Here is a 60,308-nt window from a genome sequence, read left to right as displayed (position 1 = left end):
AAAGGCAGCACAGACTCTAGTAAGAATGAGTGGTACGCACCCGTATCTCTAAGAATCGCGACTGGCACTTTATCGTTTTCTTCACCCGTCAACGAAACAAAGCCGCGTGACACAAATGGTAGGAACTGCGGATCAATGTCAGTTTTCGGGTTTTGATCAGCGGTTTTAATCAAACCCACGCCTGCGGGGAATTTAGTGCCCCTCGCTTCTTTTCTTCTTAATACTGGACACGCAGCAATCAAATGTCCTGAGTCGTGACAATAAAAACATTCTCGACCGTTTGCTGATACGTTTTTACGCACTGCTTTTGGTGACTTTTTTCGTTCAGAGAAATTTTCCTGAAACGAATTCTGTGCACAGAACACACTTTTGTGCGTTAAAACAAACTCGTCAGCCAGGAGTGCCGCGTTAGTGAGAGACGACACCTTTTGTTCGTTTAAATAAGTCACAATGCGTTCCGGCAAACACTTTTTAAACTCCTCCAGCAAAATAAGAGTTTTCAACTCTTCCACAGTTTTAACTTTACATGAACAACACCACTTCTCAAACAACACATTCTTTTCTCGCGCAAACTCAACAAAAGTCTGGTTAGCAGTTTTATTAAGATTCCTAAATTTCTGCCGATATGCTTCAGGGACAAGTTCATACGCCTGCAGCACGGTTTTCTTCAGAGTTTCATAATCTAGACTCTGCTCAATAGACAGGCTTGAACACACTTCTTGGGCTTTTCCCACAAGCTTACACTGGAGTAAGAGGGACCAAAACTCTTTCGGCCACTTCAAAGCAGCGGCTATGCGCTCGAATGCACTAAAATAAGAGTCTACCTCAGACTCGCGAAACGGGGGAACCAACTTGATGTGCTTACTTATATCAAAACCAGCAGAAGAAGAAGCATTTGTGCTTGATGACGTTGGGGAAACATTAGCTGAGCCCTTTTCAAGCTCAAGAGCCCTGATACGGAGATGCATAGCTTGCACTTCCAGCTCCCTGTTGCGGGTCTCCACCTCTCTTATGCGGAGCGTGAGGCGCAGATCCTCAGTGGACGTACCTTCACTGGATTCAGAAATCCGATCAGCCTCGGTGCCAGCAGCAGACGCATCAACTGCGTTAGCATCCGCTTCAGATGCAGTGCCATCTGCCCCCTTCACTGGCTTGCTTTCCGCATCCCCTCGTGGTAGTAGCACACCTTTTCCCACTAGCTTTTCAGCCAGGGTTTCCTTCAACTCTGCCTTACGAGCACTGTAAGACACTTCCACATCATAAGAGTTAGCCACAATGAGCAGGTCCGCTTTCTTACATTTGTCAATTTTTTCCCATGAAGGTGCCGCCACAAAATCTTCAAGTGAAAAATCCATTCTCACACACACCCCCACACAAAAAAAACAAAACTGCCAACCAGAACAAGACACGCCAACCCCAACACACCAACAAGCGAGAAAAGAGACGGAACGAGCCCCCAATTATGTTATGGCCCGGCTAGGCGCGGCCAGGCCAAAACATAAAGGGTGATCCATCCCTGTCCAACCCCAAGCAGCACGTCCACACACTTGATATTTTAGTGACAGTGATTTATTTACAAAGTGTGTTAAACCAAGGAAGGGAGCACATCTTAACATCAGGGTGAACCCGAAGCCAAAACAACAAACAAAAGGGTAACCTATCTCAAAAATAAACAACTTACCTACCCAAAAGAACTAAACCAAATGACACTCACTTCCCTCCCTGCCTAACAAAAACAGGAGAAAACTGGTCAAAAGAAAAGGCGGTCCACCCCTACGTGCTCTTACATCAAGTAACATAACACGGTGACGCAGTGAATGGTCTGCCAGTCGGGTTGGGCCGAGGATGAATCACATAGAAGTCGCCGGCGGTCTCCTCTTATCTGCTGCCTCCCGGTCCGCAGCCAATCGGTGCCAGCCATCCACCCGGACGCACCAATCCCGGAGGAGCACCTGGACACTTAGATTTGCATGTGATTAGGAGCAGGCCGTAACACATGCTGTAACCCTTAGCTGACCAAACTTATTTTATCAACTAAAATTATTGTTTAAATTAATCTAATAGATTACATAATAAATTAATTCAAAATCACATATTACACATTAATTATAAATTATATCGTGTTTCTAAATTAATATCTTTTTTTTCAATAATACTTGAATTAAATTAATTAAAAAAGTTGAGGTGTCTATGAGGGAATTCTGTTTTTTCAAGAGAAGAGTAAAAATGAGAACAACATAGAGGAAGCCACCCAGGGCAGAATCAAACCTAGGCCCCTGCCGTAGCCTTTGGCATTGACAACCTGCTCAACCTGCTTCACTGACCTGTACCTGTACTGGCACAGAACCTATGAAACATTTTTAAGCTAAAAAAAATGTTACAATGGCACATAAAAATATACCTAATGTGTATATTCAATGTTATCACTCATTTCCCATTGCCAGTAGATAAGTTTGCGTTTTATGTTTTTGTTTTTTTCTCAGGTGTGCCACATTTGGTGTCACTGACGTGCTGGAAAATAAAGTTAGGAAAGAGTGAAAAGCAGCCTGGAGGCCAGTGTCACGGTGGTTTAGTTTTTATATATTTCAAACTCGACGGAACAATGTCTGAGTGCTGCTTGAAAGGAGACAGTCAGGGATTTTTGGCAGAAGTGATAAAGGATCACAGGTGGTACTGATGGAGGCGACAGCTTCATCACGCCTTATGGCATCATGTTAAAAGGCAGTCGAAGATTAGTCTGCCCATCTAGAATATAATTTTTCCATCACTGCTGATTGGAATTGGAGCGGAGAAATGTTTGTGAAAACTGGAGAGTCAAAGAAAAAGCCAGATATTAGCGGGTGTGGTGTGTGTGTTTCTTTTTTTCTATGTGTGTGTGTGTGAAAAGGGTGTTAGGAAGGACGTTAGGATGTTATCTGTCTGAATGTGTCAACAATTGTGACATACAGGAAACCTTTACTATATGCCATTCACACAGTTTATGATGACACTGACTCAAGCCAATTGAGTCACTGTATGATGTAAGCAGGGGTAATGATAACTTCAGTTGTCTTGGGGATGTTGTGGTTCAGCACTATATATATAAAATCTAATTAAAACGTAAAATTATGCCTATGTCATCATTTAAAGGCTGTGTTAGTCAGTTTTTGCATTGCCTTTATCATACAGCCAGTGTAGAAGGGTGGTACTAGTATATGAGGCTAAGCCCGCACTGTTAATCAATAATCTTCACTTCAGACAGGAAGGGATTCTTTTCAGTCCAACGGGCTGCCACGTAAGGCTGTCTGGCGGAAATGTGTGGGCAGTACAGTGTGTTGTAAAAATATTGGGATAACTCAATACATGTTAATAATTTAATAGTGCTGAAGCATTATTATGGGCTGATTTGATGTGACAAAGTGTTGAGTAATAGGTTAGAGTTGGTGCGTAACTGGGTCTGGCATGTTACTGCACAAAGTGACCTCTGTTAATCTCAAATAAAATAAACAGACCAGACTAAGAGGCCCAGTTAAAAACTGGTCAAAACCTTTTTTCGCATCACTATTTGTCCAAGCTTGTCAAAACAAACAGTTTTCTGTTTGCAAAAAGTGAATAATTGCCTCCAAGTCATGGAAAAGAGCAATTATTCACAGTAATGGCAGCAGTTTAGGGTGGAGAGAGTAAATCATCAGCCTGAGAGTGAATAGAATCTCTTCAAGTAGTGTGACTTCTCAACATTTCACACTCAAGTGGGCCAATTAAACTATCCGTCAAACTTCTGCAGGCTGCTAAGATGTATTTGTGGATGTTAAGACTAAAAACACCCCAGCATGAAAGCAAACAAACAAATAAATACACAAAAAAGGTTCTCATCAGTGCAGGACAAGAACAAGGCCTAAGCACCAGAGCCATATTGATAGAACTCTGCTCACTCTTTTCTACTAGTACCAACTTGGTTTAACCCGACTTGAGACGCTTCTCTACTCGGTTTTAGCCGTTTTCATTATAATTGAGTGCCACTTAAAATGTGCATTAAGTCAAGGTTATTACAGCAATACAGCTGAAAGTCCTGTGACGTCATTTGTATGCGACACAATAACACAGCACAACAATGTACAACATTGAGGAGATGATATACCTGCTGCTCTGTCACACTCAGGGACTTTGCTGTAATTGATGCCCATTCTGTTCTGTGCCCTAGCAGGTGGTCCAGTTGTTGCTTTTCCTGCCATAAACTTTACCATTTTCCAACTTGGAACAAATATTTATTTGTCTAAACTACTACTGACTCTTTGCGATTATGATTTATGTTTTTAGGGCTGTAAAACATTTTGAAATCATGTCATCCAAGCATATGGTCATTGAAGAAATTTTATTTTACAAGGAGATGTCGAGAAATCCAAACGTGCCACGGTTACTCCATTTCTTTACTGTTGGATAACGAACCTTTGCCCTTTTTATGCATTGTTGCAGCTAAATGCAATTTATTATCTCAAAACAACTCTGACTCTTTTATCCTTTATCACAACAACATCAAGATAAAAATATTCTGACTGTTTATCACTGTGACTTATCAGTGTGGGTGTGACTGAAGGTAAGACACTGCTAATTTGAAAAGTACTTTACTTTTGTGTTTGGAGAGGTTTGAGTACTACATTATAACAGTTACTGCACCCATACACAGAAATCATTTGCTCTCTGTTGTTAAGTAGTTAATAGTAAACTGGTAACATACTAAACTGAACGCTTGATAATGTTTTTATTTTTTTCAGTTTCCATGTTGTTGTTTCAGCTAAAAAACAACATGTTTATTATAGGATACTCTCAGAGTAAAGGTTCAAAATATTAGCTCAGAAAGTATTCAGACTTTTCACTTTGTTATATTGTAATAGGGTCTATAATGTATCCATAATCAGTAATCTATAATGGCAAAGTGGACTTTGACTTCATGGCTTCATCTGGTTCTGACATACAGGACACGTGAAAATATCGTTTTCTACCAGTGGAGTCCAATCAAGAAATAACAACATTGCAGTCATATTGAATAATAGTAAACTAAACTAACAACTAAAATTTAATCTACTATGCAATACTTTCTGGTGTAATTGACTATAATAGACTGTATGTTAATCTTGTGATAACAATAACTGAAATGTTCAATTTAACAATTCACAATAACAGTTACCTCAGTTGGCATTTTATACTCTAAAGACCCAACAATTTTAGAGCGAAACCCCAGCAATCGGGGAGTGCGGTGGCGTGGTGCATAAAGTAGCACTGTTGCCTCACAGCAAGAAGGTCCTGAGTTCACCTCCGCTGTCTGTCTGGGGCCTTTCTGTGTAGAGTTTGCATGTTCTCCCTGTGTTTGTGTGGGTTCCTCTGTCTTCCTCCCACAGTCCAAAGACATGCAGTTAGTGGGGTTAGGTGAATTAGTAATTCTAAATTCCCCATAGGTGTGAATGTGAATGAGAATTGTTGCCTGTCTCTCTGTGCTAGCACTGCGACAGATTGGCGACCTGTCCAGGGTGTACCCTTCTTCTCGTCCAATAGTAGCTAGGATACTGTAGGCTCCAGCCCTCCTGCAACCCTGATAAGGATAAGTGGAAGAGAATGGATGGTTGAATAAAAAACCCAGGCAAAACATACAGCCTCGTATATCTTGTACTTGGTGACAGGGGGAAGGAGGCAGTCTTCTGCAGCTTAAAAAGAAGAAGAAGAAGACTACAACAGAAAGGAAGCTAGCTGTTTACCTTTGTTTCCAGTCTACATACCGAGGTAAAGTGCCCATCAGCTGGCTGTGGTGTGACTGGATTCCAACAAACTAAATTTCAAAGACAATACATATTCAGAACAACATGGGATTTATTACTAATAAGGTTGGTAGGTGGTTAGATATCTAAGACAGGAATCAAACACACAAATACTGCAGGTTTGAGAAGATAAGATAAACCTTTATTAGTCCCACATGTGGGCAATGTTTTAAAAGTAGTAGTGTTTTGTTCCGAAAGTACAAGTTAAGAGCAGTAAAAATTAAGAACAAAAACAATAGAATAGAATAAGATAAAAGAAGAATAACATACTATACAAAATAGAATAAAATACTTGTTATATTGACAAGATTGCACTTGGTACTAATGCACGTTAGGAAGACAGGGCAAAAGATGTGTATTTGATATGTGTGTTTGTCTGTCTGCACGTGTGTGGTCATCTGCAGAGACTTATCCTTAAGCTGTGACATCAGTGCAATGCAAAAAATGAACTTTAATGGCCACATGGTAGTCTTTGCACACTTATTTGTTTTTTTATAGCAATAACTGTAAATGTACAATAACATATTTCAGTGTTTTGTTTTAGGTTTTAGGAAGTATACATCTCACACTACGGCATTTTACTTTGAGCCACATGTTTCTTTTGGAATTTAAAGTTTAACCTTTGTAAATCTAAACCAGCCAAAATGCAGGACATTGTCTCAATATGTGAGACAGAGGGGACAGAATCTAAAAATACTGGGCTCCTATGTGAAGGCGGATACCTACTTGGCCTGTCTGGCTGTAATTCAATATTTACTTCCCATTTATTGTGGAAAGAAAAGCGAAAAAAAACAACAACTAGATCTCTTCCTTTATTTAGACAATGTAAAGTTTTATAGACATTTCAGTCTTACCATTGAAAAAAACGGGTTTAATATATAAACTCAATGAACCTGGATACACATAATCAATCAAGATACAGGATATTATCTAGGAGTCATGATTCAGGTGAAAGCGGTCTTTCTGAGCCTTTGGGTTTTAAAAGTGGACTCTTTCTGACGCATCTAAAGTTGTAAATTGAATGAAGAATAACCATCAAACATTATTATGTCACAGCATAGCCAATAAAAAGATAACGAACTACACCCTGAAATGCCAAAACACTTGAAAAACCAATGGATCATATTTCATCTGGTGGCCTAATAATAGAAATGCAATTGTAGAAATGTCAAGTGAATACAAACAAAATGATTTTGTGACTGGCCTGACAGAAGCAGAGCCGGTCATATTACTGATCTGTAAAAAAAAAAAAATTCATTCTTGTTTTTAATGTTATACAGTTTGCAGCAGTGAAAGCGACTGTGTCTGACGAATGCTGCAGAGCTACATATTTAAATGTAATTCAAAGGGCTGCATCAGATTAATTTCAAAAACAGCTTGGATATACAATATTCACTATACACTTATTAGTTACACCTGTACTTAATACCTAGTACCTGGTTGGACCCCCTTTTCCTTTTATACCTGTCTTGAGTCTTTGTGGCATAGCTTCAACAAGGTCCTCAAACCATTCCTCAAAGATTTTGGCCCATATCAACATGATAGCATCACACAGTAGCTGCAGATTTGTCAGCTTCACAGTGCAATGTGAATTTCATGTTCCACCACATGTCATGTTCAAGAAACCAGTTTGAGATATTGTGAGCTTTGTGGCATGGCATGATATCCATGCCATTCAATTATTCATTGCACTAACATTAGCATTATGTCATTTGTCATAATTACTTGTACTGATAGTTGTGTTATTTTATTTTATCTGCACTCATTTTTTCCTCTTGCTGCATTGAGCATGTTTACGACAAAAGAGATTCCCTCAGGATAAATAAAGCTTTTCTTGTCTTATCTTATCCTGCTGGAAGCAGACATCAGTTGATGGGTGCAATGTGATCAGGAAACGATGGACAGCAATAACACTCCGGTAGGCTGTGGAATTTAAATGATGCTCAATAATAAGGGACTTAATGTGTGCAAAGAAAATACTGATCACAACAGTTCACTACAAAAAGCCTGAACTTACAAGGCAGGATGAATCACTGGTTGCGAACTGTACCATCTGAAAGCCATACCAGAAACCAAGATTCATTAGACCAGGAAACATTTGTCTAGTCGTCTGTTCTCCAATTTTGGTGAGCCAGTGCAAATTGCCTCAGTTTCCTGTTCTTAGTTGACAGGCGTGGCACCCTTTGTGGACTTCTGCTGCTGTAGCCCATCTGTTTCCTCAACATGGCATTTTTGTCCAGATAACTCTCGCTATTTTTTTTCTAATTAATTTTTTTGTTTTGGCATTATTTTTGACCTTACAGGCTTATAAGGTCAATAAGCCAGTGGGTTACATTTCAGTGCAACACCATCAGGAGTAGAATGACTCATAAAAAACAGTCTGAAAACCCAGACAGACTCTATTCATTAACTATGAGCTGAATCAGTCACACTCATTAAATTGAAACTCTTTTTATTACACAATGTGAAGCAGGTGCTGTGTAATTGTAATTAAACTGACAAAATCTCTCATTGTAGGGATTAGTACATTCAGTGCTACTGCAGATTTACTTTATTTTGTGCTTTTGCAATATTTTCTTGATATATATTAATCTGTCCACAACAATACAGCATTTTACAGGAGGAACTTGGATATTAGGAGAGTGTCAAGTAAGAAAAAGTAAGAAGTGCAAGGAAAAAATAAAGTTATAGCTGTATAAATAATCCTCAACAAATATAATAGATTTTGTTCCCAACCTGCCGCCTGTATCAACTTTGAAGGTCATGGCATAAAAGTTAATTCTATTCTGGTGACTCATTGCTAATGATAGGTCTCCTGCTTTAATTTATACCCCTCTAGAGTCAACAGTGACAGTTTTGCTGCAAAGCTATAAATGGACTCAACCGCTTCCTGCAGACTATCCTTGTGGAAATTCATCAGGAGTGTCAGATTTACGCATGACTCATTTAATTGTTTATGTTATTCTAGCTAGTACTGTGACTACTACCAAATTCTCTCCTCGTATAGCTCCTTCAAAAGGCTAACATTTCATAAGAGTGTTGAACAAATATTACTCAAAAGTCCTGTTCCTCTCTTTAATAGTAGAGCTTACATAGAACTATACCTGTCCAGAAGTTCTGTCAAATACAACATTTAGACAGATGATTAAAATAGTAGGTATGGTAGTAAATGCAATAGTGGCCACTAAATAAGGCAAGGTAGGAAATATTAAAACAAATCTACATTGGAAGAAAATCTCATTATTGTGAGTAAGCCAAACACAGTTACAATACATTACAATTTGTTTAACAAAGGCATTATCTTTTTACATGCTGATAAATATATTACTTGTACATTATATATTTCTACAAATCAGGCTAAGCACACACTCCTTATATTATTGTCTTTATTACTCCCGTTATTGTTTGTATTTTTCCAGCTATTGTCTATATTGCCTCTCCTGTAAGGTCAGGGTTCAGTGTAAAAGTCTGAGTCTGAGTGGCAACGCTTAAGAGTCAAAATTGTAGGGAGTAGCAGACTCCAGCCATTGTTTGATTAGCTTATACTGCCACAATCACATGCAAAGTGAAATCTCTAAAAAACAATAAATGTATAATAATTAATAAATTACATGTAGTGTGCGTGGCATAACATCACAGAAGATTTCTGGACTGAACCTCCTGGTTGACTGGGCACCCTTCTGTGTGGATTTTGCCTGCTGTGGTTCCTGCAGGTCCTTGGTCCTTGCCTTCATTGTTCAAAGGCAAGCACATTAGGTTAAATGGTGATTTTAAGTTAGCTTTAAGTGTGGATATAATAGTATGTGGTTGTCTGCCTCTGCAATGGACTGGGGATCTGTCCAGCATCTACCCCACTCTCACCCTGTCACATTTGGAATAAGTGCCTGCCTCTCAATGAACTTAAGTTGGATAAGCAGTTATACAAACTGATTATTGGATTCATACAATACAAATCAAGAAATGATTGTCAAAGCACAAAATAAAGTAAATCTGCAATAACACCGAACATACTAATACTTACAATGAGATGTTGTCACTATAATAAAAACTACACTGTGTGTACTTCACATTGTGTAATAAAGAGTTTGAATTTAATGAGTGTGTGACTTACAAAGTACATTGGTTTTTCATTTCAGGCTCAGGAAATGATAGGTAGGATACAAACCCTGCTAAATAGGTCAGTCTTACATAAAATGCTTTTTGTTTTCAGGCTTTTTATTCTGAATCACTGAATAATGGTACCCATTTTACCACAGTTGACCTTTGTGAGCCTGATTCAAATAAATACACAAATGGGAGGAAAAAAACAGAGACTACTGTCATTAAAGTTAGATAAAGGATAAAGGGTTTAAACTGGCTTTCATGTCTTAGCCCTGTGACTGATAAGCGCTGATCTAACCAGTTTCCAATAGAGAAAATACAATCACATGACCTAGTTTCACACACATCTAAGATTTACAAAGGAATAAATGAACTGAGTTGATTCGTCCAATAGAAAATGTATTTCTTTATTCATTTCTTATAATTGACCACTTGCACACATAGTTGCATTTGAATTCAGTGTTAATGTTATCTTATCTATAATTGGAATGAAAAAAAGAGACACACCCATATTTTGCACACAACAATCAGTCAATGGAGTGTTTATCTAAAAAGACACCACTGCAGCTGCACGTCCATCACGGTGACACTCATACTCGGACTGCAGTGTATTTTTCTTTTGGTATATTTTATTGATGTTTTGATACAAATATTTTACAAATCAGGGCCAAACATACCATACTGGTTTCTGATTCTGCTGTTTTCATAAACAGAACCACTCTTGAAGGAAGGTCCTCTTTTGTGGAATGAATTAGCCTGAGGGTGGAAAATATAGAATAGAGATACACAGAAAAGGTTTGCAAGTCTTTGCTGACATTTCAGTTACATATTGATTATCTTGAGGACTTTATTGGCCCTAATTATCATTCAGTACAACAGTTATGAGCTGATTAAATTCTGGTTCCCAAACAAGTAAGCAATAGTATAGCAGTTCAAACAAGAAACTGTAAAAAGGCAGTTTGCGTCAATGGACACCAATTGCAGTGGTTTCTGTTTGAAAAAGCAACGTCACTTGCTTCTGGAAGACAGAAGTGGCAGCAGTGGCAAAAATCACCCATTTTTGACCTTATAGACTACAGTTTGAATCCTGCTGTTTACACTTTTTTATATATAGTTTTATGAGCTTAAAGACATTTTCACAGTTCGGTCAGCTTTAGGAAATGTTCAAGGCCACACATTTCAAACCTCAATTTCATATGGACCATATATGCTGTCCCTGGAGTCTCAAATAAATAGTGGTTGCAGGTTGGAAACAGATTTTCAGTTACTACTCTCTTACTAAGGAACATTTTCTGTCAATATACATGTATAAATCAATCCCACCTTTTTTTTTGCTGTCACAGCAGCATGTTAATAACAAAACATTGAACACACCGTAGTTTGCTGTTCAGTATTTACAATACTCCAAAAGATAACAGAAATAGAGAAGGAAAACAAACAAACAAACCAAAGAAACCCCTACAAAACAACAAAATCAATCCCACTTTAAACTAATTTGACACTTTTCCACACGACTGTGATGGATCAGGCTAAAAATATCAAGACTTTAAATTGAGACCAAATAACTGCATAGCTAAGTCTTATCAGAATCAACTCTACTTGGTCCCAGTTAACACACATTTCTATGCTGACACTAAACTGTAGTAATATTGTACATGTGAACATCATAGTTACCAAAACATTAACATGTTCACAGCAGAAGTATATAATAAATTACGTTTGTTTCATGATTTAAATGCTATTTTTTAATTAGCATTTGTTTATTATTCTTTAATTTTAGTACAGTAGCTCTGACATAGTCTTTTTTTTTTGTTTTATTATCTGTCAGAATTACTGTCTTGTTCAAATGTGTCCAATAAGACTAAATAAAATCTGTTCGAGCAGCCATTGTAAGTTGGATAGCTCTTAAGCCATGTAGGTTGATCAAATTCTATGACTGTCATATTTTATGTGTTTAATGTGTCAAGTGCTGTCAGCTTAGAAGTGATTATGTTCTGTCATGTGTTACCACGGTTACTGCCATAAATGCACCAAAGGTATTCATTGGACACGGTGTCAGGTTTCATGGAGATGAGTGCGAGGACTCAAACGCTGATATGGAAAAGCAGATGGTAAACTGAAAGTGAGCCACCAAAACCAGGAACAAAATGACTGATAATAACACTAAGGCTGTCCTGTCCTGGGACATGCGACCTAGTGTTTTAAGGTTTCACTGTATTTTGTTATTCATTTATGTTTTAGCTTAGCTTATCCAGTTAATTTCTATTATGCCTAGGTCACTGTTATTGTTCATTGTTTAGTAGATTCCCCGTGTGTTCTCACCCTGTGTTTTGGTCTCCCTTACCCTTCATATTGTCATGTCTGTCTCATCATGTTTCCTGTTTTATTTTGAAAGAGTCTGGTGTTCTTTGGTCATCGTATTTAGTTTCACCTCCCCTGTCCCGTCATTAGGTTTGTGTGTCAACTGTGTCCTCATGTGTCTCCACTTCTCCTGATCACCTCATGTGTGTATTTAAGTCATATTGCCATTCATGTCATTGAATTCTTAGTTCTTCATGCCGCACGAAGAGGTTCTATGCTGGTCATGTTTATGTTGGTTTATTCATGCCATGTGGTTCATAGCTTTTCATGCACCTGCACAGAGTCCTGTTCACAGTAGTCATAGTTACTCCATTTAGTCATTTCTAGTGTTTTTCCAGTTTAGTTTTTAGTTTAGCTATAGCCTCTGTTCCTGTTATGCTTCGCCTTCACACTTATTATCAGCCCAAATAAAGGCTCGCCTTTAGTTAAAACTCAGTCCCGTCTCCTCGACTCTGTCTGCTCCTGGGTCCTCAACACACACCTCCACATGGTCTGCCCCTGCAGCTTGTGACAAAGGCTGGGAAACAGGAACTGGGAAAAAGGAGGAAGGGTGACTTGAGATGGAGACGTTAGATACACAAGAGGGTGATCAGGGAAGTGGAAACAGCTGGAAAAAGAGCAGGGAGAAATCAGGAGTAATAAGACAGGGGAAGCAAAACTAAACATAATGCACGTGAGACAAAGATTATTAAAATAAGACAGGAAACGCATCAGGGACAAAAACCCAGACTCAAGACACACAAACTTGATGCAGGAAGAGAATAATAAACACATATAATACATGAGAGGGCAGACAGAGAGAGAGAGAGACTGAGACACACATACACAAACACAGAGTGAGACAGCAAGAGAGTTACATGATGGGCTGGGGAGTCCAAAGGTAAACAAGCACAGAGACGTGCCATGACAGGCTTAACATATATAGATACCAAGGGAAGAACCACAGAGACAAGAGTGAGAGAAGAGGAAGTAAACTCATAACCCTAAAGTCATTTATGACTGACCTGGAGATCTCAAATAATATAGTAGGGAACTAACACTGAACAGAAAAACTCATAAACACAAGGGATCAAACACAATGAATAGAATTCAGGAACAAGTTCACTTCTCAAAATCAAAGCAACAATGAATTAATAAGATTCAAAAGGTCCAACAACACGAAACACTGGCCTTAAAAACCAAATGACATTCAAATTGTGTGATTAAGGTCTTATCTGAGGATAAAACAGCCACACATCTCTACTTAAAGTTTTCTCATGTGATGCAACTAATAGCAATGATTAAACATGTTTTTCACTAAAGATATGTGCCCTTTTTAGGCAGCCTGTGGTTTTTTGGGGTTTTTTGGTAAATCATGACTTCAAAGCCTCTTTGATTTACATCTGCAGTGCACTGTTAAGAGCAACTATGGAAAAAAAAAATTGTGCAGCAAAAGGCCAGTCATGTTTACATGACAACGCTAAGGGGAAGTGCTCTAAGAAAACATGTGAAAGCTACATCATGTAAGATGAATGGCCCTGCTGTATATTTACTGAATCATGTTGGATGAAGTTTTGTACATTTATTACTCTTTGTGGACATAAAGTCTGTGTTTAAACTTGATGTCACTTTACACCTTGTCTCATGTTGCCTACGCTTGTTAATCAATGACAGAATTTCTTTCTAAAAGAAAACTAGGCTACATCTTATTTTACTTGTTATGATTCTGTGTAGTTGTGTGAATGAATATAAGTCAAACAGTCTTAAAAGCAGCCACAGCAGACTGCATTCAAACACATACGTCAGATGTTTAACACAAAACAAACACTAGAGATTTTATGACATCAGTTATATTATCTCACTGTATTAAAACTGGTTGCATTTCCCTGCATTAGTTCCAAAAGTTATTTTTGGTCAAGCCATGAGAAACCATAAGCATGAGTGATGCTCAGTGGTGAAGACAAGATGTGGCTAAAGGGGACCATAACCTCTTGGCACCCCATACAATAACAGAGGAACCAATTGAATAGTTATGCACACAATCAGAATAATAGTTACATCTTTTTATTCAGATTTTATTTCTTTATTTTTCCAGAAACCTATCTCTATCATCAGTGTCCTCACACTGCATTTTCCCACCTCAACAAAGTGTTGAACTTTAACAACAATTAAATAATGAAAAACTTTAGCACCTCTTCCAAGCTTTGATTCATTTGAAAGTTATTTGACAAAGTATATATGAAACCTTATGGTTTATTCCACTTCTACATGGAATAAATCAGTTTCCATACTGCACAAATTTAAGTAATTGTCTCACTCTTACCACCTTCATAAAAGTGGGGTAGTTAACTCGAGAAGTTGAGTGATGAGATCTAGATCAGTCCACTCTAGCATACAATTGCAGTGATGATTGGAGGTTACAGCAGGCCAATCAAACTTATAAAGGGGAAATCAGTTCTTTCAAAATTAGGAAACCATTACTTTGTAGAGAAAATAGCAGAAAGGCTTAAATCAAGGGACACGATTATATCAATAATCTTGCATTAACTAACTGATTGATTGATTGAGTGTCAAAAATACAACTAGTGAACAGATGTGCCTATCTGCAAAAACATTTCATTTTCACAGTTTCATTTTGAGCTACCTTGCCAATAGACCTGCTCTATTTTGGTCTCCACATATGCCTGAGGGAAATTTCTAGCTCTTTAGCTTCTAAATGCACACAATTTAGTTGTGAATTTTCTCTGCCTTTGCCATGATGGATTTAATACTGGGCTCTGAATTATATTGCTGAGTAGAGGTACCTTGTGCAGCTGGAAACAGGGCTATTGGGAGGAGTATGAGAAAACCAAAAACAATAAAATTGCAAGCCAGAAAAACAACCTCCTGAAACACTGTGTGGAACTGAGGGGAAATGCAGAGTGAGTGTCGCCACAAGCAACTTAACTGTTTGTATAAAGATGCAAATTAGTGCAGAGTATTTTACAACTGCAATTCCAAAAAACACTGGAATGCAGTGTGAAACTGAAATAAAAACAGAATACAATTAATTATACTGTGTAACATCAATCTTCTTTTAACCACAGTCTATAAATGTCTGAAAAGCGAAGAGACCAGCTGCTAAACTACTGGGAAAGGAAGGTTTTCCCATTCTCATTGTCTCATATAAGATTATAGCTATGTTTTCAGTCGGTGAAAGGTCTGGATTGCACAGGCAGGAAGTTCACCAATGACTCTTCTACTACAGTGTTTCCCAACCACTATGGGACATAGGTGTGCCATGAGAAATGATCAGATGTGCCGTGGAAGATTATCTGGTTCCACCTGATTAGTACATTATGGCAGTACAACTACCTGCTCTAATTAAATGGGTTGCCAACAGCCAGTAAAACAGAAAAAGACAAGAAGAAATTACATGTTGTGAGCGAGACAAAGCAGCCGTAATAGCAATAGATAAATATTTGAAAAGAAAAAGTAGTCAATCTGACCTGGGTCCTGGAGGAAATTCCAACCCAGATGAAAGCCCTACCTAGCATGAGTAGTGGTCAGAAGAAGGCAAAAAGGGTATACTGGGGACAAACCCCTATATGTGGTGCAAGGGGAAAAATGATCAATATGCCTTTTTTAAACATTTTTGTTTGGTGGTGTGCCATGTGATTTTTCTAATGTGATATATGTGCCTTGGCTCCAAAAGGTTGGGAAATACTGTTCTACTACACTGTTACATTGTCTTGCTAAACTATGAAAGACATCATCTGGATGGGAGCATATGTTTGAAATCTGTATGGCTCTTTGGGCACTGACAGTGTGCTCCCACACTTGTCAGTTGAACAGGCACTAATGTGCCTGCACATCATCAGAGATCCAGTCTTTTAAACTAAGCGCCGATAGCAAGCTGGATGCTTGCTCTCCTCTAGTCTGGAGGATGGGACATCCATGTTTTCCAAAAAGAACTTGACCACAGAACAGTTTTCCACTTAGATGCGATGCTTTTTTTTGCTTGAACACATAGATTTGATGATATTATTGTACTGTAGATGACGAGGTATTTGGTCTCTTTATTAAAGGACATTATTCTGAAATAGTTTCACAATTATTTTTTGCTGATTGATAAAATTGCATCATTACTTCTGAGAAACTCAGCCTCTCTAAGATGCTCTCATTTTACCCAACCATGTTGTTAACCTGTCGCCAGTTACTTGGAAATTGTTCCTCCAGCCATTTCTTTTTATTACCATTTAATTTTTCAGCCTTTTTCAGTCGAAATCTGTCATGAAACTGTAAAATGTCTTTGTTTAAACATGCTATCTTTTCTATTATGGGTTTATGAGATTTGCAAATCATTGCCTTGTATTGTTAGTTACATTTAGCACAGTGTCCCAACGTTTGGGGAATTGTAGCTGCAAAAGAGCATGTAAGAGCACCCAGATTTCCAGAGTTTTTTGTTGGACACTTCGACACCACCTTGTTAACTGCTGTATGATAATAACTAATATATATTTAGTTATAGATATCACACAGCTGTCATGCTTTCCAAACAGTTGCTTTTGTGGAGGTGTATGCAGTTAATATTACAACCTGAACGTGCTGTGCCCTCTGTTGGCAACTTCAAGTGTCAAGGGCAACAATTGTTTTTCTCTCCAGCTGGGATATCATCTGAGAGACCACTCAAATCCTGTGAGACAATCGAAATAGGTGCACCTAGATTAGTGGATGAAAAGAAAAAAACAGGTTATTATCTCACATGGCACTGAAAATAATTGGAAATGATTGCAGTACGCATGAAAGAAAGATATTTTTTATTTGTTTCTTTTATTGTGGTGAAGTTTTTTTTTAGCGTAGCATCTTTTCAGCTAGAAATAATAGCAGTGATTCAGTGCTTTATCAAAGGCTATAGACGACATCATCTGGCTCTTGTTATGATGTGACTGTGTAGAAAAAACACTGTGCTTTGTGTAGAACATTGCCTTTTATGAAAATTATAATGAATTTTTTAAGGTTGAATTGAATACTTATTCGTGCTGTAATTGTTCATTCACATGTCATCTGTAGCTTCATCTTCTTTATTTTAAGTTGAGCCAAAACAAATATATTTTTTTAATAACTATTAGATTATAGCTGAATTACAAATACAGACTACAAGTGTTGGGTGAGGTTTCATAAAAGGATTTGGCTTGGTATTTCTGTGCTGCCATCTTTGATCAGCGATATTATTCAGGAAGGGCTTTTGGTGGAATTCTTTACTTACATTAAGGGTTGCACTTTTCCCCAGATGCCTCCATTTGTTGTACAAGTGATCCAGAAATATTACATTGCACTAAGTTGCAGTGTGGTATTTTAAAACCTTATATATTTAGGATTATGCTCGGTACAGAAGTGTAATAATGAAGCTAGATCTTCATGTTCTTCATCCCTGCAACTGGTGCAAATTACTTTTTTGCTATAACAATATGTCAGACGGATAATTTAAAGGTTGTCACCAAGAGATAATCACTGCAGCTCTCCAGGAGCTTTCCAGCTGAAACCACATGACTATTGTTGTTTTTTGGACTTTTTCTGATTGACCATCTCAGTGCTCTGAAGTGTGGCCACAGCAGGCAGCTGTTTTGAACAAAAAAGGTATAAAAGCACTCAACAGTGAATAGCAGACAGACAAAATTACCAACTGGCAAGTGAGCACATGTGGAGCATGGAGCTGCCAATAAGCCAAATGTTTCCCTCAGGAATTGGAGGAGAACACAAAACACATCTTAAGGTGGCCATAAACAGAATCTGAACCCTGTCAGGAACTGTCTAGTGACTTGGGTTTTGGAAAAAATGACCAATAATCTGGGACGTCCAGTGTAGCCAGCTAGAAACCTGAAAACCTAAACTGTTACTTCATTGTTTTTAGATTGCATTTGAGCAAATACAGTCTCTCTCTAACTCTCTAAAGAGGCTGTTTACCTGGATGCAAACAAAGCCTTTTCCCGCTCTCATAAAGCAAGAGCTGGTGTATTTAGAAGCCCATTAATTATAAATAACTATAAGTGTTTTCAAGTAGGTTTTAACAGAATACCTAAACTAAAAACAGCAGTGTTGGTGGTGTTATGGATTTAAAAATGGCATAGACAAGCAATTTTATTGTGTGTACTTTGAGCAAAGAGAGTGTGTCACCACATGGAATAATAGAGAAAGCCATACAGGGACTGAATAAGAATCACAATTTCCTGCATACGACTTAAAAGAATAATAGTCTTTAAGGATCGAATGAAATTGAAGTAAGAAGGTCATTCAGTTGATTACAGTGTCGCTGAAATATTTATACATAGCATTGCAGCATTTAGTCTATTTAAAATGGACACCAAAAAGTTGACAGAGCAGATTAGTGCACATTCTGTTTTGGTGATGGTGGTAATCCTTCGTTCCAAACTGAGAACAGAAAAGCCTGATGTATTATGTATGAATGGATGCTCCTGAATTGATTGAGCTTGTGCATATAACCTTGCTGTCAGAAAGAGCTGGAAGCAGACCCAAGCGTGCCTAAGTTAAGGGCGTGTAAAGTTTTGAACGAGGTGAGTGCAGGTTGTAGAGGTTCTTCATTTATTTAATGTTCATTGTTTTTATTTGTCTTCAGTTACACAGTTCGTCTCTTGTAAAATCACTTTATTTGATGATATTTGCATAATGACACACACACAAAAACAATGATGATCACGTGTAAGCTGGTTCCTTTATTTCTTTGGGAACATTGTCTGTGTAAGAAAAGGGTTTTCAAACAGCAGAATCAGTATGTGAAGAACCTGCTGAGAGCATTTAAGGTGGTGCCACAAGATGTCACAGTTGGGTTTGAATTTCCCAAAAGAGCAGATTGAATCTACCATTTCAAATTTTAAATGCTTACATTTATTCATGAAAACAACTTTGACTTTATTACACAGCATATATTCATACAAGCATCCAAGAGTATTTGCCAGAAGCCATTGGCATCACTGCGATACAGACAAGCTATCCTTTCATGCCTCAATGCAGCAGCAGTCATGGCATTATTGTAAACTGGGAGTTACTGTCTCAGTCCTGTATTAAAGTGTGTGTGTGTGTGTTTGTGTGTGTGTGGATGGCAGGCGATTTTCCCCAAGCAATCACTAGAGAACTAATATCCTGTATTATGGAATGTTAATTTTAAGTTAAGTGCAAGATGAGTGCACGAGTCCTTACTCTACAAGTTTACAAGTGTAATAATTTGTTAAACTTACATTATTTTTGCTGCCTGATAATGTAAATTATCAGCCACCGACCTATGAATCATTCAAGAATAAAAAAGGCGCTGAACTTCAGGGATGCACCAGTGTTGTGCCCTCACATAAGAGGGAATTTAGCAAAGAACCAATTTGACATTTTATCTGTAGGCACTTTGTTACTAGCAGCCAGTCACAAAAAACTAATTTTCCCTCATAATGTGTTGAAACTGCAAAAAATGCAAAAAAATATGATACAATTTGACACGGCATAATAGTATTTTTGCATGAACATGATGGTTCCCAAAGAGCTATTAGCCAAAAAGAAGAAGTGACAGACCTAAAAAAGCTTTTAATAGCAGGTGTCTGAAAGTCATGTCCTTAAGAAAAAGGATGAGGTGCATCTGGCCCTTAAACTGATTTAGTTTAACTAAAGATTAATCAGAAATAATCTCAGCCAGGGGCTGGCTGTCAACAAGCCATTCTTATAAAAGGAAACGGGGAGAAAAAGCTGAGTTATGCTGAATTTGCAAGAACTGGTATGAAAATCTGTGGCAAAAGGCCTTTTGGAGTAAAATTGAAAAAATGAGAAGGTTTTGTTTTGTTTCAACCCATCATCAGTAGCTACAGGAGAGATGCAACAGTGAGTGTCTACAGTTATCTACAGGGTGGGGGAGGCTCTGCTGTATTTTGGCTCTGCATTTCAGCTAGTGGTGTTGGGATCTTGTCAAAATTGATGAATAGCATCAGATTCTGATCCACTTTGCAGTACCACCTGGAAAGCATCTGACTGAAAGTGGCTTCATTTTTCAGCATGATCTCAAACACTCTGCCAATGCAAGTGGATAGAAGAAACACACAATGGAACACTATCAGTCATTGACTGGCCTCCCCAGAGTCCAGACCTCAACATTGTTGAAGCATTGTTGTCTGCTCTCCTCTGTAGTTTGCGTTTTGTCTTGCTTATTTTCAGCTTTGGTCTGTTGGTGATTACTGTGTGATGGGTCCTTGGGTTCGTGTTAGCATTACCACCTGCCTCACGTTACTCATCATCATAAAAACAGGAAGTCTCCACAAAATTTTAGTTGTACACAAAACTCAACCAGACAGATGGGTTTAGTAATAACTTATAAATCACTAAACATCACACATACCAGCTTTAATTATGTCAGGAGTGTGAGAATGAAAATTAGCTACTGCAAAGCACACAGTATCTTCCAGACACTATTTGAAACCTAATTTTCAGATGCACTTCTGTTAGATGCGCTGAGGAAAGTATTTTACCCACAGGCACTTAAAATTCTGCCCGACATGCTTTTAAACATTTTGTACTTCCACACAGTTTGACCACAGGACAAACAACTCAGTCTTCACCGAGGTATAAACATAGGCCTAGGCATTGTGAAACAGTTGTTTTGGACGGCCTTAATAAGACAGCGGGTGTTCTATAATAATAACAATAATGGATTGCATTTATATAGCGCTTTTCGGGACCTCAAAGCGCTTTACAATACCACTATTCATTCACTCTCACATTCATTCATTGGTGCATTCTATAATAATGACATTTTACTATAATTATTTAGTCAAAATGTCACTTAACGCATCAGGAGGCTGTTTACAACATTAAAGCTAACAGGGCAGGATTGCTTGCTGGACAAGTTCAAAACTCAAAAAGTCCTTACAACTTTTCTATGCAACCTTCACACTTAAGGCTGGGTCATGGCGTCTGAGAGCTGTTACCTAAGACATGCTGTTGAACCATGTCACAAATCAGTTGTTGTTGTTTTTTCCCAGCTGAATAGGAAGGTGGACTTTGAAAAGCAGGCTCTCATAGCATGGGAGAAGAAGAAAAAGTGACAGAAAAAGCCATCACTGGCTTTCAAGAGGAATCACTGCAGCAAGCAAAAATGGTTTAAATGCCCATTTAAGCACTTCATTCAGCAACATAAAAACAGTAGAGTGGCAAGAGTGACATGTCCCCATGAAAATTAAGCCAGGTCAGTTGTTATTTTTATAGGTGATTTTCATGACCACAAAAAAAATAATAATTAGTTGGTCTAAGTGTTTATTTTAGAAAAGCAAAGCTGTTCACGGGGTGCTAACAAACTAATAAATATGTGTAACAAAACAAAGGAGTAAAGGAGCTGCAAAGATTTATACCTTTACACATGATTAAATTCTATTTTCACAGTAAGAGTTAAAGAAAAAATGTTAGAAATAAGATTTAAAAACGTTACAGTAAGTTATGTAGGCTTCTATTTAAATCTAGCTTTGATATAAGCACACAGACCCTCTCTTTGTTTCAATTTAAGTTAATCTCACAGGAAAATGTCATCTCCCTGGATCACAGATGTTATGTATAAAGCTTTGGGGTCTGAAGATTGAAACCAGTGCAAAAAGTGCTTTAAACCTCTATTTTTTCTAATGGAAACTCTTTGGGTTATGAAAAAACGTATGTCTGAATAGAAATCTACAGAGAAAATCACACTTTTCCACGCTTGTCTATGACCTCAATTTTGTGTATTACTTTAAGGTCTCAACTGGTAGTTTCAGGTGCTATTAAATACAACATCTTGCTGTGCATTAAAATGAAAATGATGATCGCCACTAGAGTCAAAAATAAGGATAAAGACGGGAATGCTCCACAGCAGACAAGTCACTACCATATAAGCATGTTCTCTGCCTCTGTTTTTGGGTTGCTTTAGCTTCCTCCTCCTGTCCAAATATATGTATGCTGATTACACATTGGCTGTAGGTGTAGTTGTGAGCATGAATGGTTGACTATCTTTCCATGTTAGCTCTGTAATGGCCTGACTTTTACCCAATGTCAGACAGTGTTCTGTCCCCATTGACTGACGGAGGCTAACAAGTTTTATAGCATGTGAATACGAGACTGGATCCAAATCTAGTTCTACTTTGATTTGCTTCTTCAACTCACACCTGTGCTTCAGTAAAAATAAGCTGCACATTCCATGAAGGATGGCTCGTGTAATAGTAAATTAGGTGAGCTATAAGAAGAATGTGCCTCGGGTTTACATTACAGCTGGTGAGCATAGAGGAACACTGAGAGAAAAGAAAAAGACGTGACTGCACTTCTGAATGAGGAACTCCAAACTGAGCTTGCCAGCTGAAACCCCTCACATAGTTCTAAACCATGGAAAATAAATCAAGGCCAGAACACATGTACAGATGCACTAACACAGCTTGGATAAGCCCCAGTGAGATATTTATTGGCTCTTGCATCCACATTAATTCAAGTTTTTACCTAACAAAGACAACAAATCAAATGATTTTCTTAGTTTCATGAGACAAAGTTGAACAGACTCCCTGTGTTGAATCATATCTGTTATTAACTTCTGTCTCTCTTCCACAGCATGTCTTTAATCCTGTCTTCCTTCTCTCACCCCAACCGGTCGCAGCAGATGGCCGCCCCTCCCTGAGCCTGGTTCTGCCTGAGGTTTCTTCCTGTTAAAAGGGAGTTTTTCCTTCCCACTGTCGCCAAAGTGCTTGCTCATAGGGGGTCATATGATTGTTGGGTTTTTCTCTGTATCTATGAAGCGCCTTGAGGCGACTTTTGTTGTGATTTGGCGCTATATAAATAAAATTGAATTGAATTGAATTGAATTGAACAACCTGATTTCTTTAGTATTTTTACATTTTAACTATGATTTTTATTACTATTATTGTTATCATTTCTAGCCTCATGTACTGGCTTTCCTTAAAGTGGGCAGAGTTGAATGACAATAAGGAAACATGAACTATTATCATTTTCACTGGCTCTCACTTTTTTGTTCCTTATTTATGCAGCCCTCTATGAAAGAAGGAATCATTTGTATCTGCTTGGAGCTTTATGCTAACTCATCTCTTTACAGTGGACCATTATGCAGAAATTTCAATTATATGCAATCCATAGACTCAGTGACGCAATCCTGAAACATAATTGTTCCTGCTGAAACAACCCCCTCTGCTGTCTCAAAAAAAATACACCGTTAACCCTTAAGTGCAAAAACAGAAGCAACCTTTAACAGTTATATTTCTTAATTCTAATGCCATAGAGTGCTACAGTAGATTATTACTGGATTATTAAGTGTAAAATTATAGATCCCCCCTTTCTTGGCGTTTTTTTTTATGAATGAAAGCTTACGCACGCCCTTCATGATTCAACCCTAATAGGCTAACCTAAATAAATAAATTAAGCAGATGTATGATCCCAGGAACGCCCCCCCCCCCCTCTCTCTTTCTCTCTCCCTCCCTCCCTCTCTCTCTCTGTGATGGGAACGTGGCTGCAGCGCATTTACAGTCCCTCCCCTCCCCTGTGGATCCTCCAAGTATCTCCTTTCCCCTCAACCACCGACCAGAAGCGTGTCAAACAACTTTTCATTCAGCATTAGGCTGATATATATATATATATATATATATATCGATATTTCAATTTGCTTCGTTTTTGCGCTATTTGATTCGTCATTCTCAATCATGAACGCACAGAGAGCGGATAGTCAGAAACGACTTGCAGATGAGCAGAATCAAGGTGAGAATTTATTTCTACTTTTACATTGAACTGTTGTTTTAGTTTTTGGGAAACTGTTTAGTTGGTTGTCTGCATCTAGTCTGCTTTTGATTTTTTTTTTTCCACTAGTGCTTGTAAGTATTTTAAAATGCACAATTAAGTCCGTTCAACTTAAATATCCAATTATTAATAAACGATTTTGCAATACGATTTAAAAACATTAAACACAATGTCACTGGAATCTTTTGTTAACTGCAGGCTGGTTATATTTCCTAATGGACATGTCAGATAAATATAATGTTCAACTCTATTTAACGTTAATTCTCATAATGCTGTCGATATCATATTAGTCCAATAACCTTGGAGTTGCCGAGTAACACATGAGATTTGGCCACATAATTAACCTTTGAGATGAAGTCATTAGCATCTCTCAGTGCAGTATGTGTAGTGGTAATTATCCCAAGCAGTCATCAGCTGATGAGAAAGAGTTTAGTAATATTATTTTGCCACTAAAAGCAATGATCTCCTGCAGAGGGAATCTGCAATCTGTAAAAAATTTATGATTTTTTTCTACCTATGCAGAAATGACAGAAAATTTTCTTTTTCTATAAGTCTGTGGGATTTCAATTCTTTATTGCTACTGCTATTTAAAATAGAAACAACAAAGTCTCTTTTAGCAAAATGATGCAAATACAAACAAGGATGTGTCATACCTACTTAACAAGCTTAAAGCTTCCTTTATTTGTTTGGAATTATACGCCACTGACATCATCACACTAATTAGTTTATTCACTGAAAAATCTTGGTTCACACACTGCCTGATGCATCTTAAGAAACATCTGTTGTTTGTTTTAGACATAAACGATGCCAAAAACCGAGCGATACAGGGAAAATAAGAGAATAATAGAAAATGCATGAGCGAAACAGAAACTGCATTAGGTTAATAGTTTTCCCACCCAGAATGAAAAAAAATGCTGCTGTTGTCATCTAATTGACTTTATTCTGATGAAGTTTTGATTCAAACTGATGGTCCCTTGAGGTTCTCTGAGGCGAAATGGAAATGTTTGCTTTTTCAGAAATATTATGGACAAAATCACTCAGAAATCCCCCAAAATGGCAACAATAATAACTGCCAAGCTTTTAGGTTAGATAAAATTAGGTCTCATGTTGTGTGAATTTATGCATTCGTCGAGAAGTTCTTCATTAAACAAGATGAAGAAATATTAAGCTTAAGTTTGACCCCAATAAGCAGCATCAAAGAGATGCTAAACAGAAAAAAAACCCTCTTCTGATCATGGCACTGTCTGTTTTATCTTCTTAATTTTCTTTTAATAGCAACACTCCAGCACTGAATACCCCAAGAAACCAGCAGAGGATGTTTTGACACCTTCATTTGTTCCTCCAGCCTTCCTCTCAACAATGGACCTCTTTTTGCAGGGATCCTCTTTAAACTTATCCTTATCAAAACTGCTCCACAATATCAGCATTCCTGTCAACGCCTCTGGGAATTATACTAACAACCAGTTCACAGAGGTCAACCTCTTGGAAATCCTAGGTCCGAAACGCTCTCCCTTTTTCTTCCCAGTGACCAGTGTTTACCTTCTCATCTTTCTCATTGGCTTGTCTGGAAATCTGCTCACATGTGCAGTGATTGCAAAGCATAAAAAAATGCGTAATCCTACAAACTTTTACCTTGTGAGCCTGGCTGTATCGGATCTTCTCGTGCTTTTGTTTGGCATGCCTCTGGAGATTTATGACCTGTGGCAGAACTATCCATTCCCCTTTGGTGAGGGTGGCTGCTACTTCAAAACGTTCCTGTTTGAAACTGTGTGCTTTGCCTCCATCCTTAACGTCACAGCTCTGAGTGTGGAGAGGTACATAGCTGTGGTATATCCACTCAAAACACGATACCTGTCGACTAACCAGCACGCTAAACGGGTCATCACCATTGTGTGGGTGGTTTCGATGATCTGTGCCATCCCCAACACCTCACTGCACGGCATCTTCTACCTGCCAGAGAGAATGGAGGAGTCAGCTATTTGCACTGTGCTGAAACCTTTGTGGATCTATAACCTGGTCATGCAAATCACAACTGTCTGCTTCTATTTTATACCCATGATGGTTATTAGCATGCTGTACTTAGTCATGGGCCTTCATTTGGGGAGAGAAAGGCGGCAGTCCAGTGGGAACCTGGGAAAGAACTGTTGCAGCACTCGAAGGAAGATGAGAGTGGAGAATGGCCGAAGGAGACAGGTCATCAAAATGCTCTGTGAGTTTTTTTTCCCTCTCTCTTCAAAAGGCAAGCATTGCTCTGTCATGCTGCTCTGACTTGAAAGCATATCTCCTCTAATCTGTATTGTCACTGCCAAGGCATGATCCCATAGACAAAACATGACGAAAACAGAGAGTAAATAATGACACAGGATTATCAGCAGTTTGGATGGATCATTAAGATTCCGAAGGGCTTCCTTTTCAGTTGCATCTCCTAATTCTGCAACTTGACAACAAATAGCTACAGCAAAAGCAAGACCCTTTTGCTGTAGCTATTTGTTTTTTGACATTGAGGAATTTCCCATTACATCCACCATCTACAGCAGGGGTGTCAAACTCAAATACACAGTGGGCCAAAATTCAAAACTGGAACAAAGTCGCGGGCTAACGTTAATATTTATTGAAATATATTTATTCCTCCAGATATAAGGATGAATCTTTTCTTATGGACTCAAACACGTTTCGCTGAAAAACTGAATATGGAACAAGCAAAGCTTAATACTAAACAATATATATATTAGCTGTATAATACCAGTAGGCCAGCTCTAATAGTAATTTGGTATGGCTTCGCGGGCCAAATGTAATTAGGCTGCGGGCCAAATTTGGCCCGCGGGCCAGAGTTTGACACCTATGATCTAAAGATTCTCACACTACGAATGGCAAAAATAATAACTGGCAAAAAATAGCATCAGGAGTCAATCTGAAAACCTATTTTCTGAACCAACTGGCAATTATTGCAAAGAGTAAATTATCCGAATATCCATTATGAACATAATTATCAGAGTGATAGTGGTAATGTCACAGGAAATGTCTGCATTTAAGCTTTTGTCATAGCTCCTCTCAGGAGTTTAGAGTGGATGTTGGTGATGCTATTCTCATTGTATTTGTACAGCCAGTCATAATTTCACAGTATAGAAATTAGTCGTTACTTTTTTGTTATGTTTTTATTTAAAAACCTGCAACAAGCAAACAAGCACCCCCACCCCCACCCCCCCATATATCATTAATTTCTAACTGATATTGCACCCTGAATCACAAATATCTAATATTTCAAGGCCTAAAGGTGAATTTTAAACTGCTTCTTTAGCTAACACACCGGTGATTTATTTAATGAAACGCTGAAAAATGAACTTATACCCTGACCTTTTCTGTACTTTTTGATATCCGTGCTGATATTTGCGAGTTAAATAAAAGCATATAACCAAATTTATAGCCATCATAACAACAAAAAAACATCTAACTGCCCCAGCTGCATACAAAATACCAGCAACACTTAAAAATAAAGACATTTCTTTATTCTTATCTTTGCATCTGTAGAGCAGCATATTACAAGAAGATATTTACCTCATATGTAGCACATTCCGTCTGAGAGTTATTTTTCCCAGACCTCTAAAAGCCAAATAAATTGCAGGAAACTTGTGGAGTTTTCTTCAAAACGAATAAAAGTTGTGTTTATGTTCAATGTTACAGTCCAAGGTGTGAAATGTAAATTCATGAGGCTTAATGGAAGTGCTGAACGCATGGCTTTTTCTTCTAAAGCATAACAGCTAGCTTCCTCTGCCTTTGTTGGCTCCGTGCAACACATCTCTCTGTGCAGTTTCTGTGCAACTGCATGAGAGATACAGAAAACAGGTGCAAAAACAAATAAATCCATAGCTGTCTAAAACATCACAGGGGACCTTTAAATTATGTTTTTCTTAAAAGAATCCCAACTGAAGATCTTTTAGAAATATTGATAAATTCACAAGAGGTTTGGGGGATGCTTTCTGGTTTCACTGCAGGTGGATTCCTTTATCAGGAATGTCATCTGTTCTGGAGAATGGGTGATAAAATTCAAATTAAAAAGAATAAATATGAAATGTATGATAAAAAAGATTGTGATTGTTTTGATTTGCACAGTTGATCAGACTGCTTCTGTCATCATCCTCCTTATCTTGTTCTTCTAGTCAAATAGTAATTTATAGTAAAATAACATTGGTTTTGTTTTTAACGTGTGTTTCCCATGTAAAGTAGCTGCAATACAATGACTTTCAGGAAAAATGACATGCATATTTTAGTTTTTAAAAAGGTTTAACATTTGCATCTATGAGCAGCTAACTCGATAAAAGCTCTTTAATTGATTTCCACTCACTATCAACAACTAAAAGCGCAGCAAGCTGAAAGCTACTTATTGGTCATCAAGCTGTATTTTCATACTGAACATCTTCACACATATACCCTGTGTTCTTGACAACAATTCCTGTTGTCAATTCATGCTGTTCAGCCAAACTTTGTTACCAAAGTTTCTCTTATATTACAGTAAAGATAAAGTTTCTAAACACATCAAACACATCAGCCTTGACTTAGTAAAACACACACGTAACAATTATGCAAAAACTGCACAGAGAAAAATATGGTTTCGCGGTCCAAGTATTTCACCCAGGATAAATATATCTTTAATGAAGAGCTGGAACAAGATGATAAAGAATATAAATATGATTCTTTAAAAAAAAAACTGTAAAATGCAGCATTTTATCCTAACCATGAAGCTTTAGACAAATGAAAAAGTTAAAATGCACTATGCGAATCACTGTAGTCTGGGAAAGAAAGAACAAAACCAAGTGCTAAATGCCATATTTATAAATGTAAATATCTTGGCAGTGTGTTGAGTGCCCCCAAACAAAGCTTGATGCCATATGCCCACGATCATAAAAAGCCAAACGCTGCCTGTGCCTGCTGGACCTCCTGCAGGGAGAGCCCCTGAGAGCATTATGCCTAGATTATTTGGCGAGGAATGTATTTGTGCTCCATCATCAAAAAATGCTGAACATTGTTTCTTGCACAGAATGAAGCATTTACATTGAGCTAAGAACAGTCATTAAACCCTAAAATTGATAAGACTTATAATACCTGTTTGAATTGGTTTCTAGTCTTATCTGTAAGCCAAGATGGTAGACTCTGTTAGGAGTCTACAATCTATGTCTTTGATATATTGTGGTTGCTGAAGTGCAGCATTTGCTAAACAAGAACTTCAGTTAAAGGATAATGATATGCTGAATTTCCATTTTTAAGAATCTCTTGACTCATTTGCCTTAAGGGCATCAATAAGCAATCTAACTTAACTAAATTACTTCACAATTACCACAAAGGTCATGAATACAGCTGTTTATCCGTCCTTCTTACGACCTCATTCTCATTCCTGGAGCATTAAACGCTGTCATTTTTTCAAAGCTGTTGACACAAGCTGTCTTTTGTCATTTATGGATGTTTAAAACAAACATGGTAAGAAAATATGAGCATATAGGTCCATTGCATAAGCATAGTAAGACTGATGTGGTCAGAAAGGAACATTTTAACATCAAAACATAATATGTTCCTAAACCTTATTTTCACCGTGCGGCCATTTTGGCTCACAAACTGGACCAAACAGGAGCCTACAAGCTGACAAATTCATAATGTCAGCAGCAATGACAGAATAAGAGTAATTTAAACCCTAGGGCAAGAACATGCTATTCTTTCAAGTTTCGCTAATGCAATGTGTGCAATAGCATGACACTGACTGAACACACCAGAACACCTAACTCTAGTCCATCCATATACAGCTGTTTTAAATGAAAATGAGAAGAAGAAGAAGAAATTCTCCACAAACCTGTGTACTCCTTTTAGAAACGTTTGTCTCAGTTTGTTTAAACAGGCTTTCAAATAAAGTTGAGGAGATAAATCATTTTATGGCTGGATCACTAACTATTGATAAGAACTCATAAACCGTAGAGTGGATTTTTATAAAGGACCACAAGCCAAAAAGTTTAATTTTAACATTCAAATCTGTTCTGCAAAAATAAATGTATTCATCATCTTTCTCTCCAGCAATCGTGGTGGCAGTGTTTGGAGTCTGCTGGGCACCCTTTCACATCGAGCGTCTCCTGTGGAGCTCTATCAGCCAGTGGACCGACTTGATGCACAACATTTATCAATATGTCCACATCCTGTCGGGCGTCTTCTTCTACCTCAGCTCTGCAGTCAACCCTATCATCTACAGCCTGCTCTCCACGCGGTTCAGAGAGTGTTTTCGAGAACTTGTTTGTTCCCAGGGGGAGGACAATAACTCTGTCAGAGACTCCCCTCCTTTTCCTAAAATTTTGCTGGATCCCTCCGTTGCAAGTTCAAGGGGTCAGGCCGAGGGGAAGGACTCTAATGCTTTCATCCCTTTGCTGTCTCCTAACATGACACTGAGTATGGACACTGAAATCCTCACATGTGCTTGTACAGACACAACATGCAAGACCTCTGTATTCTGACATTTTATTTGAACAAGCTAGAAAGCATCTGGTGCAGAAATATTGTAACCTGACAGGTTAACATTTTGGACCTTAGGTTTATTTGTTTCCAGAATTTGCTGACATGATGCTGTATGATGAATACTACCAGAAGAAAATGAGCTTAGCTTAGAACTGAGACTTGAAACAAATGAGGACAAGTAGGCTGTGTCATAATGTAATAAAACTGTCTTGTCTGCTTGTCTCTGACCCTTTTATTAACATTGGCTCATCTCAAAAGTAAAAAAGGTTCTAGTTGATGAGCCATGTAAACCCAAACGTTGCTTTCGTGTTGTATTTTAGTGCAAAGAGAAGAAAATAACAAAATCTACTGCAAAGTCATGACACTGGAAATGTAGGAATTTTTGGCAGTTAGGCTGATGAGACTATGGAGCATGATGTTATTGGGGACTGGACCCCCTGATGTTTAGTGATGGTGGAGGAAAAATATGGTTGATGAACACCATGAAGATGAGATTCACTGAAGAACCAGTCTGAGATTGAGATAGGGAGAAGCAATGCCTAAAGGGCACAGTGCCAGTGAGGATAGATAATAGGAACTACTGGCTGATTGGCTTGGAGAGCACAGATTTCACTGGAGAAGAGTAGTGTAGAGTAGTTTTTTAGAAGACCCCCCTTTCTTAAAATATCAAGATACCCTTAAAAATACATTGTAAGGGTAAAGGGCATATATTTGTTTTTTTAAATCTTTGAGAGCCAAGCTAACCGTCCCTCTATATTTACAGTCTTTAGTTGCTTAGCTTTCCTGTAGCTCCAGTATCATATTTAGCAGTAGTATTGTGGATATTCTCATATACTCCTAGCAAAGGATGTGGATAAGCATATTTTCCAGTATGTTTTGCTATTTTCTTAAACTTATTACATGTCACTAAAAAGCTTGGAAGTAAAATGATTATTTATCCTTTGTTTGAAGCTTTGAATAATTTTTGACAACAGTGCCTGCACATTTTACCTGCCGTCTTATTTTTTAACTGCTGTATGCCTTATGTCGGAAAGTGGAACATCAGATCGATCTGAACCAAATGATTACATGTTGTAATTGATATGTTGTACCTGAAAATTAACGTGATGCTAATTTGCAAAAAGAAGTAGTATATGTCTCTGTGTTTCAGTGGGACAAAGAATGTGATAATTTATTGTGAGCTGTTGCTAATGTTTTTGGGGGTTTTTTTTTCTCTTGTTGCATGGCCAGCCGGTAAGCTGTTATTCGCTGTGATTGCAAAAATGAAAACTGATTATGGCTATTGTGCAATGGCTAATTCAAAAGCAAAATAAATATTAAGCAGTCTATACATAGCTGTCACATGTTTGAACTATGTAAATGCTGGCAACACATTATTAGAGTGCTGTTATTTTGATTACGGAACCATGAAATTGAAGAGTTTATTCATCACCGTGATTGCATTATGAAATTTCTTTTTCCACAAAAGTTTATAGACCTAGTGTGGTTTGAACCAAAATAATAAGCTAGGACAGATTGACTGGTTGAATGTCTTGTGTCTTTAGAGTCACTAGTAAGTTGTCCTACTGCCCTTGTGTTGCTGGCCTAAATATATGGTAGTCTTTACCAATCCCACCACATATTACAGGCTGTATACCCACCTCACTTAGCAATAGAATATGTTATTCTTACCTTTTTGCTTATTATTTAGGTATTCTTGAATCAGTTCTCTCTTTTAGGCCCATTGGCCTCGCCGTTGGCTTTCCAGCAGGTGGTTTTCTGCGCTTTTTTGTTGTTTTGAGTGATTACTGTTGAAGCAGGGGCCCTCCATACATGCACGCACACACACACACACACACACCTCTAAATATACTGACAGCTGTTATTATAGTTGAGAATTTTTAGCATATTGGCCAAACCTTTCAGCAATGGTTGAGAATTGATGCATGGTATAATAGGTGTTTTGTTTTTTTGTTTTTTGTTTTAATTTTCCACTACACTGCACGAGTCAAATTATATTTTATGCGTTCCACTATTGATCAGAATAAGCTTTAATCCATCAGCTGTGACAACATTGAATTGAATAGCAGAATGGCAGTTCTGCAAGCCACAGCAGGATGAAATGGATACAGTAGGGAGATTTGCATTCACATTCACTCACTTTCACTCATTGGACTGGATGCTTGAACACTAAACAACATTTTCAGTACAGATTTCATTTCCATAAAATTCTCAGACATGCTGTCTAATACAAAACAAAATATCGGCCTTTGCATAATACGTTACTTTTGTCCTCTTGAATGTGTTATCTTCTCGCAGCATTTGGAGTGGAGTATTCATATTCATATTGGTGTTAGAGGTCGGTATGAATGAGTCCATTTTCAGGGATTATACAGAAAAGAGTCACACAGGCACCCAGAAGTGTTCCTGTCCTTAATCGCCTCTTATTGTGGAGCAAAAACAATTTGTACCTTAGTGACATGTCGGTGCTTGTTTGTTGCTTTTAACCCAGCAGTTTCAAATCTGTGGCAATATACCTATTTAATAGGTGACATTCCAGTTTGCCATTTAAATGTTCTACTTCTACTTGCCATGAGTAAAGTAACACAAACACTCTGTTTTCCAGAGAAAGATGAATATGTATGAGTGACATATTTCTTAAAATCACAGTTTAAGAGTTGAATATAGAATGAATGTAACTATTCATGTAAATGGCCACAATAAGAGCTGTTCTCCAGTTCTGTCTAATGAAAACTCAAGAAAAGAAAGAAAAAAAATTCAAATGAAGCACAGGAAAAAAAAACACAAGCACTCTCACCACAGTGTGAATTGTTTAGTTCTCAAGTGTAATGAAGGGCCAGCGTGAGAAGGATATTCATATGCATCGTTCAGAAGTGAATTTAATACATTTTCTCTGAAGGACATTATACAGCTGGATGAACATGATGCCATGCTTATCTGTGCTCTCTGTACATCAAAAGCAATATCATGTCTTTGACCTCTAGAATAATCGCAACATCTCACTTCAGTCTTTTGATATTTTATAATGTCTATTTAATCCCCTTACACATCCCAAGGACACAACGTTTGTCTTTAGGCCACAACACGGTTGCAATTCAGCTGGAGAAGGTTGGCCTACGGGGTATTCTGACCACGTTATATGTGTTCAGCCCTGGTGCATCAAAACCTGGAGATAAACCCTGCTTATTAAACACGTAGAAGTTAAATAATTGGCCATCTTGGGCTTCCAGGGACACTGAAGCGGTGCCGACTCGCAAAACACAAGGGTACTCTTTTTCAAACACCACTTTAAACACACGATCAACCAGGTAGTTAAGTTTTATTGTCCTGTACTTCTCTGGTATGAGCTCTTCAATCTGAGGACCAAACTGCTGCATGATAAGGACTCCGTCTGGCCCTACTTTGATCTCATAGAAAGTGATGTTGCTGTAAGTGAAAAATCCAATGTAATGATCAGGGTTTGGAGGAGCAACAAGGACCTTTTTGGCCTCCCTGAAGGCTCTCTCTATGGCTGGGACAATGTGGTTGTAGGCCTTTGTGACCACATCCTGTTTCTGAGATCGGCTGCCTGCCATTAGCACCACTAGGCCAAGCTTCAGTCTGGGAACCAGGGAAAAAGTGGCAGAGTAGCCATCCAAATCCCCATCTTTACGCAACAATTCATAGCCCATCAGTTCATTCACCTCCCATGGCGTTCCAGTACGGTTAGCAAAATAATCCTTATCGCACCTAAAGAGTGGGGTCAGCATAATCTTCAAAGAGTCTGGCTCCAGCAGCTTGCGATGATACGCACCCAGCAGCATCATTGCAAGCTTGGCCAAATCTGCAGCTGTTGAGAACATCTGACCAGAAGGCCGATACCAGCCGAGGTCATAGAGTGGGGCTGGTTTTCCATTTGAGTACACTCCAACAGCCAATTGGCTCTGCATCCCTGGGGTGAGGTCAAAGCTGGTGTCTTCCATCCCCAGCCGGTCCAGGATGTTCTCTGTGATCCATCGCTGGTAGTCAACTCCGGCCACTCGCTCTGCCATCACATGAGCGAGTAGTGAGAAGGCAAGGTTACTGTAGTGACATCTGCAAGAACAAATATAAAAAGCATTGGGAGAATGAAGAAGAATACATGATAATTCACGTTTAAATATCACCATACTTGAAATATTCCATGTAATTTAAGTGAGCGAGCTCTTTGGACAGAAAATGCAGGAAGCCTAGCACATAAAAATCCCATTCACTAGCAGAGAACGCAATATAGACTGCTCCCTTGGGGGTGCAGTACAACATCACAGAGACTTTGCAATATGGAGCTAGCAGGTTAAAGACCGATTCACTCAAATATTAATTCTTGTTTGTTTCATCGGGACGAATATTAAAGAATAAAAATGACACGTTGTTTCCAAATCATATTTGATGGACTATTTCTTAGTTGAGCTCAGGTCCCTGCAGGTTTAATACAAACACAATGTGGTGCTGGAGATATTAAAATATCACTTGAAAACACTCGCTTACTCAAAGGTCAAATATTTTACTAATCAGTGTAATATGTAGAGACAGGGACAGTATGTGGAAAGACCTGAGCCAATTAAACTTGACATATAATCATACATCCTCCCCAGGTAAAATCTAAGTAGCATCAAGAGGGATTATTGTAATTACAGTTTTTGTCATTACGAAGCAGAATGTAGTTCTAATGTAAGAAATAAGTAACAGAATAATATTTGTACACTGCAGGAACACTTATTTGCTTGGTCAGAATTTCCCCATGAAAACACTGATGTCACCGCAATGAAAGAAATCATACTTGGTGCCTGGATCCGCGACGAGGACATCATCTTGTAGAAGATTGATTGCAGATTGAGTTTTTCCTTTCCAAAGCAAATTTGTAGCTCGGAGCCTTCTGGGCAGGCCTGGATTAAACAACAGCAAAACAGTGTTAAATTTAAAAAAATAAATAAAATGAAAAGTAAAATTAGTAAATAAAAAAAACCAAAAAACAAAGGGTGAATTGCATTGGTATACTTTAGCCTTCTCAAACACGTATCTTCACTTTATATTTCACTCTAATATGATTTCATTTACCTTATAACAGCACTTTCTTTGTACATGACATATTTGACCAGTTTTCTATAAAGGTTTATGATGTTCCGCCACTCTGGCTTGTTGACAAATTGTGAGACATGGTTGGATATTTAAAGACCTATTATCCATCCTTGCAATAGATGTGCGTCTCATATTTAAATTCTTTACACAGACAGAAGTGTTACTTATTGAAAAATTCTTCAGATAAACCGTTTCCTGCTTAGGCATGTTCATCGCAACTCTTATCTGAAGTCTTATCTGAATAGATGTTACAAGTCTAAACAGCACCTGAGGGTTGGATATTTTTTACTGCAAGTAGTGCAAGCGCCTTTAAATGTCTGCTTTACTTATGCATATCAATGAAAGTGAAAAGATCATAGATGTTTAAGATTAAATTAGAACAGTAGGAAGCGATTTTAAATGGCTTTAAATGACAAAATGGTAAATGGCCTGTATTTGTATAGCGCTTTACTAGTCCCTAAGGACCCTAAAGCGCTTTACACATTCAGTCATCCACCCATTCACACACACATTCACACATGGGTGATAGCAAGCTACTTTGTAGCCACAGCCACCCTGGGGCGCACTGACAGAGGCGAGGCTGCCGGACACTGGCGCCACCGGGCCCTCTGACCACCACCAGTAGGCAACGGGTGAAGTGTCTTGCCCAAGGACACAACGATCAAGACTGTCGGAGCTGGGGCTCAAACCGGCAACCTCCCAATTACAAGGCGAACTCCCAACTCTTGAGCCACGATCGCCAGCTACATTGTTTTTGTCCTTCATTCATTAATTGTTTGTCAGAATATGTCAGAAAATTGGCAACTTTCTATAAAAAAAAAATGGCAACTTTCTAAAGACACCTTCATATTACTGAGGGGTCTGAACCACTCTTCAAAATCCAGACGGACTGAATTTATTGTGCTGTGGAAAAGCACCAAATTCTTCATCGTGACACAGTAATAGTAGCTTTACTGCCACTTGGCTCATCAGTTCATGAATCATTTGCTTCCGCTCAAAATCGATCCATAAAGCATCATTAGTCTCCAGAAATATTGTTGCTAAATAAATAAATAAATATTGTTGCAGGAATCAAGCATGTAGCAAGAGCTTTCCTAGAAACCTCTTCCGTCCCTTTGTTCCCTTCTATTGTTCCAGCTTGATTATAAATTCAACCTTGAAGTGGCAACAGTTAATTTTCTTTGCTTTAGCTTTTGATGTTAAGTGCAACCTAATGGCTCTTGGGATTCTTTCTTCCTCTGAAAGGAAATAATCTCAAGAGGTTTTTAATCAAAAATTTGTTTCTTGAGGCACATACTCTCAAAGTTGGTCTCATTTTGTTTTTCTGACATTTTTGATAGACTGTTGAATGGTTCCCGAGAAGCTTCACTTTCACTGTGCAATTTTGTCTGCCACCAAATCTCCTGGGATAATAAAAGGTCAACTGCACGAACAACACTGGAAGAGTGTTTGTAGCTATTAGTAGCTTGAGTGATATTGGAACAATAACTGGAAACTGGAAGAGGCGGAAGAGAGATAGAAAAAGAATAGCAGACCTTTGATAAACATTCTCTCAAAGGAGAGGGTGAGACAATATTTCTGCAAGTTGGACCACTGGCAAAATCAGTCTCCTTATTAGGCCGGTACAAATTGGTGTTTTAAAATGGAAAACCATACAGTCATGTATATGCTAATCAGGCATAACATTATGACCACAGACAGGCGAAGTGAATAACACTAATTATATCTTCATCACCTGTTAGTGGGTGGAAGATATTAGGGAGTATGTAACTGAAAGGATAGCGAGTGAAATTGTGATGGCTGGTTCAGAGCATCTATAAAACGGCCCCTCCTGTGGGTGTTCCCAGTTTGCAGTGGTCAGCATCTATCAAAATTGATCCAAGGAAGGAACAGTGGTGAACCAGCGACAGGTTCATGAGGGGCCAAGGTCCATTAACACACATCGGGAACAAAAGCTGCCACCTGTTGCCTGATCCAACAGACGAGCTACTTTAGCTTAAATTGCTGAAAAGTTCATGCTAGTTCTAATAGAAAGGTGTGGTATCTAGCTGTGGCTGCTTTGACTAGGATAATGTGCCCCTGCCATGAAGCAAAAATGGTTTAGGAAAGGTTTGAGAAGCACAACAATGAGTTTGAGGTGTTGACTTGGTCTCCAAATTCCCCAGGTGTCAGTCCAATGGAGCATCTGTACGATGTGCTGGACAAACAAGTCCAGCCCACAGAGGCCCCACTCAGAGCTTGCAGCACCTTCAATGATCTGTTGCTAACATTTTGGTGCCAAATACCACATCACATTTTCAGGGGTCTAGAAGAGTCCATGCCGTGACAGGTCAGGGCTGTTTTGGTGTCACAATAGTAGCTGGTTGAAATTATTTAAAGTTCAATCAGATATTTAACACATGAATTATGCATAAAGATAAATTTGTGATTTATAAATTTCTGTTTATTGGCTGACAAAAAGCTGTTTCATGCAAACCCAAAAGTCAACTGCCGCTTTGCTGAAGCATTTTGTTTTCTTTTAACAAGAAAAGGCTAAAATTCAGTGTTATTTTAAGGTCATAGGGATATAGTATAAATATGTACCCGAGAGCTGGCTAGCCATCCTCCGCAGAGTGACTGAAGATGAGCGGATCTGAACTTCTCCACTGTCGAGAAATATCAGGCCATCTGTCACATATTTCAACTCGGAGTCTCGCATCTTCCCCAAAGGGTTTTTGATGGTGAAGTTCTCCACATATTTCTCCAGAGGGTCATCAAGGGAGCCAATCTTCCCGTCCTCCCACAGCTTGTACAGCATCAGCGTTGGAAAAAGTTTTGATAAACTTGCAATTCTAAAAGAGAGATAACAAAGCAATATGATATGATTTTGTTGTAGCAAAAGATAGCTAAGGTTGAAAAGGTTTTTTAAATCACACACTGAGGCATATATTTTGTCTTCCCCTTGGTTTCCTTTTCCCTTTCACCACATAAAAATGTGCTTTACCCTCTGTCATATATAAAAAAACTATGGCTTACATTGGCTTATATTCATTATATTCATTTTTTTTAAGATAGCGACACTAAACATTCCCCCAGGATGAACATGCAATAACTGCTATATTCTGCATTTGCTGCAGTATCATCCATCCATCCATTTTCTTCTGCTTATCCAATTCAGGGCTGTGGAGGAGCTGGTGCCAATCCCAGTTATCAAATTCAGTTTATTACTGAGTGAAATTTATATGGATTGTTACTGTTAAAGCAGCTATTCAGGTGAGGATTTAGCTTATTATTCTTTGTTCTTTTTTGCTGAAATTGCCTGTGTAGAAGGCTTTTCTAAGCTTTGAGGCGAATAACTAAAGCAAATACTAACGAGAGTGCAGGATGTACTTTATTGACAGGGTAGGGTAAACAGGGTAACGTAGAGGGTTATCTAGGCAATCGGAGACTGGAATTTCTGCAAGCAACCAACCATCAACCACAAAGTGATGTGCCATGAGCAAATCACTCCTTGTGTGGATAAGGAGTGACTAAACATATTTTTCCAAAATGTTGAGCTATCCTTTCAAAAACCGACTGATCAGTCCAAGCTGTGTGCACAGAAGTTTGAATTTTGAATTCATTTACACTCATATGTGGGTTTGGGATTTTATTTAAGAAATTCCTGAAATGAATTTGCAATTTAAAGTATATTCTGACTGAGATGTTTTAATGACTTTGGTCATACTGACAATAATATAATAAAATAGTTGGTTTAAATAGTTAATAGTTTAAGAAAATCTAATCGTTAATTAAACAAACTATACTTCAAAATACAAATTTCTCCAGTCAGTGAAGTGGTGTTAAAGCCAAAACAGCTTGTTGAAAATTTTTTAATTCTCCATATTTGGGGCTTATTTCCTTGAACCTCATACCTAAAAACAAAACAAACAAACAAACAAACAAAAACAAAAAAAGATAAAGTGCCAAAATACATAAAGTGCTAAACAGAATTGGAGAAAACAGGGGCTCAAAGAAAAAGGAAATCAGTCCCTTCAGGCAGATGCTGCCAAAGGTGCAAAATCTTCTTCAGCACCATGATCATAGCCAAATAATGGTGATGGACACAGTGTGCAAGAGCAGCAGAGGGAGAAAGCAAGATGACAGCGAGTTATGAAGGAGAGAAAAGTGATAAAGCACCCATTTATCTACTGGAAATCTACACTATTTATTATAGATTTTTTATTATTAATGTATAAGGAAGATTTGATGTTGTAATTGAGGTTGACCTCTTATGTAGAGTCCTTGAAACCTTTTTGAAATTCTTGGCATTCTTTTTAGTGTGAGTGAGCGAGCTCTTTGGACAGAAAATGCAGGAAGCCTAGCACATAAAAATCCCATTCACTAGCAGAGAACGCAATATAGACTGCTCCCTTGGGGGTGCAGTACAACATCACAGAGACTTTGCAATATGCAGCTAGCAGGTTAAAGACCGATTCACTCAAATATTAATTCTTGTTTGTTTCATCGGGACAAATATTAAATAAAAATGAAACGTTGTTTCCAAATCATATTTGAAATTTATATGGATTGTTACTAATAAAGCAGCTATTCAGGTGTGGATTTAGCTTATTATTCTTTGTTCTTTTTTGCTGAAATTGCCTGTGTAGAAGGCTTTTCTAAGCTTTGAGGCGAATAACTAAAGCAAATACTAACGAGAGTGCAGGATGCACTTTGACAGGGTAGGGTAAACAGGGTAACCTAGAGGGTTATCTAGGCAATCGGAGACTGGAATTTCTGCAAGAAGCCAACCATCAACCACAAAGTGATGTGCCATGAGCAAATCACTCCTTGTGTGGATAAGGAGTGACTAAACATATTTTTCCAAAATGTTGAGCTATCCTTTCAAAAACCGACTGATCAGTACAAGCTGTGTGCACAGAAGTTTGAATTCATTTACACTCATATGTGGGTTTGGGATTTTATTTAAGAAATTCCTGAAATGAATTTGCAATTTAAAGTATATTCTGACTGAGATGTTTTAATGACTTTGGTCATACTGACAATAATATAATAAAATAGTTGGTTTAAATAGTTAATAGTTTAAGAAAATCTAACTGTTAATTAAACAAACTATACTTCAAAGTACACTAATACAAATTTCTCCAGTCAGTGAAGTGGTGTTAAAGCCAAAACAGCTTGTTGAAAAAAATTTTTAATTCTCCATATTTGGGGCTTATTTCCTTGAACCTCATACCTAAAAACAAAACAAAAAAAGATAAAGTGCCAAAATACATAAAGTGCTAAACAGAATTGGAGAAAACAGGGGCTCAAAGAAAAAGGAAATCAGTCCCTTCAGGCAGATGCTGCCAAAGGTGCAAAATCTTCTTCAGCACCATGATCATAGCCAAATAATGGTGATGGACACAGTGTGCAAGAGAAGCAGAGGGAGAAAGCAAGATGACAGCGAGTTATGAAGGAGAGAAAAGTGATAAAGCACCCATTTATCTACTGGAAATCTACACTATTTATTATAGATTTTTTATTATTAATGTATAAGGAAGATTTGATGTTGTAATTGAGGTTGACCTCTTATGTAGAGTCCTTGAAACCTTTTTGAAATTCTTGGCATTCTTTTTAAGGATTCATTCAAGGAATTTGCAGCATTCTTTCAGACTTACCCTTTGTTATCTCTCTGGAGTACACGGAGGTAAGGTAATTATTTTAGGAATAGAGTATAACATTTTCTAATGCTGTATTCTGAAATTATTTACTATGTGTCCTCTGTTGTAATCTCCTTTGATTCATGAAGTAGTCCAGTAATTCCACTGGTAGTAGGATATTCAGTGCAGTATTATGTTGGTGAGACAACAACATTTTCAGTGGCATTATTTTAGTTATTTTTTCTCATATCCATCCCCAACTATCACTATTTGTTTAGACCAAACTCAAACTCCTCAAATCTGAACAACTAAAAAAAGGTCAATTTTTTTTAACCATCTTTTATTTTTCTTTCCAGTTTTTCTTTTTTCATTTTAGTTTGCCTTTGTGCTTTATCATGTATCTTTTTTTCTTGGGTTTCTTCAGTAAACCAGTGCATCTGTCATTTTGAGTTCAGTTTGTATTGTTGACTTATGTTATTGAAGATATGTTAAATTCTGGTTGTTGCTATTAGGATCTGATTTTCCTTGTATTTTGCTATTCATTGTTTATGTTAAGTTAATTTAGATATTACCTCCTAAATTGCTCAGTTTTAGTTCTTTGCTTTTTAGAGCCATTTGTGTGTTCGCCCTCTGTGGTTAGGCGTTTCTTGTTGGTTCGTGTCTTAAGCTGTCATATTTCATGTCTGTTGTCAACCATGTTTCTTGTCTGCGTCCCGTCATGTTTCCTATTTATTTTTAAAGTCTCGTTTCCATGTTCTATGTGCTTAGTTTACACTTTCCCTATGGTGTCATTATGATTTATTGTGTCAGCTGCTCATGTGTTTCCATTTCCCATGATTACCCCTTGTGTGTACTTAGTCTGTGTGTTTCCCTTCAGTCTTTGTCGGATCGTGCTATTTTCCCATGTCAAGTCATAGTTCAAAGATCATAGTTAATGTCATAGTTCACAGTCATAGTAGTCACAGTCGTCATAGCTTCCTAGTTAGTTCATAGTCGTCTTAGTACCATAGTTGATTCATAGTTTTCGTTGTGAAGTCAGAGTTCCTCAGTCTTTTTGGGCTCTAGTTTGTTTTCACTTTCTTTTATGTTCCACGTATATCAGCCTGAAATAAAGGCTCGCCTTTTGTTGGAACTGAGTCTGTCTCCTTGCCTGCGTCTGCTCCTGGGTCCTCCTCACACACTCCGCAGCGGTGCAATCTATATACGTCTTTTCCTCAGTAACTTTTGCATTGCTCTATATGATCACACTCCTACCTCCATTCTACACTGTCCGGGCTACGCAGTCACTGAGGTAGTTCACAGTGTGAGCCCCATTTTTTCTTGGTGTCACCCATGAAAACAAAGAAACAAAAAAATAATTTTTATGTTATTAAATTAAATATGATTAACTTATCAAACTTCTTTAGAAAACGCATGAAGTTGTGTGCAAAAGACCAACCGAGATTTATTACATGCAGGTCGGAGTTACGCAACTTTCTTCACACTATCCAAGCTGTCACAGAAACTCTGATTTCCACTGGTGACTGCTGCGCCAAATCTAAAGCACTGCCTGTCGAGCTACAGATTGCACTGTCTGTGGTGTCATTTTAGGAAGACGGCGTCTTCAGCTTTGATTAGTCGCACTGTGGCTTATTTTGTACCACCTGATTACCGTTGCATCTGTGTTTTCACTAATTTCTACTTGATCAGTGATCTTTTTGTACACTCTCAACTTTAAGACATCTTGCAATTAGAGTTTTTTCACATCTTTCGGTATTTTGTTTCAATGTGGGTTAATTTTTTGAAACTGTGGATAGAAGAAGTCCATCAGCACAAAACTGAAGAGCAATTTGGCTCAGTGGAAAGCATGGGTGTACACTGATTTTAAATACATTTTTGGTAATTCATCAGAAAATAAACTGTACTTGTGTATTCGACTAGCTCTTAGTATTTTTCTAATAGAGTGATAACTCAAAATTGGGCTTTGTTATGTAAATGAAGAGAAAACTTCTTAAGTGTGAGACAATAACCTTTTATCATGTAATGATTTTTCTAGCACTGGGTTTGAAAAATGAATGTTTTTAAGAGAAAGACTGCTTTACAAACTTGAACACTGGCGTTTCAGATTACAGCATGTATTGGGCAAAGAGGGTCTGATGAAAGACCTTTGACATTTCTATAGTTAAAACGAAGGACGCCAGCTTAGCAACTTCAAGTCCGATTTGGAGGCTTTGATTTCAACTCATCTGTCTTTCTCAAATCCTCCAGCTTTATACCTCTTTAAAGCAATAAGTGAGGTAACATTTCTAAGATCTTTTTCATGGTTCGACTATTTCTTTTTGAGGTAAGTGTTAGAGTCTAATTTTAGACACACTGGCATTTTGGATAATGGTCAGTTACTTTAGTTTAACCTGACAAATTGTGACCACCTTTGGATGAAATCCCAAGAGGATAAATTGTGATAGCTTTGGAAGTAGATCTTCGCATCATCCTTAGCTGTTAATGCCAATTTTGAAGGTTCTCCCTTTGTGGGTTCTCTCAGGGTACTCCAGCATCATAGTCCAAAGACATGCTTATCAAATTAATTGGTTACTCTGTGTGTTAGCGCTGTGATAAACTGACAGCCTATCCAGGATTCACCCTGTGTCTCCACCTATGACAGTTGGGGATACGCCCCATCTGCCCCTCATAATCCTGAATTGCATAAGTGGTTAAGAAAATGGGTGAATGGAAGTTAGCTAATTATCTCATCTGATTAGCTGCTTTCCCACTAAGTACAGCTGAATTAAGTATTTTAGAAGTGCCCCAGTGGTGTACGCATAATAGTCAAAATGTTGAGATTAAAAGTTCAGTGTTGTAAAACTTTAACTTCGCACCCTCAGCACTGGCATAGATATTAAACAGGTCTGATGAAAAATGTTCAAGTAAAATAAATAAATAAGTACGATTAATGCCCCACAACACAAAGTAATGGTCTAGAAACAGAAATGAATGAGTCGCATGTGTATTGCATGATCCCTTGAGTATTTCACAAACTGCTTGTGTTTGCATGGATAACAAGAGGAGATGTTTCCACTGAAATAGAAAATTATTTGATTAAAAACAAAAGAAAGAAAAAAATCATGAAAATCTGATCTGCTGCATTTTTTTTTTGACTTTGAACATTGTTAGAAGTTATAAATTTTGATCTCATTTCACTTAACCTCTTGAGCTAGTGTGGACTGTCATGACACTGATACTATCCAGATGTGTGCTGGCTGAATTGTTTCGTAACATGATCTAGCCCTCCACCTGTTACCCAGGTAGCAGCAGTGGGTGCAAAGGCTTACACGATGGTTATGTGATCAAGGGTCAGCACCACAGAAGGCATCCACAACAGGTAAACTAAATCAGACATTTACAGGCAGCAGCCAGTTCCAGTAAATAGGCATGCAGCAATCAGCAACTGGAGCTAACAGGCTGCAAGAAACCAATCGAGCAAACTCCTAAAAGGGTTAACGAGCACAAAAGAACGATGTGGTTGTGTGTGTGTGTGGGGGGGGAATCTTGGAGCTACTGACAACTGGGAACTAGTGTTTTGAAGAGTGATGTAGTCAGGTTAAGAGAACAGGAGGGAAAGCCCGAGGACATCTGGCAAACACCTGCAAGGCAGGTCTGCGGAAACATGAGCAGCGGGCCTGTTGCCAGCAGAGCTGCAAACTGTGACATTAATAGTGGAAGCAGTAGCACTTAACACTTTTAATAACAAAAGATGGCCTCAGCTGTTTGGCAATAGATCAGACAGAGGTCATGCCTTCTTAATTATAAATGTGAGACTTTCACTGAGCTTGAAGGAAGTTCACATTTGAAAACACATACATTTGTTATCTCTGATTCCAAGACTCTTGGGCTCATTGTATGCAAGTATGACTAGTTTAGAGCTAAATAAACAAGCTATAATGATTTTAAATGATTTACATTATTCTTTGCAGGAGCAGATATGCAAAATCTATGAAAAATGTATTTAAAGATGCTTTCACACTTGACCTTCAGACACTTTTTGATGATTCATGTGGGAGTGGAAATACTGCTTATATATTGTGTGCAGCAGGCACATGATGCACACACTGGACTGCTATATCGGTTGCTGTATTCACACATTTGACATGGACTTTGTATAGGGGAGCTGGTTAGGGTAAAGAGTGGCTAATGCCTGATCTGACATCTCTGTCGGGTAAGTCCCAGAAAAGGTCGGGCTGCAGTGCCTGTGTGAAAACAGCTTAATTTAGTTTTGGTTTTAAGAGGATTTCTATAAAGGACCTGCTCCAGCTGCTGCTCCAAGAATATATAATTGAACAGGTAATGTACACCTCATTATCAATATGTCATTATTTTTTGTGGACCAGGGAAAACTATTCTATTCACAAGCTGTTATGAATATTTTCTTATATTTTCAATATTTTCTTCTTTAATCAAGCAGTTTAATGAAGTTTGGACTTTTATAGACAGGATCATAAGACCTATGAATGAGCTTTAAGGCACTCACCTGTAAATTGTGTACTCGTTTGTTGGTCCTGAGTGAGGGTCGCTGGCATTCCGCTTTCCAAAGTTGCCTGTCCACAAAATAGTGTCATTTAGGATTACGATGGCCGACAAGGCAGGAAGGCTGATAGGGTTGATGGTCTGCCGAAGCAAAACGTCCACCTGGGTGAGACGCAGCAAGCAGTGAGTAGTTAGTTCCAAAATATTTCCAGTTAATGAACTTCTTATTCTTTGCTTCATGTTAGAGCTTTATTTTAAAGATACAAAGGTGGCATCTATCTATCTATCAGGGGTGCAACAATACTCATATCGATATTGAACCGTTCGATACAGTGCTTTCGGTTCGGTAGGCATTTGTATCGAACAATACATTTTTCTTTTATTTTTATCTTATCAACTTTTCTTCTGAAGATGCTGTCTGTGTTGAGCGCTCAGTGGATCTGCGTTCGACTACTCCGCCTAGGCTGCACTGTCCAGTGCAGATCCACTGAGCGCAGTGCAAGCTAGCAAGACAGAAGCTAAGCTCGTTGCAACATGGCAAATTGAACCTCCCCCACCCTCATTCAGATCTGGCGTTTGGAACTATCTTGGTATCATCATCCTAGTGCAAAGACAAGTGGAAGCAGACAAAAACAACAAGCACGCATGCTACAAACTTGACCCGAGTCATTTAGACAGCTGTTAGCACATGATTCTCTTTATGGGGACCTGATATGTTTAATATGCTGCTGAGAATATAGCCCAGAAGAAGCGTATAGTATAGCTTTTATTTTGGAAAGAGCCATTTCTCTGTAATAAACTCTTTTCCAAAGATGAGTAATTTCTTGATCAGATAGATTTTTTATTATTTTGTTGTTTCAGCAACATTAACTTTAAAAACTATACTTTTGAGTTAAAATATATTTAGAATTTTAATAAATGACAAATTAAAAAGGCATGAACATTTTTTTGTATCGAAACAATATCGAACCGTGACACCAAAGTGTCGAAACTGTCACGACCGGGCGGCCAGACACAGGTAAGTGGACTCAAATGCAGACACACCACACGGAGGCTCGGAGGTATAGTGCAAACGAACAATTTATTTGGCACTCAAAAAAATGGCACACCATGAAGGAGGTAAAAGAAACAAAAATGCTATACGTGAACTAAGGGCGAGAGGGAAAACATAGACCTCTGAACATTGGCTACCTACTAACATAAAGTTTCAGATTATGGTACCAAGGATCTGTAGCTACAAACACACTGTGATTAGCAAGGGCTAACAGATAAGCTGTTACCAGGAATGCTGAGAAAGTAAACAAGTCTTGGCTAGACCATCTCCAAAATAATTGTTAAACCAATAAATAAGAATCACACTGCGTGTGCAGCAGCAAAGCCAAAAGGAAATAGTCTCTTTATCGGGCTGGGCACGTTATTTGGGATTTTTTGGAGCAGGCATACAGGGTCACAGGGTTTCTCTGAGTCATTGTCTGGGTTGACGGCGAGGCTAGGAGGGGATTAGTGGTCCGAGTGAGGCTAAACCAGTTCGTGTACACTCACTGTGAAGTGTAGGGCAGGGAGGCAGGCGAATAGCGCCGAGAATAGTAGCAGGCCAGCAACGGGGAGTTGAGTGGTTACAGGCAGCAAGATCCAATCCACTGTGAAGGTGGGTTAGTTGACGTTCCGGCGAGGAATGTTTGAGAACGCTGGTCTTAAGAGCCTCCCAGCAAATTACACACAGGTGCCACAAACGAGGGGTGTGGTGACTCTGCCCAGTGATGGATTTACTGGCACGCAGGAAAACCCAGCACTCACCCGGACCATGACATAATGGAACCGAACCGTGAATTTTGTGTATCGTTGCACCCCTACTATCTATCTATCTATCTATCTATCTATCTATCTATCTATCTATCTATCTATCTATCTATCTTCCTACATTAATTAGGAGAAATGACTGAATTTGATTACTACACTACATTAGTATGTACAGGTGAGAGGGTGGCAATGTTAGCACAAGAACATTTTCAGTGTAATCAGATCAAATGTTCACATGTCTTTTATCCATTTTCTGTTTGGCTTTGGTGGCTGCTGAGATTACAGTAAAAGAAGCTTTTCTCATATGATAGAAAATACAAACTAAAGTGTAAATGGCAATCATCTGCTCCGCCTTAGATTTACCAGACTTTATGCTCATTTCAGTTTATTTCTGTGGTTACTGCAGTTATGTGCATCCACTACATTGCATTCCCAAATTCTCTAGTGGGTGCTACAGTGCAACCTCCTGGCTACAGTAACACAACCTTTTGCTGAGACAGACTCTCAGATTTTTCATCCACTATGTCTTTAATCTCCCTCTGTCAACTGAACCGACATTTGGTGTTAAGGATTACCGGCCAGCCTGTAAATTTACTCCGACTTAAATGGACATGCTGGAAAAGCGCCTGCAGATTTAAGTCTGTGGTCTGTGCATGACAAACCCGTCTCACCTTTTCCAGTGCTTCTTTTAGACTGGGGATAGGATGCTCCAGAGGTAGAGGCTCTGGGAAACGGGGACACATCATCTCTGATTTGGCACTGCGACCCATTCCTTCATCTGGGTGGTATAGACAGTACAAGGGGAAAAGAGAAATAAAGAGCAGAGGGAGAGGGTAGACTACTGGAATCACCACTTGATACTGTCAGTCAAGGCAAGTATAATGTAGTCTAAGTGAGCTGGAGGTTCAATAATTCTCTGTTTTTTTTTAATGAACCTCACTGTTCTTATAGGATCCAATCTCACAAAATGTGCGATACATAACTCTTTCATCAAAAAGCATGTGACCGCGTCATGCATTAACGTAATATTTTAATGGATTTATTATTTCCCTTTTAATTCTAAAGAGCTGATTTCTTTCAAAAGACCTTTCCCATTAATATCCTCTTTAATCATGTAGAATCACATTACATATCTTGTGCTGGGTTTGCTTTAATGCATTAAAGTTCTTAGCTTACCTTACTTGAAGCTGCTTTCTGAGATTTTGAACTTGCAATGATGCTACAAATGCTCCCACTAAGAAAGCTACTGGTACATCTCATAATTACAAGATAAAGATCATACAATTATGAGATTGTTTCATCTCATAATTAAGAGATTTGTATATCTTGAGTGTCTCATTTTTGCATTCACATCAGATAAGAAAGAGGCATTTAGTGGATGTACATAAGGAACTGACTGTAACTGGATAGCACATTGAGGATCTGCTTGACAAATGATTAATTTGGCTGTAACCAAGTGCATATTAATCATTTGTCCAGAAAGAAAGCACAGTGAAGATAAAACAAAAAGCTTCTCCAGCTGCTTTTTAGACAGTTTTAAGGCAAACTGTCTAAGGCAAGACTTGAGTGACACAAAAGTATAATACTTTTGTGCAATTTGTTAGAGACAGTAGTAGACAGTAGAGTAGACAGTTTATTTTATTTCAAGTCTCAAGAGAGTGCCTGAAATCTCAAATAATCCACAGCTCACAGTCTGGAGGCTAATTGCAATATTTAGCCTGACCTAAATAACTATTAAAAAAAAAGCCTGTATAAAATCCCTAAATTGTGACTTTTTTTAAAATTTGCATCTGTGTTATAATTAATACAATGTTAATCAATATAAATGTGCTTTGTTTGAGGTTTTTATTCACCTGACACCAATCATGTGCTCTCACCTGGCTGGACTTTTGGCATCTGATATTGCCAGAAGAAGCATCCTGTCATCACCAGTGACAATATGAGGAAGAACACCAAACCCAGCTGGGTCCATTTCACCTTCATCCTGCTGGTTTTAGTTTGTCCTTCGAATTTAACAGCAGCAGCAGCAGCAGCAGGAGGAGCAACAGCAGGGGTTGGCTTATGCACAGACAGACAGGCACACATGAACACAGTAAGTTGGCACTGAATGTGTCAGTTTGTTATCTTACACGGTCAGATTTACACAGCTTCTCATGTTTTGGATTCTCACACATAGAGACAAGATATTCTCTTTAACAGTGACTTCAGTTGTACAACAAGTGAGAAATCCTTTGGTTAATATGTAAGTGTTTCCTGTTGCAGTTCACAGTACTCACCACCTGATGCTTCACAGGTCAGAGCAGGATTACCAGTGACACAGAAATCTTCTTAGCACACAATCAACATCCTAAACATCTACTCAGATTGATTCTGCTATGTAAGCAATCCCTACACTCCTAAGGCAGTAAATGGTGTCCAGCGGAGGTTTTCCTGAGCAGGAGAAAGGCACAGACATGGACTCCCATCTCTGACTCTGACTCACTGCGCTGTAATTCTGGGCCATCGGTGTTCCGTCCGTCACAATTCAATTTCCTCTCCTGCAGCCACAGGCTGTCGACATCATAATCCCCAGATTTACTCAACCAAAGCAGCCAGGGAAATCTTAATCCCTAATCCCAGTGAAGCAATGCACTTCAGTCTAGCTTCGTCTTGTGGAGCCCACCACTGAGTCACAAGAGCTTACAATGATGGCACCCAGTCAGCAAGAACAAGTAGAGATTGGGTGTTAGGGTATGACTTTTAGCCACAGCATAAGTTGAAAAGTACACTCACTTGGCACAGGAAATTTGGGTCAGCTAGGTTAAGGAATGAAAGAAAATTTGGGGCACTGAGGGGAAAGTACAGTAGATGACCAAGGATATTACGGACTGGAATAATAGTAATAATAATAATAATAATAATAATAATAATAATAATAATAATAATAATAATAACATTTTAAAACACACAGTTTTAAAGTGCTTCACAGTTTGGATAAAAAACAACAACAACATTACACATTAAAAAGTAGTGTACATATTTAGACATGTGAACACAGTCTTTCATGCATACACAGTCCTTTACACACATATTAGGAGAACAAAAGGCTACAACAACGGGCAGCAGCCTTTAAAACAAACCACAGATTCATTTGATCTGACAAACTGAGGACGCCTGTTTCAAAGTTTAGGTGCTAGAAATTCAAAAGCCTCTTTTAAAATATGAGCGTGAAACACTGAAGACAAGCAAAGACAAGGACACAACTGAACCACTTTAAGTGAGTCTGGAGAAAAGGAGTCTCTTTTACAATTGTTTTTTTTTTTTTTTTTGCGGCTTTTTGAGATTTAGGTATTTTTCTTTTTTACAGTATTATTTGATAGTTTATGCACTTTTTAATTAGTTGAAGATTGGAAACTTTGGGTTTTAGGGCCATTGTGTGGTCAGCTTAGACTCTTAGGCTCTTATAGTTTCAGTGATTATTGTTTTGTTAATATAAGTTTATACACTGAATCTTGAACGTGGCCTCCTCTTTATGTGGTCTTAAACAACAGCTGTCTCTAACTTCTGTATCTATTTAAAATGATGCTGAGATTTCCAAAAAATGCCACATGTCTATTTCATTCAAGATCCAGTATATTAAGGTACCCTTTAAACATGTTTTAAGCTCTATAAATAATTTAGCACTTTTATGATTATCTATCTCCGCATTTTACCTAATTAAATAATTTAAAAAGTTAATATCAAAATATTATTTGTTTCAAATGTTTTCCTACTGATTACAATGTGTCCTATTTCACTGAACTAAGCTTTCCTTCTTATTGTACTGGACCATCATTGGATGCGAACAAGTTGTAATGTCACAAACTCCTGCTGGTACATGCCCTTGTTCAGGGTGAACTTGCATTTAATATGATGGTAAAGCTGAGCTTTAAGTGAAGAAAGCACATTTCTGCGTGCAGCAGGAAAACATTAGAAACATTTTGAAATATTAATTTAATTCTGTGCATCCTGCTCCAGGAAGCGTAACACTATCCAGATCCATTAGACAGGGCATGAAAGGACCAGCAAAGAAAAAGCACAATTTACCCTAATGTGAAACTCACTGAACTCATTGAAGAAGTGTAGAAAAGGAAATGCTTTTAATTCAGATGTCTCACTTTTGAACTCTCACAAAGCACAAAGACTTCTGAGTTGGAAAAGTAACAGAGGCCTTTGATTCAAAGTAAAGTCTCTGGCAGAGTTAAAAAAGGAGCCACTGTCTGACTAGAAAACGCTTCAGCAAGGTCCAACAACAACAACAGCAGAGAGCCATTTATTCACAAAGCCATTACACAAGTGCATCTATTTTTAGTATAAATAATTAAATGAATACTAACTCTGAGGCCTCATCAAATTTAGTAAAACCTCAGTTACTTAGAATCCAGTTTGTAAATGGTCCGTTTTTCATACTAATAGTTGTTTCTAAACAGAGTAAATTATGGTGATAAGAAATTCAAGCTCTGTGAAATTAGCAGTTACTTTTTTGTTAAATTTGTTCTCTTCTTCTTTTTCATTCCATCATATCTGGCTTCACTGTTTGCATTTTTTAAAAAAAGACCTAAAGTGATGATGGTGCCAAAAGATTTTTTAAAATTTATTTATTTATGGCCGTTAATTAAAACATGTCCCATGGCATTTGGAGAGATTTGCTGTGTATAGGGAAAAGTGCAAGAAAAAGTTCTTAATTTACTTAAAAAGTTACAGTACAAAGATCACACTGGAAATTTGATCTAGCTACGTCGGTTATTGTGAGAAGTTTACATAAAGATTTAAAGGCTTTTTTTTTTGTTTTTTGAAGAGAAAATAACTGTTTTTCTATCCATCACTCAGAGCAACTCTTTAGTCCTGTTATTAATGGCTAAAATGGATTTTCCAAAGCACAGTAATGTATTTTGATGATTATAGGTATGATGGAGGGATGTGAAAAAAAATGAAGTGTGAAAGGAAGCTGTGTCTGATCTGGTTGCATAACCTGTCATAGCCAGTACAGCAGCTGGCCCATTTTACCAGGAAACACATATTTTTCTAACCACCAGAGCATTAACACTCACAGTAGGGTAATGGGTTTTTACTGAACACACAGATATTATATGTGTGTTTGCCAGTTAGATTCTGGATGTGTTTGTGTGTGAAGGTTGTGTGTTGTGTTCAAGGTGGCTGCTTTTACCTGTGCTTGAACCCCATCCACAGAGGTTTCTATGAGAACTTTACTCCCTGACTTGCCCATGGTTTTACTGCACCAGCTGTTATATAAAGAAAAATAAACAGAAAAAAATCAATTAGTACTTCTGCACAGAGCCTGCGTTCTTTGCTGTATTACTGTAAAGTGAAATATTTTTGTAGTTTTCAGTATAGATGAGGAAGGGGAAGTGACGCAACATTAAGGGTATCAATAGCCTTTGTGCTATGGATGAGCCACAGATTAAAAAAAACCAACTTCACCAATAACAGCAGTAAAATGTAAGTGTGGAGCAAAGCTTGAGTGCAAGACAGTAAATTTATTACAATAGCTCAGAGCTGGAGAAGGAAACTAAGACCTGCAACATCATGAATAAACATTTGAGAATCAGATGACTTTTTGCTGCAAAAGCTCAAAAAGCCGATGAATTTACCAATGAACAAAGCATCAGTCAAAGGGAACACAAATTTACGAAATAGACAAGAGTCAAAAAAGGAAGTGTTAATCACTGATGACCTGGATTGACCTACTTTGTTCCAAGTGTTACTTGAAAAGTGTTATATCCATGATATATATATATATATAGTGTATATCTCACAAATGTCAACACTAAAAGGTGAGGTAATCTGTCATCACAGAGAGGGGTGAAACAAGATCAGACTCTCATTGAATGAAGTCATATATTGCACCTGGTTGTGCTATCTATAAAATAAAGTGACTTGAGAGCGGTCCTGTAATAACCTGTCCAGAGTGTGTCTGGTTTAAGAGAACTGGGATTGGCTGGATTCAGAATTGAGACAGAAGTTTAAAGTCTACTTGTTTCTACTTGTCAGCCACAATAACCATGTGCTGTGTTTGCTGTTATGAGAAAAAATAACAGGCAAACTCCAAGTTCTGACATCAGTAAGACATAAGGTTACAAGGATTGAGACCCTAGGATTGAGGAGCGTGTGTCTATAATAACACTGACTGAATGCACACTTACCAATACAATCCAGCCCAATTTGTGAATTTATTCCATCAAAATATTGAATTTAAATGTTGCTTATATTTTTCCCCAGACAATGTCGATAGCTACTTGGTTTAAGAAAACAGCAGCAAAAGGTGCAGCTTTGAATCCACCTTTGATAGTACAAATCGCTGCTGGCTTACAAGTAAAGGTAAATGTCAGTGTAGGGTACTGCATTCAATCGAATCATGGAGTAAAGTTCAAACTGCTCTTCCCCACTCTCAAGTGGGGAGCATGTTATCTAAAGGTTCAGTGTATGTTGCTGCTGAGAGAAAGGAGAGAGGCTGATTACTCTGAAGTGCTTTGAGTAACTTACCACTTCCAATTTCAGTAAGCGTATACTATGTCTTTATTGTAAGGGCCTATATATATATATATATATATATATATATATATATATATATATATATATATATATATATATATATATATATATATATATATGTATATATATATATATGTATATATATGTATATGTATATATATGTATATGTATATATATATATATATATATATGTGTGTATATATATATATATATATATATGTGTGTATATATATATATATATATATATGTGTATATATATATATATATATATATATGTGTATATATATATATATATATATATATATATATGTGTATATATATATATATATATGTATATATATATATGTGTATATATATATATATATATATATATATATATATGTGTGTATATATATATGTGTATATATATATATGTATATATATATATATATATATATATATATATATATATATATCAAATACTACAAGGAGCATGTTTTATAGAATCAATATTTCATGTTTTGTAGAGTTTGGCCCCAAAAATGACCATATTAAAATATTCATTTATGATTGATGTGCTTACTGGAGATTCCTGTGTTTTTCTTTATGTTATACGCTTGCCATTCGACTAAATGTCTTCAGGTCAGTCAAGGATTTTCTGCCTTTGTTCAAAAACAAGAAGAAGAAACAAAAAAGAAAAAAAGCACATCAGTACCAGAAAACACAAGAGCTGATCATAACAAGGCAGGATATACAATAACATTGTTGTTTCTTGTTGAGCCCTGAGTTTAGTGCTAAAATAAAATTCAAACATCTGCTGATTAATAAACTAGGGTGACACGTGAGGGGGAGGACTTCTGCATCTCAGTCATCAACTTGGATTACTGAATATTTATTGCATGGATGTTGTTTTCTGGCAAAAATGATTTACTGATATTGAATGTGACTGCAAGGTCACTCGGTCAGTCTAGAGAATTACACTGGATTATGCATGTTTACCTTTAATCCTGTTGCAAAGAAGCACACAAAAAAAGATTGTAAGTAAAGTAAAGTTTATTTATTAAGCGCTTTTCATAGACAGGTAGTCACAAAGCGCTGCACACAGAGAATAAAATAAACAGTACGATAAATAGCAAAATGCACAATATACACAATATAGAGTTTAAATGTAAATTAAAAATATAAGAATGTAAAAAGCATTAGTAGTTTGCCCTTCGTCTGTTGGTCTCCAAACCAAATAAGTAATAAAACTAAATCAGATATTCAGTGCAGGGCTAAAACATGACCTGGCAGTTGGGTACTTACTCGGTGTACCAGGGGTAATAAGCTGAAATTACTCACTGCTTACAGAGCAGCTATATGTGTTGGTGAGGCTGCATCGTTTCAGCAGTGTCATTAGTCTGATATCAGAATTGATGGTTCGGTTGTTAAAAAAAAAAAAATGCTTCTCCTGATGCAATAAAAAAAAAAAAATAGAGACATAGCTTGTTTCAGAATTGCAAAGCTGTTTCGAAGTGCTGCTGTGCCTTGGTAATGCTAACATGCCAATATGGTATATATTTACATAGTCTGTACCATTACCATTGCTGTGTATGGACTGTCATCTTCTCCACAATGACTTTGTAAGGTTTGCTACATGGACTTATCAGGAAATAAAGACAGACAGGTGCTGATGAATTACAGACACTGCTTTAATGTAATATAATTATTGCAACATAATTACTGTATGTGTAGTTATCTCTGCACATACAGAGATAACTGCATGGACACTGCAGCAGTGCTATTTATGAATACGCTATGATAATGTGATATAATTCACATATTGCTGCACTGAAAAAAAACAATAACTGGATTTGGAAAATTTCAATTTTCTCTAATCCACATAGGGCCGAAAGTATACATACAAGGTCAAAAGCATATATTACCTCCCGCTTGTATTTGGTTAAATGTCTCTTAGCAAGTCGCACCTTGGCCAGGTGCTTTTGGTTGCCATTAACAAGCTTCTGGCATAATTCTGACTGGATATTTCATCAGTCTTCTTTGCAGTGGAATTCATTTAAATTACTCATTGCACAAAGTGATTAGATAATGAAGAAGGAAGACTACCTCCAAATTCTTCAACTTCACCTCAGCTCAATAACTAGACAGTTGAAACCTGGACAGTCTACATTTAATTAAACATATCTAAGACAAAAAGTGTGATGTACAGTTTCTGAAAATACTCTAGAGGTCACATTCATGCTAATATGGTAGAACATATATAATCGTAAAAGTTTCTTTACTTAAAAGTTTCTGTGTGCTGCACCAGAAACCCCCTTGTGATTGCTTTAGCAGATTACAGTTACCTGTAGTTGGAATGGGAGACATTGACTAGTCTTTAAATATAGTATTTCTTCACTATGTTATGAAAAGTGTTGGTCAAGTTACTTGAAAATAGCAATTAGTTACTACTTACTGATTACCTCTCATAGAAATTAATCCTGTTACTTTATTGATTACTTAGTTTCAAAAGTAATTAATTACTATTACTTAGTTACTTAGGTAAGATTCTATTTTTTCTGCATAGTCTATCATATAAATGTGAATCAAATTAAAAAGTCTATTTTTAAAACTTGTTTTATTAGCTTTAAACTTTTAACTTTATGCACATTGCATCAAGCAAACAAAATCACGCTGTAGTAATGCAGTAACGCAGCGTGCTTACGAGAAAGTAACAGTAATCTAATTACTTTTTTGCAATGTTAATCCTTTACTCAATACTTGAAAAACTAATCGGATTACTGTAACACAGTGGTTCCCAAATTTTTTTTGCTAGACCCCCCTTTGTTTTACAAGAAAAAGGGAAGATACGCTTCACCATATTTTCTAGTCTTTGGCTTGGAAGGAAGTTGGTTTGGAAACATATTTGGCAATGTTTCATCTCATGCTTTGCGTTTGTGTGTCAAAAACCTGTCCACTATGCTAGCAATGTCCAAGCATTCTTTTTTTTATTTTTTCTTTTGGGCGGGCCCCACACTTTGGGAACCTCTGCTGTAACACGTTACTTTTAACATATTACTGCCCATCTCTGTTTATAAATGTTATGAAACCTTTATCGTTTTGGGCTCTTTTGGGGTGTTTTTTGGACAAATGTTGCTGAGGATAGATAATTCATTTGCTGCAGACCCAATTTACCCATGATAACAAAAAGTAGCTTTAGGTGAGGTAAAGTCATGAGAACATACTATCGTATGTAATCTGACATTTTTTATTCATTAATTTATCTTCAAATATGACTGGCCCACCAAGAGTGTGACCTTAAAAAATAATTAGCCTATCGCTTATGTGTCGCTGAATGTGGTATTTTACAAGTAATTAATACAGTTATTCCCTTATTTAATGGAACCTTTTGCCAGCAATGTCTCAATGATTAATACATCATATTGATTTTTCTAGGACACATTGCATCTTGAGAATCATTTTCTTTAATGCTGTAATAATGTCATCGTTAATTGCCTCACTTACTTTGCCTTCAACATCTGTTCTGTTTTCCTTCTGTGCTGTATGCTGCTGCAATGACCCAATTTCTGTCAAGGATCATTAAAATTTCATTTCATCAGTCAATCTAAAATCGTCATGTCCATTGGCGTGCTCACATTCCCCCCCCCCCCCCCCCCCTCATTTTTATACAAGGCAACATGTCATGCTGTGAATGTGGGCTGCGTGTGCAGTTATTTTACGCTCTTTGCACGCTGCAGGCAGTGAGGGTATGATCCTGAATTAAAAGTGCTTTTGCAAAGTATAAAAGAAAATTCAAATGTCAAATAACAGAACTTGACCACATTTTCAGATAATTTGAATATCGAATGCAGAGGTTTATTAAACTTTATAAAGTTAAGAGTGCCTTCTACATTACACTGACACTGCAGCACTTCACATACAATAAACCACTTCTGAACACTTCAAACTATCTGCATTTAAGTGTGCAGTTGCAAATTTCAGATGATATATGCATTTATTATCTTCAGCTAATTGTAAAAGATGATAGCATGAATGTCATATTGAAATCAAATGCATCCATGATGGGAGCAAAACAACGCTTGAGTCAACTTATAAAGTATAGCCTTCAAGCCAAGTTGACTAATTAAAACACAACCCCATATAGCCTCTTTTCATTAAAAAAACAAAACAAATCAGAATACAATTTTACATTATCTTTGAAACAGTTAGCACTGGTTCACCTACTGAGTAATGCAGTGATAATAACAGTAACATTTCTATCCAGTCTATTAAATAAACTATTAATTCAGTGTTATTTTAACTACACACACACACACACACACACACACACACACACACACACACACACACACACACACATATATACATATATACTGTCTTTGAACTTCTAACCAGGCAAAATAGGTTTCTAAATGTCTCCACCTTGTCCAGTATACTTGTAACTGCATTGTCATACCTGCTTTTATCAGTATATGTATTAAATGCAGTTGTATTTACTGTCGCCTGAATAATATTTGTTGAAAACATAAAGAACATTTATCAATTTGAATGTATCACAAATACAAAGCATGTAGAATCCGAATTGTGGAAAACATATTACATAAGCGGTAGTGAATCAGGCACCTCTTTTTCTAGGCCATGGAACATCCTACATTGATTAATTCCTTGTGCACTTACCTCAGGTTCCAAAACTATTAACTGCCTTTCCTCTTCTTCATCAAAATGGTAAGAGAAAAAATATTCCGCTTTTGTACTGCCTGGGTTAGAGAGCTCGAAAGGGGAGCCTGACAGATGTTCGTATCATGGTTATGGCTAAATCTCCTTGTATCAAACCCAGTATTCTGGATTAACCATCACAGCCAATGGCCACATCTGCCATAGCTCAAAAATAGGTGCCCTCTCAGTGTGTGCGGCATGTACTTTATGTGTGTGTGGGTTTCTTTTTTTTTTCTGCTTTTTTTTTTTCTGCATTTTTATTTGTATTTGCATTTGCATGGCACTTGGTTTTTGGAGTAAAAGCTTACTCAACAAAATAAAAAAGCCAACTGGAGCTATTTGCTTGACTCGACATAGTTTTAGTGACAGGAAAAGATTACAGCCCATTAATGAGGTTATGGATTTTGAGGTTGTTTGTGGATCCACCAGGACATGAAAGATCTTCAAAAGATTCATTAGATGCTAAAAAAAAAAAAGAAGAAAAAAGTCTGGTGGCTCAATCATGCAGTCTTACCTAACAGTCGAGAGCTGCAAAATGTTCAGATCTTTTTTTTTTTAACTTTCTGCCATATTTAACAAGCATATTCCTTTGCTTCACTGATTCACAAAAGAATCTGGCAAAAAAAAAAAAAAAAGAAGAATCTAAAGGCACCCAAACTCGTCCCCCTGACTGTGGATCTAATTTGGATTTATAGAAGACATCTGACCTAATTCTGTGCGATGTTCTCATTTCATGTTAAACAGAAACATGTAAAACATCTTGTGGGTCAGCTACACTTTAATGCAAACATTAGATGAACACAGATAAGCGCTCAGTCTTGCCCGTTGTCAGTGACAACCAGAATGTAAAAAGTGGACATGTTGTAGTTCTGTAAATCCTTTCATGCCTGCAAGCAGGAAGGAGCATGGATGGATTTATACATTTTAAAAACAGGGAAATGCTCTTTGGGCACTTGCTGCAAGAATTGTGAGGGATAAATATGTAGATAGCTCTCTATAGTGTACATGGCTGTGCCCACTGTCTCTTTGTTTATGTGCAAGATCATGACATGATATGACATGAGATAGTCTGCCATAGGGTCACTATAGCATCTGTGTTATGCAATCCTGACACTAAACCCTTATCTGGATGATGGATGTGTAGTTACACAGGAACGGATTATCTCAGATGCTGTGGACAAAGAGGAACATGCTTAGGCTGTTTTCTGTGGTATATTTTAATGAAATAAAAAAACAAAACAACTATTTGCGTGCAGCCACAAAAGTACATAAATATATAATATGATCTTTAAATAAAAGCCTGCAAAATAAAACTATGCCCTAGGCCACAAATAAATATTCACAGTGTAGTTAGTGTGCCTTTTCCTTCCATCTTGTTCTTATTGGTTAACCATAACATTAGATCTACCTCTAAACTCTAATCTAGGTATACAATCCTGTGGTCTTTAAATGCTACATAATGTAAGATTACTATGCACTCTCCATCATTAATCTTTAGAATTTAGCATTAACAGTCTAAAGCTACTGGAAACAGAAAATGTAATCCTTTGTTTTCCAT

The 60,308-nt window shown here is 37.6% G+C and overlaps 2 protein-coding genes across 2 annotated transcripts; one reads left to right on the top strand and one right to left on the bottom strand.

The window, feature by feature from the left end:
* The first annotated feature begins 23,902 nt into the window (after positions 1 to 23,902).
* nmur3 (neuromedin U receptor 3) lies at positions 23,903 to 30,776 on the top strand. The gene is made up of 3 exons (XM_006782907.3): positions 23,903 to 23,978; positions 25,293 to 26,226; positions 30,075 to 30,776. Exons 1-3 carry the CDS (start codon positions 23,964 to 23,966, stop codon positions 30,503 to 30,505), a joined length of 1,380 nt encoding a protein of 459 aa, XP_006782970.2. The 5' UTR covers positions 23,903 to 23,963; the 3' UTR covers positions 30,506 to 30,776.
* A 2,583-nt stretch (positions 30,777 to 33,359) lies between these two features.
* On the bottom strand, positions 33,360 to 58,819 carry lactbl1b (lactamase, beta-like 1b). The gene is made up of 9 exons (XM_006782908.3): positions 58,712 to 58,819; positions 54,618 to 54,696; positions 52,710 to 52,785; positions 49,402 to 49,582; positions 48,196 to 48,302; positions 45,729 to 45,886; positions 38,187 to 38,434; positions 35,305 to 35,410; positions 33,360 to 34,580 (listed from the first exon to the last, which is right to left on the bottom strand). The coding sequence occupies exons 3-9, from the start codon at positions 52,767 to 52,769 to the stop codon at positions 33,602 to 33,604; spliced, it is 1,839 nt and encodes a 612-aa protein (XP_006782971.2). The 5' UTR covers positions 52,770 to 52,785; positions 54,618 to 54,696; positions 58,712 to 58,819; the 3' UTR covers positions 33,360 to 33,601.
* Between the last annotated feature and the right edge of the window lie 1,489 nt (positions 58,820 to 60,308).

Source organism: Neolamprologus brichardi, chromosome 5 (assembly GCF_056152115.1).
Source record: "Neolamprologus brichardi isolate AB-2024 chromosome 5, ASM5615211v1, whole genome shotgun sequence".
NCBI classification, from domain to species: domain Eukaryota; kingdom Metazoa; phylum Chordata; class Actinopteri; order Cichliformes; family Cichlidae; genus Neolamprologus; species Neolamprologus brichardi.
This window is presented reverse-complemented; position numbering and strand designations above follow the sequence as displayed.

Bases quoted from the DNA above. Each gene is read 5' to 3' on its own strand.
- nmur3 (XM_006782907.3), top strand. The intron at 26,227-30,074 runs GTGAGTTTTTTT...CTTTCTCTCCAG, and splicing joins ACAGGTCATCAAAATGCTCT to CAATCGTGGTGGCAGTGTTT.
- lactbl1b (XM_006782908.3), bottom strand. From the start codon at position 52,769: ATGGGCAAGTCAGGGAGTAAAGTTCTCATAGAAACCTCTGTGGATGGG. The intron at 48,303-49,401 runs GTGAGAGCACAT...TATACCACCCAG, and splicing joins GATGCCAAAAGTCCAGCCAG to ATGAAGGAATGGGTCGCAGT. The intron at 45,887-48,195 runs GTGAGACGGGTT...CGTCTCACCCAG, and splicing joins TAAAAGAAGCACTGGAAAAG to GTGGACGTTTTGCTTCGGCA.